The sequence below is a fragment of the Lolium rigidum genome, chromosome 1 (genome assembly GCF_022539505.1).
Source record: "Lolium rigidum isolate FL_2022 chromosome 1, APGP_CSIRO_Lrig_0.1, whole genome shotgun sequence".
In the NCBI taxonomy this organism is placed as follows: Eukaryota; Viridiplantae; Streptophyta; class Magnoliopsida; order Poales; family Poaceae; genus Lolium; species Lolium rigidum.
In genome coordinates, this window is record NC_061508.1 from 263,947,118 (window position 1) to 264,019,206 (window position 72,089).

A 72,089-nucleotide genomic window follows, 5' to 3' on the forward strand; every position below is an offset into this window, starting at 1 on the left:
GGGCTTTGACGGGTCGGTAATGAAGAAGCATTGGTCAACTTGGGTAGCGAGCACCCACGGCTCATTTTTCGCGTGAGGGGGTCTTCGATTTGGCATCGGGTATAACCATGGTGGTGAAATATAGTCCATCTTTTTCGACGCTCTTGGCCCATCTCACACGGAACATCGGTATCGTCACTCCAACGTAGTCGAGTTCCCAAATCTCCTCGATCCTTCCGTAGAATCTTTCCTTGACATCAGTCTTGTCATCGCTGTAGGATAGCATAGTTACTCCTGAGTTTTGATATTCGCTATTCTTGTCCTTTTCCTCGGTGTAGAATCTATAGCCGTTGATGTCGTACGACTGGATAGGTCCTTACGTTGTGCTCCGGGTCCCCGCGACAGGGAGAATATGAGTTTCTGCTCTTCGGCAGAAGGCATCGGTGCGGACTTTCCGCAGGAGCCTTTTCTTGAACCACCCCGTGAAGTTGGAGTTGTGCTCTTTCGTAACGTCCCCTCGTTTTCCTCGGCCGTCCTAGGTCGATGAACTTCTGCTCGATTAAGCTTTTGTGCTTATCCACCCAAGGGCTGACCAATTCTATGTGTTGTAGCGCGACTCGGTGTGCCCTGTCAAAGTCGGCGTGTCGACCAGGCGATGCCGCACATGCATTGCGCGTGCAGCCCTCGCGATGACCAAACCCCGCGTAGCCCGCCGACGTGCTTCCTGGTGGGCGTGACCGACATCCTCGGTTTCCGCGCTTAGGTAGTCTCCGCGTAAGGAGATGCACTCAGATAGGTGAGAAAGCCCTTGGCTATGCTTCCATCCGGACGGGCCATGTTGCGAACGATCCTTTGATGACACCGTCTCAACCTTCGAATGGCATCATGTTGTGCGTGAATCACGGCCCGAGGTGGATGATGTCATCCACTACATGGACAAGCAGATGCACCATGATGTCGAAGAACGCCGGCGGAAGTAAATCTCGAGCTCGCGATAGTATCTCGACGATCTCTTCTTGTAGCCCGTTGAGCCGCTTAACGCCGATGGACTTCCTAGAGATGAACGCCGCAAGAAGCCTGCGCAGGCCAAACAGCACCTTCCCCGCGGACGTGGATCGCCCATTATCCCTCGCGATCGCACCGGGAAGTATCTCAGTGTCATCAAGACGCGTGATGGGGCCGTGGAGACTTCATCCCGCTAAACCTCTTCTTAGGCACCATGCCCTAACAATCTTGTGACTATTACATGATCAATCTCATCCAATCCCTACCATCCCCTTCAGCCTACAGCGGGGGAATTACTCACACATGGATGGGGGAAACATGGCTGGTCGATGGAGAGGTGTCGGTGGTGATGGCGGTGAAGATCCCCTCCAATTCCCCGTCCCGGCGGAGTGCCAGAACGGAGTTTCTGGTCCCGAGGCGGAGTTTCGCGATGGCGGCGGTGTACTGGATGGTCTCTGGAAATATCGACGTACCCCCTGGCGTTTTTAGGTCGAAAGACGTATATAGTCCGAAGGAGAGCGTCGGGGGGGCCGCCGAGGCGCCCACACAACAAGGCGGCGCGCCCCCCCTGGGCCACGCCGGCCTAGTGTGTGGGGCCTCGGGCCCCCACCTGGCTTGCCCTTCTGGCTCCATCAGTATCCTGGGAAAATAGGGCCTTTCGCATAAATTTCGAGGATTTTCCTGAAAGTTGGATTTCTGCACAAAAACGAGACACCAGAGCAATTCTGCTGAAAACAACGTTAGTCCGCGTTAGTTGCATCCAAAATACACAAATTAGAGGCAAAACAATAGCAAAAGTGTTCGGGAAAGTAGATACGTTTTGGACGTATCAGACTTCATCCCGCTAAACCTCTTCTTCGCTACGTCCAGATATCTGCTTATCTTCCCCGAGTAACCGTGAGGAACTTTTACTCCTAGGAGGCACTCGAAAAACCTCCCGAGCTCCTCCTCGCTCGCAGTGAAGCGAGCAGGTTTAAGCACCACCACCTCATTCTTCTTAGCCCTTTTGTGGCGACCCCGAGTCGTTTCCGTCTGTTCATCATCATCATCATCACTATCGGTGGGGTACTCGAAGTTCTTTCTTGAGGCCAAGCAATTTCAGGTCGGTTCTTGCTTTCGGGCCATCCTTGGTCCTCTCCGGCATGTTCATCAGAGTGCCAAGTAGGCTCTCGGTAATGTTTTTCGTGATGTGCATGACATCGAGGCTATGGGGCGTGTGGAGGACCTTCCAGTACGGCAGGTCCCGGAAAACGGACCTCGCTTTCCATACTCCCGAGCAGCGGCGATTCCCGCGGTCGCTTCTTTCCCGGCGCGGGGCACTCTTCCCAATTTTCCAAAAGCTCGGATATTTCTTCGCCGCTCCTCGGTCGTGGGGCTCTTCCGAGCTCCTCTTCGCCGTTGAACAGATCCTTGCATTTTCTCCACGGGTGGTCGAAGCGAAGCCACATTCGATTCCCTTGGAACACAGTTTTACAAGAGCCGGGAGCCTTCGGCAGCTGCAGATGCGGGGTCTTAGCCATGCACTTGACACATGCCTTGAATCCGTGGTTCACCTGGCACGATACATATGCGTAACCAGGATAGTCCTGCACTGTCGTTAGCAATGCGGCTCGAGAGGGAAATAATCTCTTTTGTACGCGTCCCAAGTACGGGCCGGCGTCACGCCACAGCGTGGCTAACTCCTCTTTCAACAGACCGAGATATAGATGCATGTCCACGCCCGGTTGTTTCGGCCCCTGAATAAGAATACTCATGTGTACGTACCGCTGCTTTGTGCACAGCCAGGGGGGAGGTTGTATGGCCATACAAACACGGGCCAGGTGCTATGCGTGCTACTCTTGTTTCCAAAGGGATTGAGTCCGTCGGTGCTCATGCCCAGACGAATGTTCCTCGGTTCGCTCCCAAACTCATCTGCGAACTCAATGTCCAACGCATTCCACTGGCTAGCGTCTGCAGGGTGTGTCAGGATCTTGCCCTTCTCCGGATCATCTGCGGGCTTCTCCCTTTCCGCGTGCCATTGCATGAGCTTTGCTTCCTTAGGATCTACGAAATACCGCTGCAGACGGGGAGTGATAGGAAAGTACCAGACAACTTTCAGAGGAACTTTCTTGTTCCCTCTCTTGTACCGTCCTTGGCCGCACAACGGACATGTGGTTCTGTCCTTGTACTCATTCCGAAAAAGTGCACAATCATTGATGCATGCGTGGTACTTTACATGCGGTAGGTCGAGTGGGCAAACTACTTTCTTGGCCTCGTCGATACTTGTCGGCAATGTGTTGTCCTTGGGAAGACGAGCATGCCAGGATTTCATGTTATCGCTGAAGCTGCTGTCGGTCCATTTGTGTTCCGCCTTCATCTCCACACACTCGAGCGTTACACTCAAGCGTGTATCCTCGGGCCGGCACCCTGGATACAATGGAGTCATCCCGTCTACCTCCATTTGCGCCAGCTTGGCTTCAGGTTTGGCGTTGCCCGTGTCCTTCAGGAGAAGCTCTTGAACATGAGGGCCCCGCAAGGCCGACGTTAGCGGCGTCTGCTTGCTCTCAGCATCTCCACCACCATCTCCTCCGGCATCATCATCTCCTTCATCGGCCTCTCCTTCCTCATGATGAACACCATGTTCGGGAGACTCTTCGTCTTCTCGCCCGATGTCGGCCTCTTCTTCATGACCAACATTTGCCGCCGGCTCCTCGTTGAAGCCGAGCATGAAACCGCGCCTGAGCGGGTGTTCCTCCAGCTTGTCCGGAATCGGGGTCGATCCACTGCCGGAGTCAGCATTTTCGACACAGACATCTTATCAGGGTCATGTTGTTCCTAACCATGTCGGCCTTCGCGTTCACCTTGTATCTAACCACTTGTTCTTCCCTCATATGGACGACCATGGTTGACTGCATCATACATATATAGAGCAAAAGAGAGTTAATTAGAACCACACACACACCATGCACAAACACACATGCATGCATGATCGCCGGAAAATTTCGGCATGACCTATCCTAAAAGTAGGACATATGGCTAGTGCAAGAATTTGCCGAAATGAAAATGAATCAACATTTCGGCAAACATCCATGCACCACACGCCGGCACAAACCAACAACACAAATAAGCTTCTTCGCAAGCAAACATTCAACCACAACACAAAGCTCAACACATATAAACATCACCGTCTCGCCACCGCAAACCGTCCGGGAGCGCGATAATCTTCACCTACAAAACATCCATACACATAAAACATGCATCCAATAGTACTCAACCTCTCACAAATCTACCAAGATCATGGTGGAGCAAGAGGATGGGGTGGTGGAGAGAAAACAATGGACCATGCAAGAGGGAAAGTGGAGGAGGAGGGAAAGAGAATTGTGGTTTTTAGTACCCTCTACAAGTTGGAGTGGCTTCCCCTCACAAATATGCCCACAAAATAGGCTTAGAGCTATCAACAATGGAGAAAAGTATGACCAAAATGGAGTGGGAGAGAGGAGCAACACGAGCTGGTTGGAGGAGACAAGAATGGAAAGGGTGGTGGGTGGAAGAAAAGAGGGGGAAAGCTGTCTCCAAAGTGAGATCTACTATTCACTTTCTGTGGCGCATAGAAACATGAACTTCCGTGGCACATATCAGCACATGCGCCACAGAATCATGGTGGCGTGAGCCGGGGGGTGGTCCCCGCAGGAAATTCTGTGGCGCATGGATCCACGTGCGCCACAGAACCTTAACTTTCTGTGGCGCACGTTGGACCATGCACCACAGAATATCCTTCGGCCATGTGCAGTGGTGGACCCAGCGTGGGTCCCACAAACTTTCTGTGACGCACCGCCCATGCGCCACAGAAATATACAATTTTTTGTGACGCATTAGAGTGGTGCGCCACAGAAATATTTTTGTGGCGCATGGGCCGTTTGGTGCGCCACAGAGGTGGTTTCCACCTATAATGGTTTTCCTACTAGTGGCTACGCGACGAGATAGCCGTGTTGTTCAAAACTTTGATGTAATGATTGACTAGCGGCACGAGAAACAAATGTATGAGCACTTGCCTCACTGAGACGGCGAGCTTGACCCGTACGATGACCGTAGTCGAGTAACGATAGCTGTCCAATTAACTAGGATCTTCTTCGTACCTTGCTCGCCGTAGTCAATCGAATGGAACGGCTACCGTGGGTATGAGGGAACCTTGGTCTCCACTTGCAGGAGTACGTTGGATATTTGTGTACACTCTCCGTGGGCCTAACTTTCTGTCTCTCGGTATTATATATCCCTCAAAAACTCGCGTACCTCAGAAGCTTTTGAGATGGATCTTGCCATATCCGCCGTGGCAGGCGATCTCGCCGGCCGATTCATCTCTTTCCTGGTGAACAAATGCTCGGATCATCTATGCTCGGAGGAGAAGGTGGAGAGGTTGCAGCAGCTCCTGCTGAGAGTCCACACCGTCCTCGAGGAGGCGGAGGGACGATACATCACCAACTCATGTATGCTCATACAGCTGAAGACGCTGTCGGCAGCCATGTACCAAGGGTACCATGTGTTGGACAACATCAGGTACCGGCAGCACAAGGAATCTTCCAAGGAATTGGTGAGCGATTCATTTTCCTTATCTGTTTATGCACCTCTCAAACGTTCTCGCACTACAACCGCCGGCACAAGTTCTTCTTCCATGAGCAAGGCCTTTAGCTCAGCGCTACAGAACGCGCTGCAAAACCTGGAAACTGCGGTCGCTAACATGGTGGAGTTCGTGGTGCTTTTGGGCGGATGCGAGCGCATCTCCCGTAGACCCTACGACGCATATCTCCATGTCGACAACTTCATGTTCGGCCGGCATGTCGAGAAGCAGAAGATCCTGGGCTTCTTGCTGCGACATGACGAGCCAGCTCGACGGCCGGCGGTGCTGCCGGTCACAGGATGTCGTGGAGTCGGGAAGAAAACTCTTGTTGCGCACATATGCAACGATGAGAGGGTGCGTTCTTACTTCTCTAGTATTTTGCACCTAAAAGGAGACGGTCTTTCCAGAATCACTGACCATGAAAGGCTGCCAGGGAGGACGTTGGTAGTTGTCGAGTTTGTTTCTGGTGTAGATGGTGACGACTGGACAGAATTTTATTCATCTGTCGGGAGCATGGGCAGAGGAAGCAAGGTGATAATATTCGGTCTTTTTTTTTTTGAAGTAGGTGATAATATTCGGTCGAGACGAAAAGCTCAAGAAACTTGGAACTGTCAAGCCAATTTCTGTGAACTGCCTGCCGTTCGAGGAGTACAGGTACCTGTTCAAGACACTCGCACTCGGGAGCTCAGACCCTGCAGACCATCCGCGATTAGCTGCGATAGTGGAAGAGTTCGCCATTCTGGTGGGAGGATCACTAATCTCGGCAAACTTAATTGCATATGCAATGAGAATGAAACAAGATGCCCATTTCTGGCTTTGCAAATTGAACAACGTCAGGATCATATTCAAGCTGAACATGTCCAGGTTCGGTCTCCATCCAAATGAGCTATTCGATCAAGATCGTCCAGTGCAGCTTTTCAACGGTCACTACCGTTTGTCTCCTGGTGCTCCATCGTGTGTTGTACCCTCTGCTAGCAGTCCGAGCACTGTTTCGGTTAAGAATTTGCCTAAAGCAAGATGGGACTTCCTAGCAGAAGCAGAGCATGTTGTTCCACAAAAGGGAGATTTTGATTTTTGAGCTTTTATGGGAGTCAAGGTTACCGCCTTACACTCGGATTGTTCACCTGGTTCGGTATGTTCCAAGTTGTGAGGACGATAAAAGCCTGACACATCATTGTCAGGGAAGAAGCGTCTAGGTTTATCTGTGTAGATCGACTCATGTCACAGATGCCTACTTAGTTTTTATTAGCATTTTTTTAGATGCATGGTGTGCTAATATTGCTATATATCATATACTCCCTCCGTTCCTTTCTATAGCGCCTATTGTTTTTTGGCACGGAAATTAGCGCAAGCCGTTTTTTGACACAAAACACCATAGCGATATCACGGACAAAATAGTAAACTGAAAACAGATCTCAGAAATACATGACCAGACTCGGTTTCCAGATTTTCTGGACTTGACCTGATTGGTGGAAGGGGTTCTTTGCAAAAAAAACATAGCTTTACTCTTATATTCTGAAACAAATGCGAAAAAACAATAGACATTATAGAAAGGAACGGAGGGAGTATATTATGATTGTTAGAGCTTGTTAGAATTGCAATTGTGTATCAACTGGCAAATCGTCGAGCAGACGTTGGACTAATCAAAAAGATGTGTAGGCCCATGGCATGGAAGACTGGAACAGGCCCGCTCCCCGCGACCCGATGGCGACGGGCGCCCTCCGCCGCCGCCGCCCCTGCTCCGGCCGTGGCCGCGGCTACCGTCGAGGGGGCACCACGTGTGGCCCTGCCCCCGCCTCCCCCGCAGCTGCCCCGTGGGTTCATCCCGCAGGTGGCTGCCCAGGTATTCCCCACGCGTTTTTCTTCCCTGGATCTGGATCCACGACCCCGCTCCTCTCAATTGTGCAATGGGAACCAGCTCAGCGGTGTGGAGGAGGTCCCGGAAACACCACCGGAGCTGCTACGCCAGGTCAACTCACCCCCTGCCGACCAGGCTCTGCTCCGATTCAATGTGGCCGGGGGTTGGGCGGGGTTGCACAGCGCCTTCAATGCATCGACGTCCGTACCAGGCTCTGACCGGACTTTACTGTTGGCTCGAGGGGGGCTCGAGGCCGCCGCTGACCTTGGGAGACGCGATGGATGGGAGCCAGGGCCGTCGCATCGGCCGCGCCGGCCGGCTTTGCCATCAAGGGGTGGCCAATTTACTGTTGCCTAACGGTCTCCTCCTCCAGCTTGGCTACGGGGGAGGTGCTTCAATTGCCTATACAAGGGGAGAAGAGGGCACCGCGCCTGCGAATGTAGAGATCCTGTCAAGTGTAGACGGTGCTTCAGGTCAGGCCACCGTGCCCGTTTCTGCCATCATCCACCTGAGCCGGAGCCGAGCCAGGACACAGCTTCGCCGGCACCTGCTGTTCAGCGGCGCCCGGCAAGGTCCGACGCTACCCCAACACCCACCCTCACACCGCCGAGGCCCGCTGCTGATGCGGGCGCTGCTCCGACCGCTGCCACTACGCCAAGGCCTGCTGCTGCGGGCGCTGCTCCACCCACCGTCTCACCGCCAAGGCCTGCTGCTGCGGGCGCTGCTCCCCGTCAACCTCCTGTCTGCGCACCGTCGACGACCATGCCGAAGCTGGGTGACATCCCCAGGCCTGCGGAGGATTTCGTGGTGATCCATGCCTCGCCGGAGATGATCGACGAGGCGGCGTCGCTCCTCACCTGCGCGGCATACGCGCGGTTCGAGCAGGAGCCTGCGCGCGACGCCAAGGCCATCATGACGCGCGCCATCTGCGACACCATTGGCGTGCTGAAGGAGGCAGTCACCGTCACCGAGCACTTCCCCGAGCCATTCCTCCTCCGATTCATCTTCCCGCACAACTGCGCCAACGCCGTCGCACGCCACGAGTTCTTCTACAAAGAGCACAAGATCCACATCAAGCCATGACGGCTGGAGGACAACGCCGAGCAGGTGACAATGAGGCAGCATGTCCGCCTATGCATTGAAAATGTTCCGCTCTATGGATGGAACGACGCGGTGGCACAGCAGGCCATCGGCAGGGCCTGCTCCCTGGACTATATCGAGGACGCCTGCAAGACGAAGGTGTACACAAAGGCGTTGTGTCTGTGGGCTTGGGTCGAGCACCCGGGGCTCATCCCACGTGTTCGCTGGATCACCCTCCCAGGGCCTAGTGGACCGGCGGAACGCGGCCGGAAGGGGCTGCAACGTCGCTGCATCATCCACCTCGACATCGTCGAGGACATGAACAACGACGACACACCCATGCCAGGAAAGTTTAGCTGGAGGTGGGGCGTGGTGGATGGCGAGAGGCTCATGCGGGATCGCACCGACCGCCTCCTGGAAGGAGGTGATGGAGGAGGGCGAGGTCCTCGTGACCATGATGATGATGGGCATGGCAGGGGCCATGACGGCTCTCGCGGCTGGAGCGACTCGCAGCGGCGTGGCCTATCGCACTCGGTGCAGGCCAGAGGGCGTGACGACAGGGACAGGCGGGAGCAATATCGACAAAGGGAGCGCGACCGCTCCAGTCATGGTGGAAGGAGGAGGGATGGCGCGCCCGCTGGCGCGCCGGCTACGCCTGGGTTCGCCCAGGGTGTGGGGGTGCTGGCCACCTTCGGCGATGGCATGCCGCTCGTCGAGCTGGTGGACGACGAGCCACTGGGCGTTGCAGCGGCTGATGATGCTCCAGTGCTCCAGCTCTCGCTCCAGGGCGCACTGCAGGAGGACTCGGGCATGCACGAGTTAGATGCGGGCCAGATGGTGGAACATGGCAAGCTGGGCGAGCTGGGCATGCCTCGGAGCATGGGCTTCGGCATCGACTTGGAAGGTGACCACCAAACCAGGCCTGAGCAGGCCAGGGGCAGGGGTAGGACACGCTCGCTGTCACCTCGCTCTACCAGGCGCCGCTCCGTCGCGAACAGGACGCCGCCCACGGCTCCGAACCCTCCCTCATCGCCGACCTCAGTCATTCCTTCTTCGCCTACTTCCAAGGGCGTGGCGCAGGGGAGCCTGATCGTCTCTGCTGAGGATGGCCCATCCTCGCAGCTGCTGCTGTCGCCGGGCCCTGCGGCAACTGAGGAGGCCCGGCTCACCCTCTCTGTGGTTGCACCGGCATCGCTGGTCTCGCCGGCGCGCCCACCTGGCTTAGAAGCCTCCCCGGTGCCTCTCACTCCGCCGCTCGTCGTCGATGGATCGCCGGCGCGCACCCCTGAGCGGAGGACAACCTCGCGTCCTCAGGCTGCTGCTCTGCTCGCTCCATTATTCACTAACGTGCAGCAGCCGATCCTTTCGCCGCCCACGTCCACACCGCCGAGGCGCCCGATGAACAGGAGGAAGACCCTCGCCGGAGTCGGCATTGCGAGAACTGTGGGCTTCTCGCTTAGGCGGGTCAGTGAGCGTGTCAAGGCAAGGCGCAAGGCGGCGCCGGTGGCGAAACAGGCGGAGCGCATGGTCCGTAACGGCCTCGGGCATAGTGCAAGACGGCGAGGAGATCACGGAGCGGGCGATGGAGGAGTTCGCGAGACGCTTCAAAGGCAAGGTACATGAGGACGTCCTGGGAGCGATGCGCGCTCTGTTCAAGCTAGACTCCGTCGAGGATGAAGAAATGGTTGATGGCCTGATTGGGATTGGTGGCGCTGCGGCTCTGGACCATGAACAAGACTCAGGCAGCAACGCTGCCAACGTCTGATGGCTTCGTCCCGGTTTTAGCTGCTGTTCAGTTCTGATGTTAAGTACAACCTTGCTTGCTGTTGCTGCTTGGGGCCTGGCTTGCACGCCAGTGACGCTCCTCATGTTTACTGTTGCTCCTCATGTTTGCCTGGTGCATGTAGCTGGGGACACTGGACTACCTGTTTCACCTGTGTACGCTGCTACCTCAGTTCATTCCAGTTTCAGTTTGTCTGTCTCAATTCACTTCAGTTTCAGTTGGTCTATCTCTGTTGGGGCCTTGCGAAGGGATTTTTTGTGTTTCCAATGATCGAACAAACAGTGAATATTCTCGGTTGGAACACCAGGGGACTAAACGATCAGGATCGAAAAGATACGGTTCATGAGACTTTTGCTTCTTCCTCGTGCCATATTGTTTGTCTCCAGGAGACAAAGTTGCAGGCTGTTTCTCAATTCGACGCTTGTTACATTGGGGGCAATCGCCTCAAGAGCTACGCGGAGAGACCGGCCAACGGAACTAGAGGGGGTATCCTTTTGTTGTGGGATGATTCCGTTGTGTCTATTTCAAACGTTGTCACCACGGAGTTTTGCTTGTCCGCGGATGTGCACATCATCAATTCTACCGTCAACGGTGATTTCAAGATCACTGGGGTCTATGGTCCAACGTCGTCTAACCGCAAGGACGACTTCTTCGCCGAGCTCGTTGCTCAAAAGCCGCCGCAAGGCGTCCGTTGGCTGGCCCTGGGTGACTTCAACCAAATACGTCGGGCGCGTGACAAAAACAAGCCAAATGTCAACCGATCCCGCATCAACCGCTTCGTGGCGCCTTACGTGACTTGCGGCCTTCATGAGATCCACCTACAAAACAGGCGCTTCACTTGGTCAAATGGACAGGCAAACCCCACTCTTTGCAAGCTCGACGCTTTTTTCTGCAATTCGGAATGGGACCTACATTTCGACACCCATGTCCTTCACGCCCTCTCTTCGTCCCTCTCGGATCATTGCCCCTTGTTGCTAGCGGACGATAGCGGCCCTAGGAGACCAAGAAGTTTCAAGTTCGAAAATTATTGGGTGCGATTGCCTGGCTTCAATGACATGGTACAACAAGCTTGGAATGCTCCGTCCCCACATGTCGAGCCCTGCCAAAGGCTTTTCCATAAGCTAAAGCATACCGGAAAAATTCTCGCCAAATGGGGACGCCGGTTGTTCTCCAACACCAAGGTCACGATGCACGCGGCACTTCTCGTGATTCTACACTTTGATATGGCCCAAGAAGTGCACCAACTTTCGGTGGGCGAGTTGGACATCCGTGCCAAGCTAAAAAAGAAGGTAGTCGCGTTGGCGGTGGTTGAGAGAGCCCGCAAGAGACAATGTGCCCGCATTGCCAACATCAAGGAGGGAGATGCCAACACGAGATTTTTCCACATGAAAGTCAATGCAAGAAGAAGGAAGAATCATATTCATAGGTTGAAACACAACAATGGGTGGGTGACCGAGCATGAGGCCAAAGAGGAGATTGCTTATAACCATTTTCATGCGGCTATTGGGAGAGGGGGGCGTAGAAATTGTGATCTTAATTGGGACGAGCTCCTCTTTGAGGATCCGGGTTTGCAAAGCCTTGGTGACCCCTTCTCCGAGGAGGAGGTGCGCAACGCCATTAACCTTATGCCTAGTGACAAGGCCCCGGGTCCGGACGGCTTCACCGGAGCCTTCTTCAAGAAATGTTGGGATATTATCAAGGTTGACGTCATGGAGGTGGTGCACCTTTTCGGGGACCTTCATGCGGAAAACTTCCATTGGCTCAACTCCGCCAACATTGTGTTGTTACCTAAGAAGGAGGGCGCCGAGGAGATTGTTGACTACCGGCCTATTAGCTTGATTCATGCCATTGCGAAGATCATTGCCAAGATGCTTTCCATTAGACTTGGGCCATACATGGATAGCCTTGTCTCTAATGCTCAAAGCGCTTTCATTAAGAAGAGGAGTATTCATGACAACTTCCTCTATGTCAAGAACCTTGCCACTAGACTACACAAGAGCAAGACTTCGGCGCTTCTTTTTAAACTCGACATTCGCAAAGCCTTTGACAACGTGCGGTGGGATTACATTGTGGACCTCCTTCAAAAGAGGGGCTTTCCGAGTAGGTTCCGTAATGGGGTGGCCGGGCTCCCTATCCGGCACGGACGGGGCTTGAGACAAGGAGACCCACTATCTCCGCTCTTGTTCGTGCTCGCCATAGACCCGCTTGCCCAAATCCTAGAGAGGGCAACTACGATCAGGCTACACCACAAACTACGGGGGCGGAGGGATATCTTAAGGACGTCCCTCTATGCGGATGATGCTGCCGTTTTCGTGGCTCCTTTCAAAGAGGATATCCAAAACTTAGCAAATATTCTTGGAAACTTCGGGGATGCAACCGGCCTATGCACTAACTTCCAAAAGAGCGCCGTCGCTCCGATTCGTTGTGAGGCTTTGGACCTTGACACCATCCTTGAGGACATGCCGGCCACTCGCACCACCTTTCCGATGAGATATCTTGGGCTTCCGCTTTCGGTTCGGTGCTTGAAAAGAAGGGATATGCAACACCTTGAGGACAAATGTGCCGGAAAGCTCCCAACTTGGAACGGGAATCTAATCACCACGGCGGGTAGGACCGCGCTAGTGAAATCGGTCATTGCTTCCCAAGCTATCTACTACCTCACTCCCCTTGCCATGCCTCCGGGCACCATGAAATTCATCGACAAGATCGAGAGGGCGTTCCTTTGGTCCGCCAAGGATACTACAACCGGGGCCAAGTGCAAGGTTAATTGGGAATTGGTTTGCCGCCCAAAAAAGTATGGAGGTTTGGGGGTGCTACACATGGAAAAATTTGCGGCGGCGCTTCGACTACGGTGGCCTTGGCTTGAATGGAAAGATCCCACAAAAATTTGGATTGGTTCCGGCAACCCATGCACCAACGAGGATATGGATTTGTTTTATGCCGCAACTTGCATCACTCTTGGGGACGGGAAGAAAACTCCTTTTTGGCATGCACCTTGGCTTGACGGAACAAAACCCATAGATGTGGCACCATTGATTTACGAGAGCTCCAAGAGAAAGAATTGGAAGGTGGCGCAAGCTCTTCACCAAGATGCTTGGATTGCCAAGATTGACCTACAACGCACCTTCTCCTTAGACCATTTCATGCAATTTGTGGACCTATGGACGCGGCTTACTACCATACATCTCAACCCCGGGGTGAGCGATGAGATTTCTTGGAAACTCACGGCAAATGGCCTCTACTCCACCAAATCGGCCTATGAGATGCAATTCTTCGGCTCCACCACATCCCCCCTGAACAAGATGGTTTGGAAGGCTTGGGCACCGCCTAAGATCAATTTTTTTGCTTGGCTTGCAAATCAAAATAGGCTTTGGACGGCCGACCGGTTGGCGAAGAGAGGGTGGCCAAATTGCGGCCCTTGCCCTCTATGCAAACAATGTGTGGAAACCGTTGACCACCTCTTCGTCCATTGCCGCTTCACTACTCGCTTATGGACCGCCATCAAGCAATGGTTGGGTATATCCGAAGACGTCCAACATGATTCGACAAACTTCACCATCTCCGAATGGTGGCAATTCATGGCGGTGGGTGGGAGCGCCAAAAACCGCAAGGCCATGGCTTCCATCACCCTCCTTGTTTCTTGGGAGGTGTGGAATGAGCGTAATGATAGGGTCTTCCGCAACAAAAGTGCTCCATTTGATGTAGTTTTTGATAGAGTTAAGAGAGAGGCTAGGCTTTGGGTTATTGCAGGCGCCAAAAGGTTGGGCGGAATGATGCCGGGAGAGTAATCCCTTGTAATTCATTTGCATGTACTTTCATGTTAAACTTCTTCACTTAATCAATAGATTGGGGCAAAGCTTTTGCCCCCGTTTCAAAAAAAAAAAAAGATGTGTAGGCAGCTCATGGACCTGATTTTCTGAAAATTAACACAGTTGGTTCCTTGGACGATAATTTTAAGACTACTCATAGTGTTACTATTCTATGTTACTTTCCACTATGACTAGTAGCCTGATTCGACTGCAACGCTAATCAAGGCACTTCACGAAGATCAATACCATTAGTTACCGCAAGTGCACAACTTGCAACATAACTAGTCAGTCCGATAGTTCTTGGTATACTCCCAGCCGGATAATCTTTAGATGCCGTATACAGAAAAAGATGCCTTGCCTCGACAACGATGTTTTGGAAATATAGTACGGTACTACTAATCAGACACAGCTAACGAAGGCCAGCCAGTTAATCCGGCCGATGCAAGTAACCTAGTATAGATAATTCACTAGTACTAGTAATCAAAAAAGGGTTGACATTACTTCCCGTTGCCCAGCCACGCAAGTGTTTAAATATCAATAATAATAAAATGCCGATTTAGTATAAAGTTGTACTAAATGAACGATACATATTATGGATCGAAGACAGCAGTGGAGTACGCATCAAGTGTGGACAAATGAAGGTAAGCTTCAACGATCTGGCTAGACTGTCGTGTTCCGGAAGGCTCCGCTGGTGAACTCCAAATAGACGACATGCTTGGAGATTACTGGATCGGGTGGAATTCGGTCGTGCACACCCGTGTTTTTCTCTGGCCGTTTGGTTTTAGAGGGAGCGCTTCGAAACTCTGATGGCCGTTAATATCATGGAGCATGTTTTTGTTCCATGTCGCTGACGGAGAATGACATGAAAGTCGAGATCTGGGGGCTAGCTATGGTGGTTCGAGTCTGGGCGGTGATGAGGTGTTGGCTTGGTGATTCATGACTTGAAGCAGTGGTATGCAAGTGGGGGAGGCTACACAAGAGAAGTTCAAAGTCTTACCTCTCAGGGTGAATGTCCAAGGTCTGGCCTTAATTAGTTGTGCCTGGCAATATTCTTGTTAAATGCATTGTTTTGAGAGTGAGGATTTTCTTCAGGGTGAAAACCTAAGATCTATCATCGAGCGACGATGGCGGTTGTGTACTGTTTCCTTCTTGGAGGCGTCGCTTTTGTAGAAGTTGAACTTTTTGTGTTATATTGGTGGTGTTAGTGTCATTGTTTCAAGGAATAGATTGCTGTAGCGGGACTTTTCTTTTTGTAATTTTTTTTTGTTGTGTGCATCCGTAGTGTCGCTAGGGCAATGCGTTGTTGCAGAGGCTGGGTGTAATTGGTATCTCCGCGATATTAATATATACTCTTTATCGGAAAATGAAGGCAAGCTATATGTAGCCCTTTGTTCTAAAACAATCTTAAATCATATTAGAAGTTTCAAAAAATTATGGAAAACAAATCATGGATGTAGCCATTGATCTACACTCCAAACATGCAAAATCTCTATATGTGTCGGGAGTTTAGTTCAAATTAGCTCTAATTTCAACTAAACTCCCGACACTTTTTATGGATTGGAGTGAATACTTTATATTCTAGATTACACCAAAATGATAAATCTGACAAATTATATACCACTGTGCACTATTCGCCATACTTTGATCCTCAATTTTGTCATTTCTTGTGTATCCTAAAATATAAAGTGGCTCCTATTGAGATTTTACTCGTTTGCATTAGGCATCATTAGCAACAACTAATAATATTTTTAAAACTTATCAATATGACTTTATTTTTTATCTAAAACATAAGGCTACACGTTGCTCGGCCTTCATTTTAAGTTTCTCAGCCAACTGTCGGCTATATAAAACTATCAATGCCATCAAAAGTTATTTTTGTTACTCCCTCCGATCCATATACTTGATGCTAATATAGATGTATCATCAAGTAATATGAATCGGAGATATTCATACTCCAATACAGTTGGTTATAGGATCGCCTATTAAGTTAATTTTTTCACTATCTCTCTCTTTCCGGTCATTTATGATTTTAATCTAAGAGCACATGTAGACCTACAGAGGTTGTCTCATCGATCGTCTTACATGAAAACTCACTCTTCTTTTCTTTGTCCCTCTACTATGCATAGGCAAAAGTGCCATGTCATAGACTAATTCGTACTACTTCTCTAACTCGAACGCACGTTTCCCAAGGTCGTCGCTGCACACGATTTACGTAGGAGGATCAGCATGTCCTATATAACTTGCTGATATGATGAGATGCGCATACGCACCGTATCCATGCTCCAGTTGGCGAATAGTATGGCGTTGTCCACACGCGCAGCTCTCCTGCTCATCGTTTGCTTAGCTTGCTACGTGACCATCCCGTCCTTAGCTGCCTCCGGCGACTTCCTCCAGTGCCTCTCGGCGAACATCCCCACCCAGCTCGTTGTCACGCCGAGTTCGCCGTCCTTCGATTCGGTTCTGGTGTCGTCAATCAGGAACCCCATGTTCTTCACTCCGACGACGGTGAGGCCGCTCTGCATCGTGATGCCCACCAACGCGTCCCACGTTCAGGCCGTCGTGCTGTGTGGCCGACGCCACGACGTGCGCGTCCGCGTGCGCAGCGGTGGGCACGACTACGAGGGCCTCTCGTACCGGTCTGAGCGCCCCGAGACGTTCGCCGTGGTCGACCTCTCGAACCTCCGCGCCGTGCGCATCAACCGTCGCGCGGCCACAGCGTGGGTGGACTCCGGTGCGACTCTGGGGGAGCTGTACTACACCATCGCCAAGTCGGCACCGGGACTCGCGTTCCCGGCCGGCGTGTGCCCGACCGTCGGCGTTGGCGGCCACTTCAGCGGCGGCGGCATGGGCATGATGATGCGCAAGTACGGCCTGCCCGTCGACAACGTCATCGACGCCACGCTAGTCGACGCCAACGGCCGGCTCCTGGACAAGAAGGCCATGAAGAGGGACCTCTTCTGGGCCATCCGCGGCGGCGGCGGGAACTTTGGCATCGTGCTGTCGTGGAAGGTCAAGCTCGTGCGGGTCCCGCCGACAGTGACGTTCTTCAACATTCGGAAGAGCATCGACCAGGGCGCGGTCAACGCTGTGGCCAAATGGCAAACGCTCGCGCCGGCGCTTCCAGATGAGCTCAGCATACGGGTGATCGTGGGCAGGGATGCTCTTTTCCAGTCTCTGTATCTCGGCAGCTGCGGCGGGCTCGTGACGACGATGACCAGGCTGTTCCCCGAGCTCGGCATGACGCGCGCCGATTGCCGGGAGATGAGCTGGCTGCAGTCCACCGTGTACATCAACTCCGGCGACACCAAGACGCCCCTGGAGACGCTCCTCAACAGGACGACCAGCCTGAGCACTTTCTCGCGGAACAAGTCCGACTACGTCAAGAAGGCCATCACGAAGAACTTGTGGGAGAAGATCTTCCCCTGGTTCAACAAGGCGGGCGCGGGGATCATCCTCCTGGAGCCTCACGGCGGAAGAGTCGGCAGCATCGCCGACACCGCCACGCCATACCCTCACCGGAGCGGCGTCCTTTACAACATCCAGTACGTCGCGTTCTGGACGGGCAACGGCACGGACGCGCCGAACTGGATCAAGGACATGTACGACTTTATGGAGCCGTTCGTGAGCAAGAACCCGAGGGGCGCCTACGTGAACTACCGGGACCTGGACATCGGGGAGAACACGGTTGTCGGCGGCGTCACGAGCTACGAAAGCGGTAAGGCGTGGGGTGAGAAGTACTTCGGGGGGAACTTCAAGCGGCTCGCCATCACCAAGGGGAAGGTGGATGCTGGCGACTACTTCAGGAACGAGCAGAGCGTGCCGCCGCTTGTCTCCAGGAAGTGAACTGGAGCAAGCTGGCCGGTTGATTTGAGAAGATACAACCTAGCAGTCGGTTTAAAAATTAAAATGTGGTTTGTAATACGTCTGCTAAAACTGGACCTAGTGGGCCTTTTGATATTGAGGTTAGCGGGGCTTTTGGGCCGGTGCTGTTTGTGCTAATTGACTAGCATGTACTTCAAAAATAATAATACTGATAGGCTTCCCCTATCCGTTTTGTCTGTGCAGATTGAATTATCACGTTGTGATGTTTTTCTTTTAATTTTTTTATTTTCTTGCTACAGTGTAGATTTGTATCTATATAACCTTTTTATTTTGTGTTTGTATTTGCAAAGAAATTTGATTATTGCTTTATCTACAAATTTGTTAAGTCTTGGATAATTGAGCACAAACTTGTGACACCTCTAGACTTAAGAATGTGCAATTGGGTACATGCACGTAATGAAGCCTGAAATTATAGGTATTGTTTTCGCGTAATTCGGGTTTCGAAATATGCAATCGATAGCTTCATATTCTAAATCCTGAAATTGTACGTATTATTTTCCAGTACTTTAAGGTTTAGAAATGTGCGATTGGTAGTTGAATTGGTTGCATCTCAAAATTGCGCACATATGTTTTTTTGTTACTACATGTTTAGAAAAATCTATAATTGAATAGTTCCACATTTTGAAGTCTGAAACACATATATTCTTATTGTGCATATTTTGGGTTTAAAGTGTGCAACTAGCTTGTTTGCACATTTCAAGTATGAAATTTCGCAACATAATTTTTTGTCCAACTTTGGGTTTTAGAATATGATGTCATGTTGAACATAACTTGTTTGCATCATTTTATGTTTGGAAATTTGCAACATGGTATGTTTTGCCAATTGCAAACAATAAAATCATATATACTCCCTCCATGTCAAAGATTTCTCTAAATTCAGACATATCTATACACTAAAGAGCGTCTAGATACATCTAAATATAGTTAAACTTGGGACATGTTTTTATGGATAGATGTATTATTATTATTATTATTATTATTATTATTATTATTATTATTATGGATTTAGATGTATCTACGCACTATTATTTGCATATTCTGGATCTTTAAATTGCACACTATTGCGCCATCCTGTAAATTATAAATTGTGCCTTTTCTATTTTTATTTTAAGAAAAATCTGATGCCTAGGTACTATTCCCCTATGGAATAGAATATTTTTTTGGGTTATGTCATAGTCTCAGGTAAAGCAGGCTAATATGAGTTTGCATATGCATTGATTTTGACTATTATATGAATAAAATCTCAACATAGTGCAAGTGTTCGAAAACATCCTCTCCTTTATTTCCTATAGCCTATTTAAATAGAGAAAACATACCCATATGCAATCATTTTGGAAATACAGAGAGCTTGATAAAATCTATGTACATTCTGAATTAATTTTACCAACACAAAGCACTAGGATTATGAATAGGCAGGCCTTTGGAGGTAAAATTGTTTTTTAATCAAATTCTCTTGGGGATTACTCTTTTTAGCAGCTTACACTTAAATCGGACTACCCGACATGACGAAGGACATGTTAATGCAGGTGGTTTCCATGAAAGAGAGGCCGAAGTCTCTTCCTTGTTGCTCTAGATGTTTTGGGCTTAATCCTTTAAGGACATCTTGGCGTAGGTGGTGAGTGTGAAAAACTGCGGCTGAAGTCTTGTCCTTGTTGTGTCGCTTAATTCCATATTTAATTCTTAGGTGATATGCTATTATCCGAACAACCAAAAATTATGTGATGCGATGCGCATGATGCTTTGATGCAACAAGGTATATGCACATTTATAAAATAGGGTTAGATATGGTTAGGGTCTCACGGTATCGGATCGGCCCGAACAACCACATGTTATGCGATGTGATGCACATGATGATTTGATGCAACAAGGTAGATGCACATTTATAAAATAGGGTAAGATATGGTCAGGGTCTCACGGTATCGGATCGGAGTGGACAGGAGTGGCGGACCTCGCCGATGGTCTTCGGGTTCGAGGAGGAAGAAGATGAAGCCGAGATCTTAGTCTTCGGATCCGGGAAGGAGAACTTGGGTTTCCGGCTTCAAACATTGGTGCCGAACATGCATAATCAGTGGCCTCGGGTGGCACCGGTCGAGATCGATCTCAACATCTTGGTCATCCACGAGCCAATGCATGACGAGTCTTGTCGATGTAGCATAGTCGCAGAACAGCACACCAATTCATCGTAGAAGATGATCTTGAGTCATTAGATACCGGCACAGCACTTCCGTCTGATTTGCGTCGGTATTGCTCATTAGCAAAACACAGCGGTCATCGCTGTAATTAGCAACGCCGGAGAGTACCAGGAGCACAGGTCACAGTTTCAGGCAGAAGACGCGATAGTACGGCAGCGGAGCTGCGCTCGCGCGAACGGACATAGGCGTCGCTGGGGAGCAGGAGCTCGCGCCAGCAACGGAAGAGGCCACGCCTTGGCGCTGTGAGACGGGAGAGGCAGAACTGGGTGAGGCGTCGTGACGACTGACGAGGCCAGTCGACGGAAGACAGCGGGGACGCGGATCCTGGCGGTGGTGGGGACGCGCGGCTCGGCGGCACCGACGCGCACGCGCACGCGCGGGCTCGGGCCGGCTGGACTACGCGAGGGCGAGCCCGGCAGAGAGGAGTCACGGCAGCGTTGGCGCGCTGACCGGTGCAGGCGGCACCAGCAGGGCTCGACGGAGAGACGCCGGGGTTGGGCAGAGCGAGTGAGGGCGTCGGGGACGGGTGGCGGCGCGAGAACGGCGGCCTCGGGCGCGCGCTGGACGACCTTGACACGGTGGAGAGATGCTCCTGGAGACGCGCTGCTGCAGGGGCCGAGGCGGCGGCCGGAGCTCAAGGGGGCGAGGCGGGGCAGAGAGGCGCTCGAGCGGAATCACTCCTGGGCGCGCTCGGCTGGGGCGCTGCGGTCGTGAGAGGAAGGCGCTCGGGGGAGAGAGAGTTGGAGGCGAGGAGGAGCGAGGCGCTCGCTCGGCGATGGGAGCGAGCAGGCGTCGGGGCCGAGCGGGGCTGAGAGAGAGAGGTGGAAGAGTCTAGATAGAAAAAGAAAAAGGCGAGGGGGTTCAAGGGAAAAGCGCCGGCGGCGGGGTTGGATTGTAAAAAGCCAAGGGGAGGAGCTAGTGGGGGGTGCTAGGGTTTCCACCGGGGGGACCTGGTGGGCTGCCGGCTGGGCTTGTTCTGGGCCTGGCGATTGGAGGCTTCCTGTTATATATTTTTTTACTTTAAAAACTGTTTTTCTGTTTTATTTTTCTGATTGTTTTTAACGATTCAAAAATAGTTTTGATACCAGAAAAATAGTAAAAAAAATATGAATTTAATTTTGGGATGAAAAGGCGAGAATATTTTTGGCAACCAAAATAAAGTTCAATAAAATAATTTAGGGTTCAAAAATATGCATGATGTCATGACGATGCATAAAACAAAAACGACGATGAATCTAATATGGAATATTTTCCGGGACGTTACAATTCACCCCAACCCGCAGTCCGTGAGGACTAATCACACATAATATCAAGATCAATAACAAAGATAGAAATCATTGTGGCAAATACTTAGATTGAAATCACAATATTCTTACAATGGTCGCCAATTCTCAAGGAGATCTCTATTACAATGGTAATGGCTATGGCTATGGAGGAGATTGGAGATGAAATGGATGAACTATGGTGGTGGATCTCCTTCGGTGTGGTGCAGATGAATCTGATGGATGGCGGCTCTGTTTGGCGACGAATGGTTCTCTTTTTGGCGCCGGGTCCTTCCCGAAACTTATAAGGTTTGACCTTAGGAAGGCTGCGGCACATGGTTCGAGCGGACTGTACAGGCACATGGACTTGATAGTTTCATCATTGACATCAAAGCCATTATTGAGATAATCTTGGACTTGATAGTTTCATCATTGACATCAAAGCCATCTTGTACTTCTCACAACCAAGTCCTTTAATCCTCAAGCGGAGAGCAGCAAGCCTTGCATAGGCACCAGCAAGGCTTTCGCCATCCTTGATAATGAACAAATTCATCTTCGACTTAGCTGCCTCATACTTGGACCTTTCAATCAGGGACGTCCCCTCTTGAAGAACAACAACTCGATCCCAAAGCTCCTTGGTGGACTCAAGGTCACTAAATTGATTGTGAAGAGCTCGGTGAAGTCCACTTCGGACCTTGTCACATGCGGTGGCATTGAGTTTACGATCATAAAACTCACGTGGAGTCATGATGTACGGGTCAATGGGCTTGAGTCCACGTACCACCACATCCAAAAACTCGTCACTACAACTGCAAATATGAGACTCCATAGAAGTTTTCCAAAAGGAAAAGCGAGTTCCATCAAATGGGGATCAGGTCCCGCGGATGATTAATATGAGGTATGTTGGGCTTAGTTTTAGGATATGTAAAAGGAAATTGAGTATAAGGCTCTGAAGGCCTTTTGCTACCACTCGTTTGAGCATGTTACACAAAGCCTTCTTCACCCAGTTCCAACGGCTTCACTTGAGGGCTAACCGAGGGATCAACAAGTGGAGTCTTATTCCCAATTTCCAATTTCCTTCAACAACAACTCAATTTTACTAAGTCGACCATTGAGAACAGAATCGGCATTACCCTCTGCTTGTGACGGTAAAGCACACGTCCGTTGGGAACCCCAAGAGGAAGGTATGATGAGTACAACAGCGAGTTTTCCCTCAGTAAGAAACCAAGGTTATCGAACCAGTAGGATATGAAGATCACGTGAAGGTTGTTGGTGAAGGAGTGTAGTGCGGCGCAACACCGGGGATTCCGGTGCCAACGTGGAACCCGCACAACACAATCAAACTACTTTGCCCCAACTTAACGAGTGAGGTTGTCAATCTCACCGGCTTGCTGAAAACAAAGGATTAAACGTATGGTGTGGAAAATGATGTTTGCTTGCGTAAAACAAAAGAGAACAATGATTGCAGTAGGTTGTATTTCAGATGTAAAAGAATGGACCAGGGTCCACAGTTCACTAGTGGTGTCTCTCCAATAAGATAAATAACATGTTGGGTAAACAAATTACAGTTGGGCAATTGACAAATAGAGAGGGCATAACAATGCACATACATATCATGATGAATACTATGAGATTTACTTAGGGCATTACGACAAAGAACATAGACCGCCATCCAGCATGCATCTATGCCTAAAAAGTCCACCTTCGGGTTAGCATCCGCACCCCTTCCAGTATTAAGGTGCAAGCAACAGACAATTGCATTAAGTACTGTGCATAATGTAAACAATACAAATATCCTTAGACAAAACATTGATGTTTTATCCCTAGTGGCAACAGGACATCCACAACCTTAGGGTTTGCTGTCACTCCCCCAGATTCAATGGAGACATGAACCACTATCTAGCATAAATACCCCCTCTTGGAGTTACAAGTATCAACTTGGCCAGAGCCTCTACTAGCAATGGAGAGCATGCAAGATCATAAACAACACATATATGATAGATCAATAATCAACTTGACATAGTATTCCATATTCATCGGATCCCAACAAACACAACATGTAGCATTACAAATAGATGATCTTGATCATGATATGCAGCTCACAAGATCTAAACATGATGGCACAATAGGAGAAGACAACCATCTAGCTACTCGCTATGGACCCCTAGTCCAAGGATGAACTACTCACGCATCAGTCCGGAGGCGGGCATGGTGATGTAGAGCCCTCCGGGGATGATTCCCCTCTCCGGCAGGGTGCTGGAGGAGATCTTCTGAACCCCCCGAGTTAGGGTTGACGGCGGCGGCGTCTCTGGAACTGTTCTGGTATTTTGGCTCTCGATACTAGGGTTTTCGGGGACGAATGAATAAATAGGCGAAGGGGCAGCGTCGGGGGAGCCAGGGGCTCCCTCCCCACGTCTCGGCGCGGCAGTGGGGCCGCCCGGGACGCCATATGGGGAGGGCCCCCTGCTGGCCTTCCTCGACTCCTCTTCGATCTTCTGAATACTCCGTGGAAAATAGGGCCGTGGGCTTTTGTTTCATCCAATTCCGAGAATATTTGTAAAACAACTTTTCTGAAATCAAAAACAACAGAAAACAGGGACTGGCACTGTGGCATCTTGTTAATAGGTTAGTCCCAAAAAATGCATAAAAACATTATAAAGTTTGAATAAAACATGTAGGTATTGTCATAAAACTAGCATGGAACATAAGAAATTATAGATAAGTTGGAGACGTATCAAGCATCCCCAAGCTTAGTTCCTACTCGCCCTCGAGTAGGTAAACGATAAAAAGAATAATTTCTGAAGTGACATGCTACCAACATAATCTTGATCAATACTATTGTAAAGCATATGAGATGAATGAAGTGACTCAAAGCAATGGTCTATAGTTTGCTAACAAAAAGATAGTGACTAAACAACTGAATCATATAGCAAAAACTTTTCATGAATAGTACTTTCAAGACAAGCATCAAAAAGTCTTGCATAAGACTTAACTCATAAAGCAATAGATTCTTAATAAAAGGTTTTGAAGCAACACAAAGGAAGATTTAAGTTTTAGCAATTGCTTTCAACTTCAACATGCATATCTCATGGATAATTGTCAACACAAAGTAATATAATAAGTGCAATAAGCAAGCATGTAAGAATCAATGCACATAGTTGACACAAGTGTTTGCTTGTAAGATAGAAAGAAGTAGGTAAACTGACTTAACATAAAGTAAAAGAAAGGCCCTTCGCAGAGGGAAGCAGGGATTAAATCATGTGCTAGAGCTTTTCAAGTTTTGAAATCATAAAGAGAGCATAAAAATAAAGTTTTGAGAGGTGTTTGTTGTTGTCAACGAATGGTAGTGGGCACTCTAACCCCTTGTCAAACAGACTTTCAAAGAGCGGCTCCCATGAAGGACGTTATCTCTACCAGCAAGGTAGATCATCCCTCTTCTCTTTTGTTTACACATGTATTTTAGTTTTATTTATAGATGACACTCCTCCCAACCTTTTGCTTTCACAAGCCATGGCTAACCAAATCCTCGGGTGCCTTCCAACATTTCACATACCATGGAGGAGTGTCTATTGCAAAATTAAGTTGCTTACTGATAAATCAGGGCAAAACATGTGAAGAGAATTATTAATGAAAGTTAATTAATTGGGGCTGGGCACCCCGTTGGCAGCTCTTTTTGCAAAATTATTGGATAAGCGGATGTATATGCCACTAGTCCATTGGTGGAAGTCTTCCCAACAAGATTGAAAGATAAAACACCACATACTTCCTCATGAGCTATAAAACATTGACACAAATAAGGAGTAATAAAGTTTTGAATTGTTTAAAGGTAGCACATGAAGTATTTACTTGAAATGGCAGAAAAATACCACATAGTAGATAGTTATGGTGGACATAAATGGCATAGGTTTTGGCTCAAGATTTTGGATGCACGAGAAGCATTCCTTCTCAGTACAAGGCTTTGGCTAGCAAGGTTGTTTGAAGCAAACACAAGTATAAACCGGTACAGCAAAACTTACATAAGAACATATTGCAAGCATTATAAGAATCTACACTGTCTTCCTTGTTGCTCAAACACTTTTACCAGAAAATATCTAGACCTTAGAGAGACCAATCATGCAAACCAACTTTCAACAAGCTCTACGGTAGTTCTCCACTAATAGGTTTAAACTACATGATGCAAGAGCTTAAACATGATCTACTTGAGAGATCAAAACAATTGCCAAGTATCAAATTATTCAAGACAATATACCAACTACCACATGAAGCATTTTATGTTTCCAACCAAATAACAATAAGTGCTACGGCTTTCAGCTTTCGCCATGAACATGAAAAATAAAACGAAGAACACAAGTGCTCAAATGAAAAAGCGGAGCGTGTCTCTCTCCCACACAAGCATGTTAGGATCCGATTTATTCAGAAAACTAAAATAACAAACGAGAATAAAAGCACACAGACGCTCCAAGTAAAGCGCATAAGATGTGACGGAATTAAAATATAGTTTCACTAGAGGTGACCTGATAAGTTGTTGATGAAGAAGGGGATGCCTTGGGCATCCCCAAGCTTAGACGCTTGAGTCTTCTTGAAATATGCAGGGATGAACCAGGGGGGCATCCCTAAGCTTAGACTTTTCACTCTTCTTGATCATATTATATCATCCTCCTCTCTTGATCCTTGAAAACTTCCTTCACACCAAACTCAAAGCAATCTCATTAGAGGGTTAGTGCATAATCAAAAATTCACATGTAGCAAGGACATGATCATTCCCAAAACTTCTGGACATTACCCAAGGTTACTGAAATTTAATGGAGCAAAGAAATCCACTCAAACACAGTAAAAGAGGCAATGCGAAATAAAAGATAGAATCTGTCAAAAACAGAACATTTCGTAAAGACGAATTTTTCGAGGCACTTAACATGCTCAGATGGAAAAGCTCCAGTTTAATGAAAGTTGCGTACATATCTAAGGATTACTCATGAATTTTTTCAGAATTTTTAGATTTTTCTACAGAGAGAAAAGCTCAAATTTTCGTGACAGCTAAAAAATCTGTTTCTGCGCAGAAATCCAAATCTAGTATCAACTTTCTATCAAAGACTTTACTTGGCACAACAATGCAAGAAAATAAAGATACAAAGGTATGGCTACAGTAGTAACAAGCACCTTGACTCAAATATAAAACAAAAATTGCAGAAATAAAATAATGGGTTGTCTCCCATAAGCGCTTTTCTTTAACGCCTTTCAGCTAGGCGCAAAAAGTGAAAATCAAGTAACATCAAGAGAAGAAGCATCAACATCATAATTTGTTCTAATAATAGAATCAAAAGGCATCTTCATTCTCTTTCTAGGGAAGTGTTCCATACCTTTCTTAAGAGGGAATTGATATTTAATATTTCCTTCTTTCATATCAATAATAGCACCAACGGTTCGAAGAAAGGGTCTTCCCAAAACAATATGACAAGATGCATTGCATTTAATATCCAAAACAACAAAATCAACGGGGACAAGGTTATTGTTAACCGTAATGTGAACATTGTCAATTCTCCCCAAAGGTTTCTTTATAGAATTATCAGCAAGATTAACATCCAAATAACAACATTCCAAAGGTGACAAGTCAAGCATATCATAAAGTTTCTTAGGCATAACAGAAATACTTGCACCAAGATCACATAAAGCATTACAATCAAAATCATTGACCTTCATTTTAATGATGGACTCCCAACCATCTTCCAACTTCCTAGGGATAGAAGCTTCAAGTTTTAATTCCTCTTCCCTAACTTTAATGAGAGCATTTGTAATATGTTTTGTAAATGCCAAGTTTATAGCACTAGCATTAGGACTTCTATCAAGTTTTTGCAAGAACTTAATAACTTCAGAAATATGACAATTATCAAAATAAAAACCATTATGATCTAAAGCAATGGGACCATTGTCCCCAACACTTTGAAAAATTTCAGCACTTTTATCACAAACAGTTTCAGCAGTTTTAGGCAATTTTGCACGCTTTGTAGTAGAAGTAGAAACATTTCCAACACCAATTATTTTACCATTGATAGTAGGAGGTTTAGCAACATGTGAAGCATCAACATTACTAGTGGTGGTAATAGTCCAAACTCTAGCTATATTATTCTCTTTAGCAAGTTTTTCTTCTCTTTCCCACCTAGCATGCAATTCAGCCATCATCCTAATATTATCATTAATTCGAACTTGGATAGCATTTGCTGTAGCAAATGGCTTAGTATCTTTAACTTCATTAGGCATAACTTTCAGTTTCAAAAGATCAACATCAAGAGCAAGACTATCAACCTTAGAAGCAAGAACATCAATTTTACCAAACTTTTCCTCAATGGATTTGTTCAAAGCAGTTTGTGTACTAATAAATTCTTTAAGCATGACTTCAAGATCAGAGGGTACACTCCTACTATTGTTGTAAGAATTACCATAACCACTACCACTATTAGAAGGATATGGCCTATAGTTGTTGTTACCAAAATTATTCCTATAATCATTGTTGTTGAAATTATTATTTTTAATGAAGTTCACATCAACATGCTCTTCTTGAGAAACCAATGAAGCTAAAGGAATATTATTAGGATCAACATGAGATTTACCATTAACAAGCATAGACATAATAACATCAATCTTATCACTCAAGGAAGAGGTTTTTTCAACAGAATTTACCTTCTTACCTTGAGGAGTCCTTTCAGTGTGCCATTCAGAGTAGTAGCATATCATCAAGAAGCTTTGTTGCAGCACCCAAAGTAATGGACATAAAAGTACCTCCAGCAACTGAATCCAATAGGTTCCTTGAAGAAAATTTTAATCCTGTATAAAAGGTTTGGATGATCATCCAAGTAGTTAGTCCATGGGTAGGGCAATTCTTCACCAAAGATTTCATTCTCTCCCATGCTTGGGCAACATGTTCATTATCCAATTGATTAAAGTTCATAATGCTACTTCTCAAAGATATAATTTTAGCAGGAGGATAATATTTTCCAATGAAAGCATCTTTACATTTAGTCCATGAACTAATACTATTTTTAGGCAAAGATAGCAACCAATCTTTAGCTCTTCCTCTCAAGGAGAAAGGAAACAATTTCAGTTTTATAATATCCCCATCTATGTCCTTATACTTTTGCATTTCACAAAGTTCAACAAAATTATTAATATGGGCAGCAACATCATCAGTACTAACACCAGAAAATTGCTCTCTCATAACAAGATTTAGTAAAGCAGGTTTAATTTCATAAAATTCTGCTGTAGAAGCAGGTGGAGCAATAGGAGTGCATATGAAATCATTATTATTTGTGCTAGTGAAGTCACACAACTTAGTGTTCTCAGGAGTACTCATTTTAGCAATAATAAAAATAAATAAAGAAAAACCGAATTAAGTAAAGTAAAACAAGTAACTAAATTTTTGTGTTTTTGATATAAAGAAAGTAAACAAGACAGAAAATAAAATAAAGCAAGACAATAAACAAAGTAAAGAGATTGGGTGTGAGAGACTCCCCTTGCAGCGTGTCTTGATCTCCCCGGCAACGGCGCCAGAAAAGTAGCTGCTTGTGACGGTAAAGCACACGTCCGTTGGGAACCCCAAGAGGAAGGTATGATGAGTACATCGCGAGTTTTCCCTCGGTAAGAAATCAAGGTTATCGAACCAGTAGGAGATGAAGATCACGTGAAGGTTGTTGGTGAAGGAGTGTAGTGCGGCGCAACACCAGGGATTCCGGTGCCAACGTGGAACCTACACAACACAATCAAACTACTTTGCCCCAACTTAACAGTGAGGTTGTCAATCTCACCGGCTTGCTGAAAACAAAGGATTAAACGTATGGTGTGGAAAATTATGTTTGCTTGCAGAAAACAAAAGAGAACAATGATTGCAGTAGGTTGTATTTCAGATGTAAAAGAATGGACCGGGGTCCACAGTTCACTAGTGGTGTCTCTCCAATAAGATAAATAACATGTTGGGTAAACAAATTACAGTTGGGCAATTGACAAATAAAGAGGGGATAACAATGCACATACATATCATGATGAATACTATGAGATTTACTTAGGGCATTACGACAAAGAACATAGACCGCCATCCAGCATGCATCTATGCCTAAAAAGTCCACCTTCGGGTTAGCATCCGCACCCCTTCCGATATTAAGTTGCAAGCAACGAGACAATTGCATTAAGTATTGTGCGTAATGTAAACAATACAAATATCCTTAGACAAAGCATTGATGTTTTATCCCTAGTGGCAACAAGCACATCCACAACCTTAGGGGTTGCCGTCACTCCCCGCATTCAATGGAGACATGAACCCACTATCTAGCATAAATACCCCCTCTTGGAGTTACAAGTATCAACTTGGCCGAGCCTCTACTAGCAACGGAGAGCATGCAAGATCATAAACAACACATATATGATAGATCAATAATCAACTTGACATAGTATTCCATATTCATCGGATCCCAACAAACACAACATGTAGCATTACAAATAGATGATCTTGATCATGATAGGCAGCTCACAAGATCTAAACATGATGGCACAATAGGAGAACTCGTAGTCCAAGGATGAACTACTCACGCATCAGTCCGGAGGCGGGCATGGTGATGTAGAGCCCTCCGGTTATGATTCCCCTCTCCGGCAGGGTGCCGGAGGAGATCTTCTGAACCCCCCGAGTTAGGGTTGACGACGGCGGTGTCTCTGGAACTGTTCTGGTATTTTGGCTCTCGGTACTAGGGTTTTCGGGGACAAAGGAATAAATAGGTGAAGGGGCAGCGTCGGGGGAGCCAGGGGGCTCCCTCCCCACGTCTCGGCGCGGCAGTGGGGCCCCCCGCGCCGCCATATGTGGAGGGCCCCCTGCTGGCCTTCCTCGACTCCTCTTCGGTCTTCTGGAATACTCCGTGGAAAATAGGGCCGTGGGCTTTTGTTTCGTCCAATTCCGAGAATATTTGTAAAACAACTTTTCTGAAATCGAAAACAGCAGAAAACAGGGACTGGCACTGTGGCATCTTGTTAATAGGTTAGTCCCAGAAAATGCATAAAAACATTATAAAGTGTGAATAAAACATGTAGGTATTGTCATAAAACTAGCATGGAACATAAGAAATTATAGATACGTTGGAGACGTATCACCCTTTTCAAGGGCTTCCTTGGCCATAATCTCCCGAATTGATCGTATATTTCCTAGTCCCATCCTCATCCTCATCCTTGGAGAAAACCTTCTCGCTCTTAAGGCGGTAAAGCCCTTTGGAAAACCCCTTGCCCTGATACCAATTGAAAGGATATAGATGGTAACCTGGAGGGGGTGAATAGGTTCTACAAATTTTCTTTAGTTTCTTTTCACTTTTAGGTTTATCGGGATAGAAAGTGAGCCTAATGCAAACTAGGTGAGGCAACCTATATGATAATACAATGTACGTCAAGCACTAAGGCTATCACAAGAGTAAATAACACAAGTAAAGAGATCGGTCAGGAATAACTGAAGCACGCAGAGACGAAGATGTATTCTCTTGTTCCCTTCCTTGGGAGGAAGGTATGTCACGTTAGTGAGATGTGGAATCCCATGAAAGATTTCCTAATGCCACAAAGGATCACCTTCTTCTCTTGAGCCTATCCCACAAAAGAATAGCTTGCTCGCTCGTGGTAGACTTTAAGGTAGTCTCCAAACCCTCAAAAACATATACTTGGAGAAAATCCACAACCCGGATGGATCCGAGTGACCCTAGTCACCGATGGTTTTCTACACACCCTAGAGTAACAAGCTTGCTCGGTGAACTCAAGGAGGAACGGGATTTGGATTGGTGAAAACGTAGATCGGGACCTCCTCTTGTTTTCTACAAAAGGGATTTGGCTTTAGGTTGGATAGAATGAGAGATCCAACCTTTTTGGTGTTTCAACAATGGTGTGTGAGAGAGAGCACAAGGATGTGATATGAAAGGTTGACCTAACCCTCTCAAGCTGGAAGAAGGGGTATTTATAGTCCAAAGAGAAATATCGTCGTTTGGAAACAATTCCTTCGAACCAAACCGGCACAAAAATTGGCACATCCGGTTTAGTCCGATGCACCGACCAGCCGGCCCACTGGAACCGTGTTCTGTTAGGCCTTTCCGAACAAACTAAAACACGTTCGAATTGCCGAAAAATTCCGGCTGTATAGCCATCACCGCCATTTCCCACGCCAAATCGCCGGACTCTTCTCAACCGACAATTTTCCAAAAACTGTACTCACCCAGAAAATGTGATGGATCAAAATGGTGGTATGATGTGTGTGTATATCATAGGCATCATCCCCAACAAGATCATCGAGACCATTCCTTTTAATAGTGTGGTGTTTCTTATAACTCAAATATAAAACAAGAGAGAAAAGAGCCAAAACACAGTCGCTTCTCTCGAATGCCAAATGGGGGTCTCTCACATGCGGACAAAAACCTACGTATACACTTGTAAAAACCATTAGTCTACACAATAGCTCCAGTGTCATCTTTAGCCAAAATAATGGTTAAGGGTAAAATACCCTTACAGTTATCAATAACATCAATGTTCATGATCAAAAAACCTTGATCATCAATTGATCAACGAGCTAGTTAAACGAGAGACTTTCTAGGGACTTCGGTTAGTTTGAAAAAAAACACATATATTAGTGTTTCATGTTAATACAATTATAGCATGAGAAATAAATATTTAGCATAAACATAAAGATATCATAATACCAACTTTATTATTATTATCTCTTGGGCATTCTCCAACGGTCTTCCACTCCTCGTTGTGGCGCAGTATACTTTCTTTCTTCGTTGTGGCGCAGTATGCTTTCTTTCTTGAGTGTCGGCGGGAGTGATGTGATGTGTCTCAAAGTGCTTCACGTAGGAAAAATGGCAACCGAGTAGGAGTATCACTCAACGGAAGTACTCACATGCCGTCATACTTTACAAACGTTGGTGCTTCTACTCCACGCCGGATCCTCATGGAGTCATAGTCGGAGGTGCAACACTCATCTGGATGGAATATATAGGGCCAGAACAAGAGCGTGATTGGCCAATTAGGCAGCATGCGTCCTTATCCTTTACGCGTGCGTTAGTTTATAAGTAAATTATAAAACAAATCGTTTGTTAGGTAGATCTTTGAACGGATCACGTAACCTTGCGGCTGTGTCCAAAGCTACTAGTTGTTGCGTCGGCCATATAAAGGTCTAGGCCATCGGCCATTATAAATCAGCTTAACAGACATGAATTTGTCTGTTGCTTGGCGTGAGAGCATCATCCGATCAATTCCTTGCGCTAGATTTCTGCTCTCCGGTTTCTTTCTTTCTATGATTGATCCGAAAGGATTATCCTGGCTTCTACGTCTACCATTCCAGGACTTCTAGTACGTCCAACTTCAACTTTTCAAAAATACCAGTACGTACAACTTGCTACTTTTCAATGTTGATTGTTTCGTGAAGTACAATGAAACATCAGATCACCAACACATGCTAATAAACGTCTTCGTTAGTCGTTAGTTAATGTGCCTCATCCTTTGAGTGAGAACAACGCTTGTAATACACGATAAAAAAAGGTAGAACAATTAAAGTCAATGACAGGTGGCCCCTCAAGGTCAGATAGAGAGTGAAAACTGTTAATCGACACAATTACAACTTGTCTATATGTGTCTTTGTGCACTTTTGAAATAAATAAAGGAGTGCTTCGCACCCCAACAAAACCCACTCCAAAAAATTAGAATCAGCACAATTTGAACAATTTCTTTCCTCAGATCTAAGTTTTCTACACAAAAGAGCTAGCTTTGGACATAAATCTCCGATTGTAGAAACATCCACAGATAGTGTAAGGAAAATGACTAGTTGGGAGTGGAATGATTGACCGTGACATTGCATCTAGATAGGGTCGGCTAATGACTGCAACGGAGAGTTCACATCATGAGCAGATCAAAGATCAACCAGCAAGGACTAGTACTCCTATATATGTGAGGTTTCGCCAGGTTGTTCAAGTACAACTCTTTCGCCGCGACAAGCAAAAAATGTCTTTGCTAAACCGCTTAGCACTTGCGCTCCTTGTGAGCTGCTTCTCCTTCCACCTGATCTCGGTTCCTTCCCTAGCTTACTCTGATGAGTTCCACCAATGCCTAACAGAGATGATACCAAGTGAGCTCGTCTACGGGCAGAGCTCGTCCAACTTCACCGACGTGCTGGCCTCCTCAATCAAGAACCCCAAGTTCTTCACCAACACCACGGTGAGGCCGGTCTGCATCGTGACGCCGACAAACTCATGGCACGTCCAGGCCGCCGTGTTCTGCGGCCGCTGGCATGGCGTGCGCCTCCGCGTGCGCAGCGGCGGCCACGACTACGAGGGCCTGTCGTACCGGTCGTGCCAGCCCGAGGTGTTTGGGGTTGTCGACCTCAGCAACCTCCGCTCCATAAGCGTCAACCAGGGGGACTCCACGGCTTGGGTTGACTCCGGCGCGACAATCGGGGAGCTGTACTACCACATCGCGAAGAACAACTCCCAGGTCGCATTCCCGGCCGGGGAGTGCCCGAGCATCGGAGTGGGCGGCCACTTCAGCGGTGGGGGCATCGGCATGCTGATGCGCAAGTATGGCCTCTCCGTCGACAAGATCGTCGACGCCAAGGTGGTAACCGCCAACGGGGAACTCCTCGACAGGGCCAGCATGGGGGAGGACCTCTTCTGGGCCATCCGAGGCGGCGGTGGCGGGAACTTCGGTATCGTGCTCTCATGGAAGATCCAGCTCGTGCGCGTCCCACCACAGGTGGCCGTGTTCAGCATCCCAAAGACGCTCGAGGAAGGCGCCATAGAACTCCTCACCAAATGGCAATATATCGGGCCATCACTCCCCAACGACCTAACCATAAGGGCGAAAGTGCAAGGGCAGCAAGCCGTTTTCCTGGCCGTGTACCTTGGCACGTGCAGCTCGCTGGTGCCGATGATGGACCGCCTGTTCCCGGAGCTCAACATGACGAGCGCCGACTGCCGGTCGATGACCTGGCTCGAGTCCGTGGCCTTGTCCTACGGCAGCCTGGCAAAGACCGGCACACTCGAGGAGGTGCTCCTGGCCAGGGGCAGCAGCCTGAGCTACTACACCAAAATCAAATCCGACTACGTCCAGCGCCCCATCGCCAGCTGCTCCTGGAAGAACATCTTCGCCTGGTTCAAGAAGGACGGCGCCGGGTACATCATGCTGGAGCCCCACGGCGGGTTCATGCGCACCGTATCCGCCGCCGCCACGCCCTACCCTCACCGGAAGGGCGTGCTCTACGTAATCCAGTACATCACCTTCTGGCAGGGTGACGGCGGCAAGGCTCCGACGAGCTGGCTGGCCAGCTTCTACGACTTCATGGGGAGCTACGTCAGCCAGAACCCGAGGCAGGCATACGTCAACTTCCGGGACCTGGACATCGGCCAGAACACGGTGGGGAGCGAGAACGACGTCAGCTCGTTCGAAAGCGGCCAGGTTTGGGGCGAGCGCTACTTCATGGGCAACTACCGTAGGCTCGCGGCGGTGAAGGCGGCCGTGGATCCGAACGACTACTTCAGAAACGAGCAGAGCATCCCTCCACTGCGCCAAACCCTCGAGTGAGCAGAGTTGCATGAGAGTGAGTCCATCAACTAATTTGATCGTTTGTGTCGAACTGATGACAGCTTCTACTGGTGGAGATCAATTTACTTTTGTGAACAAACCATTATATATCAACCTGTAACTTGTATGATAAGTTTACTTTCCTCAAATGTTTGGATGGAGTGCGACATGCATGTTGGTGACGATGCGCATGCGCCTGCCTATTGAGATGTTAAAGATATACAAGGCAAGTCCTCGCATGTAGTGTGTTTTATTATTCATCAAGTAGCATTACCAAATGCGTGGTTTCACATCTCCCTAATTTTTTTATGCTCGACATACGATAAATTTGAGCATATTGTGGTGGCATAGCCTATAGATCGTATGCTGTCCTTACTTATGAAGCACGGAAAAGATCGCAGTCCTGCAAAAGGCGCGTGGAACTTAGCCCAATTGCACAACAGCATTCAACCAGAAACTCACAACAAACCTGCGGTCAATGATATTTTTCAAAGCATCAATTTCAGAATGGAGTTTGATGTTAATCCATATCAATCTCAACAATACAAGATTCAACACATAAGGATTTAACTTGGACGGAAAATAAGCTCACTTTAATCTTTAGCATTTTGAACTGAGAAAAATGAGCTAGTATCTGGTCTGTGATTTCAAAAGATACTGCGGATTCATTTCATCATGAGAAAATTATAATCAGAACAAAATTGGGTATAGAACCCTTCTAGAACTCGAAACAAAATCTGAACTTGAACAGGTACAATGAATCGACAGAAAAATTCCATGTACTGCAATTATATTATGGAGACGGAAATTTTCTGAAGGGCACTTGACAATTCAGTATGAACAAGATGCACTTTGTACCAATGAGAGCCTGATGAAACGGAAGCAATAACCCTTTGCCTGAATGTCTATACGTGATTTGAATCTGTATTGATATTTATTTGATCAATTTTGTGCCAGACAAGTTTACAAGTATTCTGAATGGTAATTCAGTAAAGCAAGTTTAACAATCAAACAGATAAAACAGATCATGTACTAAATCATGTGTAACTACCTAAACATAGCTCAGCTTTGATTTCGCCTAGTCGCTAAACTTTGGCAGATCCACTGATTAACGAGTGCAACACCTTGCTTATGAAGCTGCAAAATCATGAGGAATTAATCTCATGACATCTGCTCGAAGCTTGTGCACCAGCCAAGAAGCTAGACACACCGCGCGCTGCACAAATTAGCCGGCTCTGGACAAAGTACAGCTGGATTGATGGAGTTTCTTGGTTACAGCCGTCGGAATTGTTGGATAATTAGCATAATTTCCATAGTTAATTCCAGAATATTAAGCATGACGACAGTAACTACTAACATGTGAAACTCTAATATACTAGATGCATTAATCAACATGAATAGTAGCAGGGCAAACAGTACAACATCCATCGCTAAACAGATCGAGATTTGTCGTGCGTACCGATCTGGTGGTGGTGGCGGTGGCGGTGTAGCAGATGACGTCGCAGCAGTAACGTTGTTGATGACAACGTTGTTGACGACGGGAACGACGGGTCGAAGTAGACGGCGTTGAAGACGACGGTAGGCAGCACCGCCCGACTTGGACGGAAGGCGACCCGTGATGAAGAACTTGAGCAGTCGCGCAGAGCGCTTCCCAAAAACCTAATTCGCCCTCTCCCGTACAGGATCGCAAAGGCGAGTGGTTCCAGAGACCTGCTCTCCCGTTCGCCGATGCACGTCGGCGCGCGGGATGGAGTAGGCTACGATGGTGTCGCAAGCAGAGAGAGGTGGAAACCCTAACTCGTGTATCAGATAGCTTTCTGCGGTAGCCGGGCAAGAGATTATATAGGCTCAGGAAACCCTAGGCAACGTGGGGCACGCCCATGTCGCGCGCACGTTTCGAGTCCGTTATAGATAGCCCACGGTCCGGGAGCAACCCGAACCGACTAACTGTGACGCGTCCGTCTAGGACTCTGTTCGTTTTCCTGAGCTGCAAAAAGTAAGGAAAGTCTCGGCTCGAGGCTCAATCCACTCACCACGAGCGCGGCGCGCGTTGTGACGTGTCGAGTCGAGTCGAGTCGAGACGAGCGAGGAGGAGGAGGAGCGTGCGTGTAGCACTCCTATTCTCACTCACTTACTAGTGGTGGAATGATACGTCTCAAACGTATCTATAATTTCTTATGTTCCATGCTAGTTTTATGACAATACTCACATGTTTTATACATACTTTATGTCATTTATATGCATTTTCCGACACTAACCTATTAACGAGATGCCGAAGCGCCAGTTCCTATTTTGTGCTGTTTTTGATTTCAGAAATCCTACACAGGAAATATTCTCGGAATTGGATGAAACAAACGCCCAGGGTCTTATTTTTCCACGGAGCTTCCAGAAGACCGAAGAGGATACGAAGTGGGGCCACGGGGCGCCGACACCACAAGGCCGCGCGGCCAAGGGGGGCCCGCGCCGCCCTATGGTGTGGGGCCCCCGTGCCTCCTCCGACTCTGCCCTTCCGCCTACTTAAACTCTCCGTCGCGAAAACCCTATTACAGAGAGCCACGATACGGAAAAAGTTCCAGAGACGCCGCCGCCGCCAATCCCATCTCGGGGGATTAAGGAGATCGTCTCCGGCACCCTGCCGGAGAGGGGAATCATCTCCCGGAGGAATCTACATCACCATGATCGCCTCCGGATTGATGTGTGAGTAGTTCATTCTTGGACTATGGGTCCATAGCAGTAGCTAGATGGTTGTCTTCTCCTCTTGTGCTATCATGTTTAGATCTTGTGAGATGCCTATCATGATCAAGATCATCTATTTGTAATGCTACATGTTGTGTTTGTTGGGATCCGATGAATATGGAATACTATGTCAAGTTGATTATTGATCTATCATATATGTGTTGTTTATGATCTTGCATGCTCTCCGTTGCTAGTAGAGGCTCTGGCCAAGTTGATACTTGTAACTCCAAGAGGGAGTATTTATGCTCGATAGTGGGTTCATGCCTCCATTGAATCCGGGACAGTGACATAAAGTTCTAAGGTTGTGGATGTGCTGTTGCCACTAGGGATAAAACATCAATGCTTTGTCTAAGGATATTTGTGTTGATTACATTACGCACCATACTTAATGCAATTGTCTGTTGTTTGCAACTTAATACGGGAAGGAGTGCGGATGCTAACCCGAAGGTGGACTTTTTAGGCATAGATGCATGCTGGATAGCGGTCTATGTACTTTGTCGTAATGCCCTAAGTAAATCTCATAGTAGTCATCATGATATGTATGTGCATTGTTATGCCCTCTCTATTTGTCAATTGCTCAACTGTAATTTATTCACCCAACATGCTATTTCTTATTGGAGAGACACCACTAGTGAACTGTGGACCCCGGTCCATTCTTTTACATCTGAAATACAATCAACTGCAAACTCTGTTCTCTGTTGTTCTTCGCAAACAAACATCATTTTCCACACCATAGGTTTAATCATTTGTTTACAGCAAGCCGGTGAGATTGACAACCTCGCTGTTACGTTGGGGCAAAGTATTTTGATTGTGTTGCGTAGGTTCCACGTTGGCGCCGGAATCCCTGGTGTTGCGCCGCACTACAATCCTCCGCCAACAACATTCACGTGGCCTTCATCTCCTATTGGTTCGATAAACCTTGGTTTCTTACTGAGGGAAACTTGCTGCTGTACGCATCACACCTTCCACTTGGGGGTTCCCAACGGGTGTGTGCTTTACGCGTCATCATGGAACAACCCACCTTATAATGTGGTCTAACTTCCTCCCAACTTTCCATGTGGGACTAAACTTCCCACCTCTTGCCACTCCCTAGTGAGCTGCCACCCACTTGGGCTCAAACTCACAAGGCTGCTACTATGTGGGTTTTGAGATTTATAGTGAAAACTGAAATCTCATTTGGGCCACAAAAAATGGGCCCAATATTTCAACAATCCCCCCCAGATCTCAAATCCTCATTTAGAGATTTACCAATACTCGCTGCTTGTTTATATACCAGTGTTTCAGCGGAGACTGTTAAGTTGAACTTCCGCCTAGAACCTTAAGCTACATCCATTCACTCAAAGTCATGACCAGTACATGGCTGCCAGTAGCCTACCCCGCGGGTGAAGCATATGCGTCATACTTCGTGGTCTCTTTATGAGTTTACTAGAGATCACCCAAAATCTCATAGATTACGACGTTTAACAATCAGACTCATATACGTGTGTTATTTCAAGAATGCTCTGTAGGGCAGCATCTTTGCTAAAATAGCCAACATAAACACATTAAGGCTTATTGCCAACCTGCCTTACAACAATTGAGAGTTGTGCATCTTCACATAGAGAGGGTTACATAATACTCTCCTCAATTAAACCACTAGTTTGTTCTTCCGAGGTCCTAATTCACGGGATCTCCGATCACAAAGGTTGGGTTACCACTATGGCGTAACATCAACGGGTCTCAAACCCATCTCCCTCGATGCACTTTCTATCACATTACGTGATAGTCCCTTTGTAAAGGGATCTGCCAGGTTTTTGTCTGTTTGAATATATGTAACAGTTATTACTCTGGAGTTTCGCAATTTCCTGACAAACTTCAAACGACTCTTGACGTGTCTTGATGACTTCGCGTTATCCTTAGAATTGTTCACTTTGACAATTACAGTTTGATTGTCACAATTCAAAAGGATTGTCGGAACAGGTTTTTCAACCACAGGCAAGTCCATCAAGAGCCGACGCAACCATTCCGATTCAACGATGGTTGTGTCTAAAGCGATAAGTTCCGCTTCCATAGTTGACCTCGTCAATATGGTTTGCTTGCAAGATCTCCATGACACCGCGCCACCTCCAAAGGTAAATACATACCCACTTGTGGCGTACGGATCGGCGACATCTGAGATCCAGTTCGAATCACTATATCCTTCAAGCACAGCTGGGTGCCCTGAATAGTGAATCCCATAACTCATTGTACCACATAGGTAGCGCATGACCCTATCAAGTGCATGCCAATGATCAGTACCCGGGTTTGACATGAACCTACTGAACTTGCTAACAACAAAAGAGATGTCCGGTCTAGTCGCGCTCGCTAAGTACATGAGTGGGCCAACGATCTGAGAGTATCTTAGTTGATCTACGACAATCCTCTGGTTCTTGCGTAATGTCACACTAGAATCATAATCATAAGGTGTTGGAGAAGACTTGCTATCAATATAGCCGAACCGGCTCAAGATCTTCTCAACATAATGGGATTGTGTTAGAGTAATCTCACTCTCGTTCTTAATAAGCTTGATGTTCAGAATCACATCAGCTTCTCCCAGGTCTTTCATATCAAAGCACTTTGACAAGAAAAACTTGACCTCGTGTATTACTTTCATGTTTGTACCAAATATCAGAATATCATCTACATACAAACACAGTATAACACCTTCGTCTCCACCATGGCGGTAGTAAACGCACTTGTCAGCCTCATTGACAACAAAGCCTACAGAAGTCAAAGTTCTGTCAAACTTCTCATGCCATTGCTTAGGTGCCTGTTTCAGGCCATACAAAGATTTCAGCAACTTGCACACCTTTCTTTCTTCACCTTTTACTACAAACCCATCAGGCTGATCCATATAGATTTCCTCTTCCAACTCTACATTAAGGAAAGCTGTCTTTACGTCCATTTGATGAACGATAAGACCATAGGAGGCACGCAGCCATGGATAGTAGTACTCGAATGGTGGTAAGTCTAGCGACAGGTGAATAGGTGTCGAAGTAATCTTCGCCTTCTCTCTGTGTGTAGCCTTTCGCTACAAGCCGCGCCTTGTACTTTTCAATAGTACCATCAGCTCTTAGCTTCTTGTTGAACACCCATTTGCAGCCTACAAGCTTGCATCCATGGGGTCGTTCTGACAACTCCCAAGTTCCATTAGAAAGAATCGAGTCCATCTCATTATAGACAGCTTCTTTCTAGTCATCTGCATCTGGAGATGCATATGCCTCTGCAATGGACGTGGGAGTATCATCCACAAGTACACAATGAAATCATCACCAAAGGATTTTTCAATCCTTCGTCTCTTGCTCCGTTTAGGAGATTCATTGTCATCCTTCTCAATAAGATTCTCATGTGATTGTTCAAAATACTCATTAGATGTACTAGATTCAGGAATTATCTCAGTAGAAATTCTAGCAATGATATGCATATCTTTCATAGGAAACATATTCTCAAAAAATGTTGCATCACGAGATTCCATAATAGTATCAACATGCATATCTGGTACCTCAGATTGAACTAATAAAAATCTATAGCCTACACTCCTTGGAGCATAACCTAGAAAGATACAATCCACTGTCTTTGGTCCGAGTTTGCGTTTCTTAGTAATTGGAATATTGACTTTCGCCAAACATCCCCATGTGCACAAATACGAAAGTGATGGTTTTCTCCCAGACCACTCCTCGTAAAGGGTTTTATCTTTATTCTTGTTAGGAACTCTATTCAGGACATGCCATGAAGTCAACAAAGCCTCCCCCCACCATGCCTTTGATAAACCAGCAGTGGCTAACATGGAATTCACCAAGTCGACCGCCGTGCGATTTTTCCTATCGGCAACCCCGTTTGATTGGGGTGAATAGGGAGGCGTCCTCTCATGAATAATGCCATGATTCTCACAGAATTCATCAAAGATTTTAGGAAAATATTCGCCACCACGATCTGACCTAAGACGCTTGATCTTTCTCTCTAGTTGATTTTCAACTTCGGCCTTATAAATTTTAAAGTAGTCTAAAGTTTCATCTTTAGTTCGCAACAAATAAACATAGCAAAATCTAGTCGCATCATCAATCAATGTCATGAAATATCTCTTTCCACCTTTTGTCAACACACCATTCATCTCGCATAGATCAGAATGTATAAGTTCTAGAGGTGCCAAGTTCCTCTCCTCGGCCGCCTTGTGAGGCTTCCGAGGTTGCTTTGATTGCACACAACTATCGCACTTAGAACCTTTGGCAATGGTGAAATTCAGAATTAAACTCAAATTGGATAGCCGAGACATTAAACCAAAATTAATGTGACATAAACGAGAATGCCATACACTGGTATCGTCACTAACATTGCCACAAATATGGTTCACAGACTTATTACTGAAATCAGAAAGCGAAAAGCGGAACAAGCCTCCGCACTCATAGCCTTTACCAATAAATTGTCCAAACTTGGAAACAACTATTTTATTCGACTCTAAAACAACCTTAAACCCATCTCTGCATAGAAGGGAGCCGCTAACGAGATTTTTGTTCATAGTAGGGACATGTTGCACGTTCCTCAGCTGCACGATCTTCCCCAAAGTGAACTTCAGATCTACCGTGCCAACACCACGAACAGAAGCATGTGACCCATTCCCCATCAAGACAGAAGAAACCCGGGCGACCTGGTAAGAAGTGAACATGGATATGTCAGCACACATATGAACATTAGCACCTGTATCAATCCACCAACATGGAGATTGAAATACCGAAAGAACAGTAAAGAGATTACCGTACCCATCAGCATCGCTAGCGGTCACCGTGTTGACTTGCCTCGCCTTCTTCTTGCGGTCTGCCCTCTCCGGACAGTCCTTAGAAAAGTGGCCAGTCTCTCCACGTGTAAAGCAGCTCAGATCTGCTTTGTTAATCATCTTCTTCTTCTTGAAGGTTGTAGTCTTCATAGGCTTATTGAAGGAGGGCTTGTTATTCCCTTTGTTCTTGCTGTAGGGTTTCTTCTGCACCATGTTGGCACTAGACTGACCATCTCCTTTCTCGCAGTATCCTTAGCCCGAGCTTTCTCCTCAACATCAAGAGACGCTATCAGATTTTCAACCGATATCTCCCTGTCTCTTGTGTTTGAGAGTTGTGGCAAAGTTCCTCCATGAAGGGGGCAACTTAGCGATGATGCATCCAGCCACAAACTTGTCGGGTAAGGCACACTTAAGGAGTTCAAGCTCTTTCGCAATACACCGTATCTCATGAGCTTGTTCGACTACGTAACGGTTGTTTACCATCCCGATGTCATGGAAGCTCTCCATGATGTACAGTTCACTGCCTGCATCGGTTGCACCGAATTTAGCATTCAGTGCATCCCATAGCTCTTTACCATCTGTTATGTGCATGTACACATCACACATACGATCAGCAAGAATACTCGTAACGCATCCGACGAAGAGAGTATTGTTTTCCTTGAACTTGTTCTGATCTTGGTCAGATATAGTTCCTTCAGGTAAACCATCACTAACTTTGAACACTTTCAGATGAGTAAGCCAGAGCGTGGCCTTAACCTGCCACCTTTTAAAGTGCACACCGGTAAACTTATCCGGCCTCAGTGTATTAGCAAAACCGGCCATTGTTAACTCAGGAAATTGCCTACAATTAGGTTTTTGGATTGTTGGATAATTAGGCACAATTTCCATGATCAATTCCAGAATATTAAGCATGACGACAGTAACTACTAACATGTGAAACTCGAACATACTAGATGCATTAATCAACATGAATAGTAGCAGGCCAAACAGTACAACATCTATCGCTAAACAGATCGAGATTTGTCGTGCGTACCAATCTGGTGGTGGTGGTGGTGGCGGTGTAGCAGATGACGTCGCAACAGTAACATTGTTGATGACAACGTTGTTGATGACGGGAACAACGGGTCGAAGTAGACGGCGTTGAAGACGACGGTAGGCAGCACCGCCTGACTTGGACGGAAGGCGACCCGTGATGAAGAACTTGAGCAGTCGCGCAGAGCGCTTCCCAGAAACCTAATTCACCCTCTCCCGTACAGGATCGCAAAAGCGAGTGGTTCCGGAGACCTGCTCTCCCGTTCGCCAATGCACGTTGGCGCGCGGGATGGAGTAGGCTACGATGGCGGCGCAAGCCGAGAGAGGTGGAAACCCTAACTCGTGTATCAGATAGCTTTCTGCGGTAGCCGGGCAAGAGATTATATAGGTTCAGGAAACCCTAGGCAACGTGGGGCACGCCCACGTCGCACGCACGTTTCGAGTCGGTTACAGATAACCCACGGCCCGGGAGCGACCCGAACCGACTAACTGTGACGCGTCCGTCTAGGACTCTGTTCGTTTTCCGGAGCTGCAAAAAGTAAGGAAAGTCTCGGCTCGAGGCTCAATCCACTCACCACGAGCGCAACGCGCGTCGTGTCGTGTCGTGTCAAGTCGAGTCGAGTCGAGTCGAGACGAGACGAGCGAGCGAGGAAGAGGAGGAGCGCACGTGTAGAACTCCTATTCTCACTCACTTACTAGTGGTGGAACAACCCACCTTATAAGGTGGTCTAACTTCCTCCCAACTTTCCATGTGGGACTAAACTTCCCACCTGTTGCCACTCCCTAGTGAGCTGCCACCCACTTGGGCTCAAACTCACAAGGTTGCCACTATGTGGGCTTTGAGATTTATAGGGAAAACTAAAATCTAATTTGGGCCACTAAAAATGGGCCCAATATTTCAACAGGAACACCATGATCCCTGGAGCGATTGGAGAAATACTGGAGGCACCACATCTGGGGTCGCTTCGCGCCATGGACCGAACTAAGGACTGAAGGACGTGATGAGGATGTGTAAGAGAAGCCGAGATGCAGCAGCGTCGCTCTCTTGGAGCCGCCGCACGACCTCCAGCTGCTCGGCCGGGGGATCGAGGCCGCCTTCCCGGCAGCACGCATCAAGGAAAGGGTGGCGGTGGAGCACAGATCCTCGACGGCGCAGCTCCGGCGGAGCTGCCGTACGGTCTCCGGCTGATCCAACCTGAGGTGGTGGCCGCCTGCCTGGAACCGGTCCATGAAGAGGACATGAGGAGGAGCACGGATCAACGATTTTTTTATAATAATACGAATTATTTATTTAATTTAATTCCAGGAATAGCGCGCGATTTGAAAAAAATCTAAAAGTGTGACCCGGTCGGACAGCTGTCGACCGGCCTAGACACCTGAAGGCCGATCGGCCAGCTGCAGTCCGACTGCAGGCCACGCGCAGAGCCGACCGGCTGACCAGCCCCTGTCGACCAGTAGCTGACCGATCGATCGGGGGCCACCTGACCGTGCATGGCACGCCTTTCCACACCGCAGACGCTCCCGTCCACGCCTGCGCGAATCTCTCCTTTTCTTCGGCACACACAAACACTCCTGGCCAAGCTCCTCTCCTTTCTTCCTCCTTCTTTCTTCTTCCCTCTTGCTCTCTTCCGTGTTCGACGGGCAGCAAGAACACCCAGCAAAAAACTCTCCGTTTTTCGCAGGATTTAGCCACTAAAATTTAACCATTTTGCTGCCATTTAGAGTTTGGAGGCGTTTGGTGGTGCTGGTTAGCAGCAATGGTGATGAAGTGGTGGAGGTTGGTGGTGGTGTAAGGGGCTGAGCTGCTGCTTTGGATTGGTGGTGGTGCTGAGCTGCTGCGTGCTGTTCGTGCTGCTGCAGTTGGAGAGGCTACTCACGCTACAAGGGTAAATCCTAATCTTTGCATATATTAGTGTTAACTGTGTAGGTTTATGTGGGCTAGTTTTAGTGTTACTGTATTTATGTGGGCTGGTTTTAGTAGTTACGTTTGTTGACGCGGACGGAATTTTTTTAGGTGAGCAAAGATGACAAAAGATAGTATTTTACTATGGTATGGGTAGTGTCCGATCAAATGAAATGGGAGTTGATCTGAGTGGGTTCAAATCTGTAGAGATGAATTTGACTGCTCCTAGAACATGGATAATTAAGAAGGTGAAGGATTGGTTGATAGAATGTTTCAGGCTTAATCCTGCAGTGCATACAGTGGGTGTGCATGCATTGTGGACTAAGTCGTTATCAAACGTTTTGTGGTATCTGAGGCCTATAGATGATACTTCTAAGTGGGTGAGCTGGTTAAAAGGGTCTGAAAAGAGAGGAACTAACCCTGTGGCGAAGGAGGTAGCGCCTCCTGAAGGCGGTTACAGTGGAGGAGGTGGTTACGAATTAGGCTAGAGCAGTCAAGCACCCGGCGGTGGTGGTGGTTACGAGCCTGGACAGAGCAGCCATGCGGAAGATGTTTATAGTGGTCAGGGTGATGGTTACACAAGAGAAGACGGTGAGGTTGATGGTGACGAAGAAAATGGATACATGCAGAACCAGATGGAAGAGGAAGATACAGAAGGTGAAGGTGATGCTGATGATTCCGATGAGTTTGATGATGGGGAGGAGGTGCCTATTCCTGGCAGATGGAATCAGAAATTTTCGTCTGCAATGACAATCAACGATGGCCTTGATTCTAACTGGGAGTATCACCAGAACAATGTCGCCGTAGGGGTCATGTTTCCGTCGAAGCGACATATGCAGGATGCAATAATTAAGTGGGCAATGGCGAGCTAGAGGCAGCTCAGAACAACAGTGTCATCTGGAAAATACCTGATGATGGAATGCATGGACATCAATTGTCCCGGAAGGGTGCATGGGTATGTTCCTAAGTATGAGACAACATGGTGTGTGAGCGACTTTGTGGCGCGCAGTTGTGAGCTTGCAAGTATCCGCAACGATCATTGCAACATGTCGTCTAATCTCATAGCTCGGCTGCTGTACACTGAAATAGTGGAAGGGCAAGCCATAGCATGTGTCCTGGTTGAGGCGTCTCGATGAGAAGCTACGTGGGTTCTACTCGGCTATCACGTGCAGCCGTACTTCCGACGTCGTTCAACGCCACCTCCTTCCACCGCGGCCCTCCACACGACACGATCCATCGCCTCGTCTCACGCCGACGCCGACACCCATACCACCACCTCCTGACCGGGCAGGAGGTTCGACGTGGCAGCAGCACCACACTCCTTCGTTCGACGACTTTCAGTACCAGTATCATGGATCGCGGCCACGTCTCACACCGACGGTGACACCCAGACCACCTCCTCCTGACCAGGTAGGAGGTTCGTCATGGCAGCAGCAGCATCACACTCCTTGCATGGGAGGAGCAGGATACACCCAGGTATGTACTGTTCTAGCTATTGTGTTCCATATAAACTATACACCACTTAGTTTGACATCACTTACGTTTCGTGCCACAGGATACACACAACACACTGCATCTAATCCTTCATCAGGAGCTAGTGATCAGGATGCTGAGCACATGGAGTATTACAGCACGCAGTAGAACTATGTCGGTATGCAGACTCCTCCACCAGATCCCACACAGGAGACGCAGTACGACCCCGAGTCCGGGTCTCGGATCCCTTCTCGCAACGTCAGGGTCCCAGACAGGTTCGGTTGGACACCCCGTGCTACGCCACCCCCACGATAGCCCAGACTACGACGTCCCCCCGGCTGATGTATCACCTATGGATGAGACATTTATGTATGCATGACTTATGTATGAGACATTTATGTATGCATAACTTACGTATGAGACATTTATGTATGCTTGACTTATGTATGAGACATTTATGTATGCTTGACTTATGTATGAGACATTTATGTATGCCGGGAGAGCGGTGGCGGGAGAGGGGGAAAATATGGCGGGAAAGCGGTGGCGGGAAATGAATGGGGGAGAAGTGCCCGGAGATATCACTCGTCCTAACCCTAAACTAAATCCATGCAAATCATCGGGTGTTAGATGGCCGGTCGGACAGCAGAAGGCCGGTCGGTTGGTAGCTGACCAATTGGTCAGCTATCGACAAATTCGCGTGCTATTCCTGGAATTAAATAAATAATTCATATTATTTAAAAAAAATCAGCACAGATCACGGGGTGGAGCCGTGGTGATGGAGGACTGGATCCAGGTCAGGGAATTGTTGTCCAAGGGATGCAGTTTGATTTCTAAATAACCGAGGTGCTAGAGTACAAACTGTAATGGCCCTTTATGCAGGTGGGCTGTGGGGTCGCACATCCATTTCTTGTCTGACGGAAGCAGCCAACGCCCACCTGAACACAGAGGGCGCGTTTGGTAGGTTGCATGTCCCTTGGCTCACATGGGGTCAGCAATTTTTGGTCCGTTTGGATGCCTGGTCCAAGCCGCTTTGTTGCATCGCACGGTTCTCAAAGCACCCTGGGACAGGCCCTGGAGGAATGCGCAGAATGGTAGTTTCTTCGGGGCCAGGCCCGTTGCGGCCAGAAGGCTGCACGCGTGGGGAAGGGATGCGGAAACGCCGCGTCCCTTCAGAAACACACGCCATAATTAGTCTCACCGCTCCCCTCTCCTTCCTCTCACTCGCAACCACACTCTCACCTCCCCCAAACTGTCACATCACCCGGTGGTTCCCCTCCCGCCGACCAATCCGCCGGACCGCCGCACAGAGGAGCACCGGTACTGGAGGAGGAGACCTCGGCGAGCAACACCGCAACATCGGCCGCAATCTGCTCCGCAGTCTTCATCGGCATCTGGACTTCGCCCGCGACCTCAAGCTCGTCCTCGGTTGGAACAATGGCGGTAAGGACCTCTTCTTCTCACCTTCGTACTCGTTCTGGCAGAACATGCCATACTCGGGCATTTGCAATGACATGCACATTAGATCTGCTAGGGTTTCCGTTAGGATAGCGTTCAGATTGATGTTTGTCCAGTGTTCGTCCCCATTTCTTGCTGTTCTTGTCCAGTTCTTGCTTTTCACTATCTCGATTTGCTTAGATCTCTAGTATCGGATTGCGGTAGATCCTTCCTAGACCGGGCTTTGGATTGGTGAAACTGGCAGATTGTACTGTGCATGCATAGAGGGGAAGGTTTTTTTGTGTTCGGGTTTAGCATGTTGTGATTGTTGTGCGAAAGATTAAGCTGAGTCACGCTAGTTTGTTCAGACGCAAGAGGAGTAGGAGGACATGAAGAACGAAGTTTCTATGCTCAAGAATATGCACAGCACACAAGCACAAGTGATGAGGGCTAAGAAACATGAATGGGAGGCAGAAAAAAGGCTTTGGAGGCTAAGAAGAGAAAGTTAGAGTATGACCTATACGATTGGCTTTAAGTGAACTTTGCAATCAAAGACAAGCTCAAGAGGATCCGGGCTACTTGTGATGAGTGATGAATATGATGTAGATGTACTGTACGAGAATTTGTAATGTGGTCTAAGTACAATTTGTAATGTATCTTAAGTACCACTCGTAATGTACTTAATTTGAAGTGCTACTTGTGTTGTTTCTTGATTGAACTAGGCCAATGATTATAACCTGGGATTATAGTATGATGACATGATTGATCAGAACCTATGGCATGACTTAACATGACCATGTCATTGGTTATGTTCAAACATCTCCTACATATGTCCTTACTGTATGAGGCCTCTGATACCCTGCTTTGCATGTTTTCGCTTCTTCAGTTCTTCATTGGACAATGATTCAACTATGTCACAACGGCAGGCAGGGTGCTGCCCTCAAACTTAGTCATGTGTGCCATATTACTGGCACACTAGAGTTAGTTTGGGGACAGTCCCTTTGCCTGCCGTATGATCCTACATATGAGGCTTCGTTTTGATACGGCTAGTGCATTGGCCGATGATTCAACAAAGACACAATGAAAGGCTAGGTGGTGGCCTCAAACTTAGTCATGTGTGCCACTATCGTAGCACACTACACTTAGTTTGTGGCCACTCCCTATGCCTGCCGTGTGAGAAAATGTATGAGGCCTTACTAATGTTATCAATGTCTGTTTTCATCTTAACTACTTGTGAGCAGGCACACATCTAATTGCTTGTGTTCTTCTGGTAGACTGAGAAGATCATGCTTGAGCCACCTGCTGAGCTTCCCGGCGAGGGACCGGCGAAGAAGCGTCGTGGAAGGCCGGCTAAGGTCGGCGACTTCCACGAGGAGGCAGGGCCAGACCACTTCCTCAAAATCATCTTCAAGCCCACCTTCGGCCGGCTCATGATCCCTAAAGCTTTCGTCAAGTGGTTCAGAGAAATTCCTTCCAACGTCATCGTCACCACCAACACCGGATGCAACTGGAGGATGACTACATGGAGAGAAGGCAATGATGAATTCATCGACCAGGGATGGACGGCCTTCGCTGTCGATCAGCTCAAGGTAGGCCAGTTCGTCACCTTCAGGAAGGTATCCTCCTTCGAGTACAGTGTGGTCATCTTCGACCACACCTGCGCTGAGGTAGTGAGCAGGTGCCCGTACCATGGCGATGACACCAGGTGTGTCGTCTCCGAGCATCATGTCTGAAGCTAACCTAGTACCATGTCGTGTCTAGTTCATGTTCGTGTCTAGTGTGTTGAACTATGATCATGTCTGCCGTGTCCAAAATTATGATCGTCTCTGCAAAATGTTGTATCGTGAACTTATGTCGTCTATGATCACTGCTAAGTTCTCTGTCGTCTATGATTATGTTCTTACTTGTGCTGTTGATCGTTGGTAACCTCGCCACTGAAGGGAAGAGGTTACCTGAACCGGATTATGGGTTGCAACCAAACAACAGGGGCGCCATTCTGGGCTGTTACAAGGCGTGAAAAGCGACATACCAAACGTCCAGAGCCCGAATCTCCACGGTGCCAAAAAATCTCTGTGCAGACCACCAACAAAGTCGCTTTTATGACCCATGGCCCGTCTTGGACGCGTAGTGGGCTCCTTCCCACCGCGCCAATGGTGCAGGAATTAGGTGCAGGCGACCAAACGCACCCAATACCTACCGGTGTCACATCTACCGTCCATTCTTTGCTTGAGATTGATGAGGCTTTTGACATTTGTCTAATATAAAACTAATAATTAAAACATAAGTGAAAATTTTATGAAACTAAAGTGATACATGAAAAATATTGTGAAACAATGTGACAAAAAGTGAAACCGATGACATCATTGCTGACATCACTATGGTTTGTTTCACAAAATTATTCGTGTTTCAGTTATCTTTTAATTATGTTTCAAATTTATTTCTCAGTTTTGTGAAAGAATTGGTCAGCCGGACGTCATTGCTGACGTCACTCCGGTGGGTGTCGTTGCCTGTAATCAACAGAGGTTTTCGACGCCCACCCACGCTCCACTCAAGCGAGACAATGCACAGTGGAATCAAGCCAACTCCCAAAAAAAAAGTTGAACGAAACAACCGTCCACAGGTGAACACTCGCTCACCGATCTCCACCGCAGCACTATCCGCTCGCCGCCACAACACTACCGCTTGTCGATCGCCACAGCGACACTCCAAGGGAGACCAGCACATCCCCTGAACTCCGGACATTTTTTTTACATGAACGGGGAGAGCTTGCCAGCTCCATTTTCATTGAAAATGAAACATAACAACGTTTAACTCCGGACATGTCCCGACGGAACCCGCATCTGTGCTTACGCCGCAACACTTGGCGCCACCCGCAGCCGTCCCACAAGAGCGTCCCACAAGAGCGTCGGTCATAGCCTCCACAAGAGACCAGATTGCACGTCCCTAAACGCGTGGACATGCTCGCCAGCAGCTGCACTTCTTCAGGTTTGGCAGCTCCTTGTGACCTGTTGCAATGAAACAATTGGACTAAAGTCATTTTCATTTTGAAACGTGTATGAAGTCAATGTCCTTTATTTGTGAAGCCAAATCATTATTCACTAAGATTTTTTATAAGCAGAAAGTAAACTAGTACCTCTAATTTTATATGTCTTCATTAACTTAAGTATGCCCCCAATTTTCTTTAATGAGTTGATATTATATTAATTGAATATCCTTTTTGTTTTACGAGATTTTTGCTAAAGTTGGATTTACGCCTAATTCACATCGAGTAGACCCTGTTATTGTGAGAATTCTTAATTCAAGAGTTGTAGGGAGGGACTTATGTCACCACAAACAGAAACTAAAGCAAGTGTTGGATTTCAAGCTGGTGTTAAAGATTATAAATTGACTTACTACACCCCGGAGTATGAAACCAAGGATACTGATATCTTGGCAGCATTCCGAGTAACTCCTCTGAAAGTTTAAGAAATAATATAGTGTTGCAACGCAGTGATTTCCAATTAAGACTGGACGTTTGGGCATAGGAATAGCCAACTCAGCATGCATAAGCTGGTAGAAATTATCCCAGAGGACGATCAAGCTGAGGAAGATGCAGATTCAGTTGAGCCCTTCCCGCTCGTCCAACTCAATCTCATGCGCGAGTGGAGAAATTCCATGTTGTTGTTACAGATAATAGTAGTGACAGCATTGATTTAGGTTTGTCATAAATTATCCCTCATGAAGCTGGTCCTGATGCCATCACTTCAGTCCCTTACCCAGCAAACAAGGCCAGAGATGGAAAAAGAATGTTCCTACTGATGTTGGCACTGCCATAGGTACTTCTGTTATCAAATATGCTGCAGACAGTTAGTCATAACTCCTGAAGACTCGAGAGAGATCAATAATACTGAAATTGATCAAAACTTGCTTCGAAGTAAGGAATGCACATTAAAATGAAGGTGATATCTTTGCTACTCCTATGCCTTAAAATGAAGGTGATACTGGACGCAGTGATATCTTTACATTACTAGTAAGTAGACCATATGATTTCTTTAGGATGCAATTAAGGTGCAAGTCAAGTAGTCAACAGTGACACTAAAGAATTGGGCGATGATAGACATGTAAATCAGTAAATGGTTCAACTGCCATCATGGCTCCTTCCATGAAAGTAACTTTCAACATAGGAAACGATAATCATTTGGATGCCGCCACTCATTCATCGAACACATCCAATTATAGAAATGTCGATAGGATAAACGACATAGCAACTTACGCAACTGCCAGCACAAATGCAGCAACAATGCCAAAATTTCCACCTGACGGAAAAGTAGCACAAAAAATGAGAAAATTAAAAAAACCACCACATGTCAGGCAGAAGTTTCAAAAAACCACCACTTTACGAAAAAAGTTTCAAAAAATCACCACCCTAAGGTTAACACGTTACAAGAAGCACTGGTTTATCTGAGACACTCGTCTAACCCCAAAACTGACCGGTGGAGCCCGTTGTCAGGCTGACGTGGCAATCAATAAACGGTCTAGGAGATCATGAGTGAACGTATACTAAATTCTGGGTTTTTTTTTGCAAGCTATCACGGAGCCTATTGTCAGTTCCATCTCTTTCCTTATCTCCTTCTCTGTATACGGGGAGATGGCTCTCCACGCCGCCGGCTGGAGCTCGCCCGAGCCGCCCCAGGCCGAAGCTCGTCAACGCCGCCCCAGGCCGAAGCCCATCAGCGCCGCCCCCTCCCACTCCCATCCGCCGGTCCCTGCATGTGCCCGTGCTGCCCCGTCGTGGAGCTCGCCCGGCCCTGCCATGGCCGTACCCCCGCTCACCTGCGCCCTCTGGTGGTGGCCCCTGGCCGGAGCTCGCCCAACCGCGCCATGAACAATATAGCCCTCGTCGCCCCTCATGGAACTCGCCCGCCCCGCCCCGTCGTGGAGCTCGTCTACGCCGGCCCATGGCCATGGTCACCCGTGCCGCCATCTACGAGCACACCAGCGCTGCCCCATCCCATGCTCGCCCATGCCGGTGGGTGACATAGGCATCCCCAATGGGTCTGCCGAAGATGGTACCCGGGGTTTATTGAGCCCACAAGTCGAAGAATATGAAGTTCGGAAGCCCAATTAGTATTAAGGAAGGCTAGAGTTGTATTAGGGAATAGAGAGACTTGTAACTTTACGGGTTGAACTCAGAGAGTTTCCCCGAATCTGTAATCTTGTGTAACACGGTACCCTCGGCTCCGCCTCCTATATAAGGGGGAGTCGAGGGACAAAGAGGGGATCGAATCCATTGTCAACATAACCCTAGTTTCTTAATCGTCGAGTACTTTTCGGCTGAAACCTTCGAGATCTACTTGTCCTCTACTTCCAACTAAACCCTAGTCTACAATACGTAGGCATTGATAAGTTAATCCCTTGTCAATTGGCGCCGTCTGTGGGAATTAGAGGCGACAAGGAGCTGATCTCGATGGCACGTTCAAGATCGTCGACTTCGTCGGTAGCAAGCAACGCGATGGATGGAGGTAAACAGATCGAAACTGATCTAGTCGATTTTGTAGGCCGGAGCGATGGAGGCCAAAGTGGGGAGAGGGGGTGGAGGGCGACATGAGGCCGAAGCGACGGTGGCCCAATCTGGTGCGCGCCATGGCCGAACTGCAGCAGTTGCGCCGCGAGCTGCGGACGGCGCTGGCAGCTCATTGCCTTGGTTGTTTCCACCAATTTTTCCCCGAGCTGCTGTACTTTCCAACTCGATGAAGAGCGCCGCCGCATCCTATTGAGAAATTGATACGTCTCCGACGTATCGATAATTTCTTATGTTCTATGCCATATTATTGATGATACCTACATGTTTTATGCACACTTTATGTCATATTCGTGCATTTTCTGGAACTAACCTATTAACAAGATGCCGAAGTGCCGGTTCTCGTTTTCTGCTGTTTTTGGTTTCAGAAATCCTAGTAACGAAATATTCTCGGAATTGGACGAAACGAAGACCCAGGGCCCTATTTTTCCACGGAGCTTCCAGAAGACCGAAGAACACACGAAGTGGGGCCACGAGGTGGCCGGACTATAGGGCGGCGCGGCCCAAGCCCTGGCCGCGCCGAACTATAGTGTGGGCCCCTCGTGACGCCCCTTGACCTGCCCTTCCGCCTACTTAAAGCCTCCGTCGCGAAACCCCCGAGGCGAAAAACCACGATACGGAAAACCTTACCGAGACGCCGCCGCCGCCGATCCCATCTCGGGGGATTACGGAGATCTCCTCCGGCACCCTGCCGGAGAGGGGATTCATCTCCCGGAGGACTCTACACCGCCATGGTCGCCTCCGGAGTGATGAGTGAGTAGTTCACCCCTGGACTATGGGTCCATAGCAGTAGCTAGATGGTTGTCTTCTCCTCATTGTGCTTCATTGTTGGATCTTGTGAGCTGCCTAACATGATCAAGATCATCTATCCGTAATTCTATATGTTGTGTTTGTCGGGATCCGATGGATAGAGAATACTATGTCATGTTAATTATCAAGTTATTATACATGTGTTGTTTATGATCTTGCATGCTCTCCGTTTCTAGTAGAGGCTCGGCCAAGTTTTTACTTTTAACTCCAAGAGGGAGTACTTATGCTCGATAGTGGGTTCATGCTCGCATTGACACCGGGACGATGACGAGAAAGTTCTAAGGTTGTGTTGTGCTTGTTGCCACTAGGGATAAAACATTGACGCTATGTCCGAGGATGTAGTTGTTGATTACATTACGCACCATACTTAATGCAATTGTCTGTTGCTAGCAACTTAATACCTGGAGGGGGTTCGGATGATAACCTCGAAGGTGGACTTTTTAGGCATAGATGCGGTTGGATGGCGGTCTATGTACTTTGTCGTAATGCCCAATTAAATCTCACTATACTTATCATGTCATGTATGTGCATTGTTATGCCCTCTCTATTTGTCAATTGCCCGACCGTAATTTGTTCACCCAACATGCTTTTATCTTATGGGAGAGACACCTCTAGTGAGCTGTGGACCCCGGTCCATTCTTTTAATACTGAAATACAAATCTGCTGCAATACTTGTTTTACTCGTTTTCTCCGCAAACAATCATCTTCCACACAATACGGTTAATCCTTTGTTACGAGCAAGCCGGTGAGATTGACAACCTCACTTGTTTCGTTGGGGCAAAGTACTTTGGTTGTGTTGTGCGAGGTTCCACGTTGGCGCCGGAATCTCCGGTGTTGCGCCGCACTACATCCCGCCGCCATCAACCTTCAACGTGCTTCTTGGCTCCTCCTGGTTCGATAAACCTTGGTTTCTTTCTCGAGGGAAAACTTGCTGCTATGCGCATCATACCTTCCTCTTGGGGTTGCCCAACGAACGTGTGAAATACACGCCATCAAGCTCTTTTTACGGCGCCGTTGCCGGGGAGATCAAGACACGCCGCAAGGGGAGTCTCCACTTCTCAATCTCTTTACTTTGTTTTTGTCTTGCTTTATTTTATTTACTACTTTGTTTGCTGCATTATATCAAAACACAAAAAAAAATTAGTTGCTAGCTTTACTTTATTTGCTATCTTGTTTGTTATATCAAAAACACAAAAAAATTTAGTTTACTTGCATTTACTTTATCTAGTTTGCTTTATTTACTGTCTTGCACTCTATATTAAAAATACAAAAAAAATTTAGTTACTTTTGTTACCATGTCTAGCTCTGAACCTGTTACTTCTTCGCCTGAAGAATTAGTTTTCACTTTTAAACAAGGGGACGAGGAGAGTTTTAAGGATGCTTGGTCTAGAATTTTTACTTCTTATCGTGAAACTGAACCTCAAATGACTCTAAGTTTGCTCCTTAGTAATTTTTATTTTGGTCTTATGGTTCGCTATAGATATGCTTTGGATACTTTAGTGGGAGGAGATTTCCTCCATTGCAATGGGGATCAAGCTTTTAATGCCATAAAGAAGTTGGTTGCATCACATGATTCAGCTAATAATTTTGATTCAGCCCTTATCGAGCATTCATAATAGATTAAATACTCTTGAGACAAGTGCATCTCGCTTAAATGAAAATTATGGATATATTCGTAACCGTCTTGATCAAGTTCTAGTGAACTCGAACTTTCATTATGGGATCCTGCTTGTTAAAATTGTTATCGGTGATCGAACTCTTCATGCCTACTTGTGATATTATGTATGAATTTTGCCTTATGCCTGAAAGCATTTATAAATCTTTGAAACTTTGGGGAGTCGATGAAGGGGGAGAAGAGATAACTCTCATTGATAACTCTATTATAATTCCTAAGGGAGTAGCTGCAGGTGTGCATACAACCATTCTTGGAAGAACAATATCCATTGATTATCTTGTTATTGAAACAGGAAAAATCATACTTGGGAGATCCTCGTTGAAACTATTGGGAGCGAGTCATTGATGTGGGAAAAGGCACTCTGAAATTCACCTCTATGCCAGGGGGAAATCATATATTCCCTAAACCAAAGGGAAGGAAAAACAATAAGAAAGGTAAGGGTAAAGCCCAAGGTAAGGTTGACGCACCACCCTTCGATAATACTTGAGATACACTTTCTGCGCCTAGCTGAAAGGCGTTAAAGAAAGCGCTTATGGGAGACAACCCATGTTTTTACTCCAGTATTTTTGTTTTATATTTGTGTCTTGGAAGTTGTTTACTACTGTAGCAACCTCTCCTTATCTTAGTTTTATGTTTTGTTGTGCCAAGTAAAGTCTTTGATAGAAAAGTAAGTACTAGATTTGGATTACTGCGCAGTTCCAGATTTCTTTGCTGTCACGAATCTGGGTCTATCTCCCTGTAGGTAGCTCAGAAAATTACGCCAATTTACGAGCATGATCCTCAGATATGTACGCAACTTTCATTCAATTTGAGCATTTTCGTTTGAGCAAGTCTGGTGGCCTAATAAAATCCATCTTTACGGACTGTTCTGTTTTGACAGATTCTGTCTTTTATTTCGCATTGCCTCTTTTGCTATGTTGGATGAATTTCTTTGATCCACTAATGTCCAGTAGATTTATGCAATGTCCAGAAGTGTTAAGAATGATTGTGTCACCTCTGAACATGTGAATTTTTATTATGCACTAACCCTCTAATGAGTTGTTTCGAGTTTGGTGTGGAGGAAGTTTTCAAGGGTCAAGAGAGGAGTATGATGCAATATGATCAAGGAGAGTGAAAGCTCTAAGCTTGGGGATGCCCCGGTGGTTCACCCCTGCATATATTAAGAAGACTCAAGCGTCTAAGCTTGGGGATGCCCAAGGCATCCCCTTCTTCATCGACAACATTATCGAGTTCCTCCCCGAAACTATATTTTTATTCGGCCACATCTTATGTACTTTGCTTGGAGCGTCGGTTTGTTTTTGTTTTTTGTTTTGTTTGAATAAAATGGATCCTAGCATTCACTTTATGGGAGAGAGACACGCTCCGCTGTTGCATATGGACAAATATGTCCTTAGGCTCTACTCATAGTATTCATGGCGAAGTTTCATCTTCGTTAAATTGTTATATGGTTGGAATTGGAAAATGATACATGTAGTAACTCTAAAATGTCTTGGATAATTTGATACTTGGCAATTGTTGTGCTCATGTTTAAGCTCTTGCATCATATACTTTGCACCCATTAATGAAGAAATACTTAGAGCTTGCTAATTTGGTTTGCATATTTGGTTTCTCTAGAGTCTAGATAACATCTAGTATTGAGTTTTGAACAACAAGGAAGACGGTATGGAGTCTTATAATGTTTACCATATGTCTTTTATGTGAGTTTTGCTGTACCGTTCATCCTTGTGTTTGTTTCAAATAACCTTGCTAGCCTAAACCTTGTATCGAGAGGGAATACTTCTCATGCATCCAAAATACTTGAGCCAACCACTATGCCATTCGTGTCCACCATACCTACCTACTACATGGTATTTATCCGCCATTCCAAAGTAAATTGCTTGAGTGCTACCTTTAAAACTCCATCATTCACCTTTGCAATATATAGCTCATGGGACAAATAGCTTAAAAACTATTGTGGTATTGAATATGTACTTATGCACTTTATCTCTTATTAAGTTGCTTGTTGAGCGATAACCATGTTTACGGGGACGCCATCAACTATTCTTTGTTGGATATCATGTGAGTTGCTATGCATGTCCGTCTTGTCCGAAGCAAGAGAGATCTACCACCTTCATGGTTGGAGCATGCATGTTGTTAGAGAAGAACTTTGGGCCGCTAACTAAAGCCATGATTCATGGTGGAAGTTTTAGTTTGGACATATATCCTCAATCTCATATGAGAATAATAATTGTTGCCACATGCTTATGCATTAAAGAGGAGTCCATTATCTGTTGTCCATGTTGTCCCGGTATGGATGTCTAAGTTGAGAATAATCAAAAGCGAGAAATCCAAAATGCGAGCTTTCTCCTTAGACCTTTGTACATGCGGCATGGAGGTACCCCATTGTGACACTTGGTCAAAACATGTGCATTGCAAAGATCCGGTAGTCCAAGTTAATTAGGACAAGGTGCGGGCACTATTAGTATACTATGCATGAGACTTGCAACTTGTAAGATATAATGTACATAACTCATATGCTTTATTACTACCGTTGACAAAATTGTTTCATGTTTTCAAAATAAAAGCTCTAGCACAAATATAGCAATCGATGCTTTCCTCTTTGAAGGACCATTCTCTTTACTTTTATGTTGAGTCAGTTCACCTATTTCTCTCCACCTCAAGAAGCAAACACTTGTGTGAACCGTGCATTGATTCCTACATACTTGCATATTGTACTTGTTATATTACTCTATGTTGACAATTATCCATGAGATATACATGTTACAAGTTGAAAGCAACCGCTGAAACTTAATCTTCCTTTGTGTTGCTTCAATGCCTTTACTTTGATTTATTGCTTTATGAGTTAACTCTTATGCAAGACTTATTAATACTTGTCTTGAAGTACTATTCATGAAAAGTCTTTGCTATATGATTCACCTGTTTACTCATGTCATCACCATTGTTATGATCGCTGCATCCACTACATATGTTTACAAATAGTATGATCAAGGTTATGATGGCATATCACTTCAGAAATTATCTTTGTTATCGTTTTACCTGCTCGGGACGAGCAGAACTAAGCTTGGGGATGCTTGATACGTCTCCGACGTATCGATAATTTCTTATGTTCTATGCCATATTATTGATGATACCTACATGTTTCATGCACACTTTATGTCATATTCGTGCATTTTCTGGAACTAACCTATTAACAAGATGCCGAAGTGCCGGTTCTCGTTTTCTGCTGTTTTTGGTTTCGAAATCCTAGTAACGAAATATTCTCGGAATTGGACGAAACGAAAACCCGGGGCCCTATTTTTCCACGGAGCTTCCGGAAGACCGAAGAACACACGAAGTGGGGCCACGAGGTGGCCGGACTATAGGGCGGCGCGGCCCAAGCCCCGGCCGCGCCGACCTATAGTGTGGGCCCCTCGTGACGCCCCTTGACCTGCCCTTCCGCCTACTTAAAGCCTCCGTCGCGAAACCCCCGAGGCGAAAAACCACGATACGGAAAACCTTGCGAGACGCCGCCGCCGCCGATCCCATCTCGGGGATTCCGGAGATCTCCTCCGGCACCCTGCCGGAGAGGGGATTCATCTCCCGGAGGACTCTACACCGCCATGGTCGCCTCCGGAGTGATGAGTGAGTAGTTCACCCCTGGACTATGGGTCCATAGCAGTAGCTAGATGGTTGTCTTCTCCTCATTGTGCTTCATTGTTGGATCTTGTGAGCTGCCTAACATGATCAAGATCATCTATCTGTAATTCTATATGTTGTGTTTGTCGGGATCCGATGGATAGAGAAATACTATGTCATGTTAATTATCAAGTTATTATACATGTGTTGTTTATGATCTTGCATGCTCTCCGTTTCTAGTAGAGGCTCTGGCCAAGTTTTTACTTTTAACTCCAAGAGGGAGTACTTATGCTCGATAGTGGGTTCATGCCTGCATTGACACCTGGGACGAAGTGACGAAAGTTCTAAGGTTGTGTTGTGCTGTTTCCACTAGGGATAAAACATTGACGCTATGTCCGAGGATGTAGTTGTTGATTACATTACGCACCATACTTAATGCAATTGTCCGTTGCTAGCAACTTAATACTGGAGGGGTTCGGATGATAACCTGAAGGTGGACTTTTTAGGCATAGATGCGGTTGGATGGCGGTCTATGTACTTTGTCGTAATGCCCAATTAAATCTCACTATACTTATCATGTCATGTATGTGCATTGTTATGCCCTCTCTATTTGTCAATTGCCCGACTGTAATTTGTTCACCCAACATGCTTTTATCTTATGGGAGAGACACCTCTAGTGAACTGTGGACCCCGGTCCATTCTTTTAATACTGAAATACAAATCTGTTGCAATACTTGTTTTATCTGTTTTCTCTGCAAACAATCATCTTCCACACAATACGGTTAATCCTTTGTTACGAGCAAGCCGGTGAGATTGACAACCTCACTCGTTTCGTTGGGGCAAAGTACTTTGGTTGTGTTGTGCGGGTTCCACGTTGGCGCCGGAATCTCCGGTGTTGCGCCGCACTACATCCCGCCGCCATCAACCTTCAACGTGCTTCTTGGCTCCTCCTGGTTCGATAAACCTTGGTTTCTTTCTGAGGGAAAACTTGCTGCTGTGCGCATCATACCTTCCTCTTGGGGTTGCCCAACGAACGTGTGAAATACACGCCATCAGAAATCCATCATCATACATGCACCAAATTAAGATTAAATTGGGGTTGATGGAGGAGGTCTGGTCGATGCTACTCGCAGTGCGCTCGCCGGAGCAAAATTTGACCAGAACAGGTCGAAGAAACCTCGAGCCACTCGTCGGGAGGAGCTCCAGGCCATGGAGAAATGCGGCGGCGCGGGCAAGCTTGGCTAGGGACTGCGCGGGCGAGTTCAGCTGTGGCGGGATTGGGCAGTTAACTACTGCTCGGCGAGCTCTACGACGGGGAGGCGGGGGCGAGTTCTTCGAGGCGCGGCGAGGGAGAGGTGGCCATGGCGCGACTTGTGAGCTCCGTCGTGCGGTCGAAGGCGTACACTCACTCAATCGTTCGCTTATATTAGTCAACGTAACATATTGATATTTTTATTTTTTTAACTGATATCTTTCCTTCGGTTTACTTGTTAAGCACAAAGCCTACGAACTAGGGTTTGCCTATATGCACCAACAACCTATGCTAAGCATGATAAGCAACAATGTGATAGCAAACTAGATATAGAACATCAAGCACGAATGCTATCACAATGTAAAGCACATAGGTAAAGGAGTTCGGGTTGAGAAGTAACCGGTGCACGAGGAGATGCCGATGTATCCTGAAGTTCACACCCTTTCGGGTGCTACTCTCCGTTGGAGCGGTGTGGAGGCAAGAGGCACTCCAATAAAGCCGCTAGGGCCATCGTATTCTCCTCGAGCCTTTCCCACCAAAGGGAAAGCCTTGGTCCACTAAGGGACTCTTGAGGGTGGTCACTGAACCCGTACAAGCTTTGGGCAAACACCCAAATATCAAGCTTGAGGCGAACTCCACAACACCGGAGGCTCTCAAGTACAAGACCATAAAGGTTACAACGCGGCACACACAGCTACAAGGCCACAAAGGCTCCAAGGCCCCATAAGGGCAACAACGCCACAAAAGCGACAAGGCCATAAAGGCTACCACGCCACAAAGGCGACAAGACCACGAAGGTCAACAAGCCCTCTAGGGTTCCTACACGAACTCACATGAGATCGAAACCGCAGAGAGAATCCAAACCGATGCACCTAATGCAATGACTAAACACCACTAAGATGCCCAAGTCCTTCTTTCCCAAATTCCAACAAAGCTACAAAAGCTATTGGGGGGATAATGGAGGAAGAATAAATAGTAGGAGGAACACCAAATTACTCCAAGATCTAGATCTAACAAGATCCCCTCAGTAGGAGAGGGATTTACTTGGTGGAGCACTAGATCTAGATCTTCTCTCTCCTTTCCCCCAAAAAATATGCAAGGAGTAGTGGAGGGATCAAGAGGACGATCAAGTTCTTCTAGATCAACAATGGATGAGAGAAAATAGATAGAAAAAACTAACGTGGGCGAAGGACGGAGAAAGATATAAATAGAAGGGCACCACAATATAATTGTTGGGCTGGAAAACGGTCAGATTCGTGACCTAAACCGGTACTACCGTAAGTGAAACTGGTACCTCTCGCGCACGAAACAACACAGAAACAAGCAAAAATGCTGCCTGAACAGGTACTACCGGATTTAGAATTAGAACCGGTTGTACGAAATCAGCAAACAACAAATCAGAGGAAGAGAGGGGAAAGGAACTGGCCGGCATGCGGTGCAGCGAGCAGCAGCAATATCAGTGCAGCAGGCGTGCGCAGCATGCGCGTGCGGGGGTCGAGCGATCCCGCGGCTGCGGGTCAACGCGCGGGAGCAGCGCTAGCTAGCGCTAGGCGGGGCGGCGCGTGGGGGCGCGCGAGCGCGAGGCTGGGCCGACCGGGTGGCAGCCCAGTGCGGGGTACTGCAGCGGCCTGGCTGGGTGGTGCGGGCGCGGCCCATAGCTGGTCGGTTGGTGCAGGAGACGACGACAGACTGGGAAGGAGATGGGCCGGCCGGTAGTTCCGGTCCAACTACCGGGCTGATACCGGAATGGCACACAGGCTTGCAGTACAACTGCCGGTAGTGGGCCGGTACTGTAGGCGGTAGTACCGGCCGACCCAACAAGACTTTTTCTCTTTTTCCAAACATGATGCAACCATAAAATGCATATCTTGAGCTAGAAAATTCCAAATAAGGTGAAATCAATTTTTCTAGAAAGAGGACGACGAGAGCTACCTCCACGCATGGTGAAAACATGGCAAAAAGTGGAGGATGATTTTCTTATGAATTTAGAGGTGCAACCTCTCAATACGGTAAACCGGGAAAATCATCTAACTCGAACATGCAACATGAGATGCATCCGGAATCCGTTTACGATGAGGTAGAGCTTGTCATGAGAATGTACACAAGATCTGAAATATCTAATGGATAAGAACCAATAACAACCAAAAGACACAATGCAATGCATGCAAGGTTTGAGCTCTATCCGATGATGCGACCAACTATCCTACCGAGCACAAACATTGTCCTTGCGCATTCCACTCGAGCCGGCAAGCTCCGTCTTCATCCCTCTTAAACATTGTACATGCTACCGTCTTCATCTAACATACACGTCACCGTCTTCATCCCTCTTTGACACCGTCTTTATCCATTTTCTTCATTGCACTCGGTCTTCTTTATCTTGCAACCTTGAGACCAACATATGGCTCAAACATTGCCTATGAACACGACCTAAGAGAGAATGTCAATACAACCATTAGTTCATAGAGATTATCATCAATTATCAAAACCACGCATGAATGCTCCATGTCCTTTCAACCTCTAAACGTACAAGACTGGTATCGATGCTAGAAGTACGCAGCGGGACTCGGGTACTCCTAAGTCCGTTTGCACTATGCAAGCCTAAAACGGGTATTTGTAGAAAAGTTGTAGCCTGTAAAAAATGATAAGTTTAAAGTATTGTCGATTCAGACTGTTCTTAAAATAAAAAAACAGTGTGAAGCAATCTCTTAAAGTTTTGAAGAGGCTAAAACATAGTGCGTAGACATAACTTGATGAAAATTTAAGCATTGAGGATTTCAGACTGTTCTAATCAGTATGAACAATATGAATGTTACGAAATAACGTGTTAGGGCATCTTCACCGCGGGGCAATGTATTTTGGAGGTGTCCCCAGCGTCCGTTTGTGTAGTGTTGAATGGTCGAAATCGATCAAGCGTCCGTTTGCGTCTAGAGGTGTCCCCAGCGGGCCGATGCATAATTTTTTCTCCATTGATAAACCCATAATTTACATTAATAAAAATACATAAAAAGACTCAAAATGGCTAGCAAGGCCTGCTAAAACCTAGCTATGGGCTACTGCTCGTTGTCGCTGACGAGATAAATGAACTCCGACGTCCGCCATGGAAGCTGGTACGCCGGCGGTGGACGACGAAGGGTAGCTTGCGGCAACTGCGGCCAGGCTGTCAGCGGCGCAAGAGGTTGTAGTGAATGCGGCCACGGATCCCAAACCATTGAAGGAGCAGGAGTTGGGGCGCATGCATTGGAACCGTCAGCATGACCGAAGGAGTCCCCGGCCTCCCTTGCGCGAGCGCCGACTCGCGAAGCTGGATGGTGAGCCCGTCCCATATAGCGAGCTAGATGAGCTTGCTATTGGCCAGTTCCATGGCAATGACCTCCTCCTCGCTAATGTCTGGCGGGGGTCTCCGGATCCCACGCTGGCCCGCTGTCGTCGTGGTCATTGTCTCCGCCTTGGACATGGCCACCCGACGAGGTCTCGCACTCGGCCTCGGCAGCGTTGTCGTCCACGTCATCGTTGTTATCGTTCTTGTCTTGTTTCGCGATGATCTCGCGGTCGAAGTAGTCGAGGTCGCCGAGGTATCCCGCTAGGCGGCGCGCGTCGAACGAGATCCAGTTTTAGGAGTTGAGCGCGTACGCCGGATCTTCTCGGAGATCGGCCGCCAAGATGGCTCGACGGCGGCGCACCTCGTCACGGCGCTCTCAAACCTCGCGTGGCACGGGGGGACCGACACACGCCTGGAGTTCAGGTACCGGCCTCCTCCAGGCAGGTTAGCATCTGAACATGGCACCGGCCGGTTTTCCTCCAAGAGGTGGCGTGCGAACTCGATGCGGACGTACCGCCCGACCCGCGTCTTCTTGCCGGACCGCGAGCCGCTAGCCTTGTGGTCGTTCTTGGTTTTGCGGAACGGCCAAGATTTCTTCGGCCCATGGCATCGGTTGGCTCGGTCGGGTGGATACGACGGACTCTGGCAATGGTGTGGTCCAGAAAATGGACGCCGCATGCAGACATTTAAAAGACTCGGATGCCATCTCGCCTTTAATGTCAGGTCCGGCCCGCCCACCAGCGCACGTGCGCGGAAGCCGAGGCGCGCCATTAATGCGGTCCTGAAAAGCTGCAGTGCGTCGCCCGTAAGTCAGTGGCGGAGCCAACACTTCAAAATTATATAGTCAGTTTAAAGTTGTGTAGTCACATACATATATTGATATAAAATTTGCATTATTTTCTTTTCTATTTCTTCTTGTATACCTAAAAAACAGTGTAGTCAGCTGACTACACAACTTGTATGTGGCTCCATCACTGCCGTAAGTCATGCCATGCTGAAGACGAAGCATCTGTGTCGGTGCCATACGGGTCCATGCGAGAAGCGTGCGGACGACTGCTGCATCCGCGCAGACGCATATTTAGACCACGTTTGCGTTTTGGCGAACGGGCCAGACACTATACATCGGCTTCTAGAATAGGGTACAGATACATTTTCAATCCACGCGGTCACAAACAGTGAAGCGTCCGTTTGCATCACTTCATTGGAGATGCCCTTAGCTCTACTACGGACTTTCGGAGCAACTCCGGTCAACCTGCCATTGCTGCATTGTTTGTTTGTAACTTCGACTAGAATAATTTTGGTCAAATTGGGCAGCTAGCCCAAAAAGGCACCGTACCACAAGTAGCCATTTCTTTTTATGGGGGCTATTACTTGTACATTTTGATATCGTTCCACATTAATGCAAATGTCGCCACTAGTCCACTACTTATGTATACCCTGTCATGCATCTTCGAAACTTACATAAATTTTACAAGTGACCTTTCTGAACTTCTTAGGGAAACACCGTAGACTCCCTTTCTTCTGAAACAAGGAAAAATATTTATGATTTTTATTGATTTTAAGAGGAGATATCAGAATGGTAGCCTAGGACAAATCCTAGGAAATGCTCTTAAAATAGTATATTATTTTTCTTTAGTTCAATAAATATTATGTATTTTTGTTATTTTTTATAAATATTATACCGTCAGGCTCGGCAATCTCGAAAGAGACTCGTCGAGGTATAGAGGAACCCGAAAGATGACTTGTTAGGGTTGAGAAACCTTAAAGGTGATTTGTCAGGCTAGAGAAACCGTAAAAGTGACTTGTCAGGCTAGGGTAACCGTAAATGTGACTTGTTGGGGGTAGAAGAACTTCAAAGGTGGCGAATAGTGTGTTCTGCCATATGGAGGCTTGATAATCCCCAAGTGCAGGGAATCACCATACTATAATTCGATAAGTATTTAAGTATCGAACCCACGAGAGGCTGAAAGTAAACTATCTATTTTCTAAAACTCTATAACCCACTTATATGGTCTTTCATGCAAAGCAATGAACTAAATTGTGTAAGGTATGTTTTATTTTTATCTAGGAAACAATAAATTGCTAAAAGTAAATACTACAAGTAAAATATTGCATGCGAGTCAAGTAGGATCAGGTATCTAAAAGAAGCAAGTGTTAAGGAAAATTGTTATTTCATTTGTTTGGTTGCCACAATTAGTGAAGCACATGGATAGTCTTTTTGTTGTTTCTTCTAAAGAGAAGCCATTGATAGGTGAAGCCATAAACATGTGCAATTACACATGGAGTGATCGATTCTAAGGCCATTTCCAAGAAAACTAGGAAGTTATAAAGACATCAAGTCCAACCACCGTTGTAAGTTTTAAGTTTCCTATGGTTATATCTCCCGTTAATTAAGTATGAATTAATATAGCATGCATATTTACGACTTGGGACATGGTTTCTGTTAATCTTCTGCTATACCTCCTCCTATCATCATGTAATGCATAATGTGACAACCTTATGCATCTCCCACATATATGTGCAATCATATGTCAGTACATAAGATCATCGTAGAATGTAACATATACTTATATGCAACCAACAACAAACTATTTAACAATTTCAATAAACATGATACTACTCAAATATAGACATAGAGACATAATAGATTATGGGAAACAATAGATTGCATCACACATCATGTTTGCCAAGAGATTACAAGAGGTACATGGATGGTGTTGCTGGAGGTGTTGATGATGATCACGCCGGGTTGTGGGGGAGGGGGGGGGGGGAGTTGGAGTCCATCAGAGGCGATTACGGTAGAGGTACCCCTCCGAACTCCTTCCGTCGGTAGCCTTCTGGCCCTCTGTTTCTTGTTTTCGATCTCCGCCTCAGTATATTCTAAGATCACGTCGGTGTGTTATAGAAGGTTTTAGGTTAAGACGAAGAGGATGGCGGTGAAATCGATGACATCCGAGCAACGAGGTAGGTGCCGCGGCCTAGGTGGGGGCCCGTGCCACCCCCTATCTTTCTCAGCCCGTTGACCTCTCGGTAGCCCACTTTAGCTCATTTTGTTCGTCTCAAATAATCCGAAGCGTGTTCTCTGACCTTATCCTTTTTCGAGTCTCGTACCTCCTAAATAGTCCAAACACTAACAAAAGGTTTTTCTCACACACATAGTTAGAACTAGAAGAGAGGAGATGGTTTAGAAAATCTCTAAGATCACTCAAAACATTGGTAATAATTATTAATATGATCCAAATATGTGAGAACATGTGACAATAAACTACATCGTTCATGGATATATTTTACATACATCAAGGCTCCACGATATATAGGACGGTTGGGTTCGTCTAGCCCAAAAGGTATTAGTCGGGTTAAGCCAGCCCAACAACTTTTGAAAAAATAAAAAAAACTTGTAATATTTGTGGAAATAATTGAAAAATAAATAATATTTTAAAAAGATAAATCCTATGACATTATACATTAGCTAGCCTACTCTTCCAGGATTGCATAACTCAGAAGGCTTAGCGTGTCAACATCAACATCCATAAATAGACTTTCGTTCCGTTTTATAAGTAAAGCCGCAAACGGCCACATCATCACTTACTCTATTATTCTCACGATTATGATGAACATGGAAAGTATCGATGATGAAAGACCATCATATTATGCCCTTGTAAATTTTCCACGAGCACTATTGTAGACATCGCCATCCTCCTTTCCCTTTTCCTAGCGCAAACTTTGGTTACCGATGGAAGCTTCGGTTTCCCCATTTTTTTCACAGTGCGAGCCTGCGGCAGGATGGCCATAAGAACATCTCCAACAACTGTGCTAGTGAGGGAAAAACCACTATTTTAGCGCATGTGTGAGTGAAGGACGCGCTCCAACAAACGCGCGAAAATAGAGCGTGCGCCTAAATGTTTGCTCGTGCGCGACAAAAAACCGTAAAGCGCGCTAAATTTACCGCGCTGGATTCAGGGCGCTATATAAAAAAAAGGCTTGCATAGACCAACCGCCTCACCACCGAAGCGCCACTCTACCATTCTCCACCGCCGACATGCCTTCGCTCCGCAGCTCCTCCACCTACCGTGGCGTGCGTGCCCGGCCTGCGGACAACTTCTACGTGAAGATCCGCGCCGCCGGCTACCACCTGACGCTCGAGACGTTCAAGACCGTGCACGAGGCCGCGCGCGCCTACGACATTGCGGCGTGGCACCTCGGCCGTCCACTCTGCTATGTCAACTCCGTGGCCTAGCGGAGAATGTTGGTGCCTCCGCCACGCCTTGTCACCAACGAGGAGAGGCAGCGCCAGTGCCGGTTCGCCATTGTCACGGCGGACGAGCACGCCCTAGCAGCATGGCGCGAGAACTTCCCTCAGGACATCGTCGACGAGAATGAGTTCTTCAAGCAGCAGTGGCCGGAGCGCAAGGCGGCTAGGCAAGCCAAGCGGGCACGCAAGGCATTCATCTTGGCGCAGATGGAAGGCCCGACCACCATTGGTGACAAAGATCCTCTGTGGGCGTGGAGTTCATCCGACTCCGACATCGAATTCGACTACTAAATATTTTTCAGTGTATCGTATTTTCCTGTTTTCTAGTTTAGTTTGTCGCATGTGTATTCGATCATTTGATCTATGTTTCAATGAAATTTGCACCGACATCTGCCGCGCGCTGCATTTTTTCGCGTATGGTGAAATGCTGCTATTCGCGCGAAAATATAGTAAATCAGGGGCTGTAAAATTGTTTTAGTCGCGCGCATGTTTTAGACGCATATTGAAGATGCAGTAAGAAGTCGGACCCCTACGAAAGTACATGCGCTAGTAGCTAGTTTAGCGGTAAACCGGATCACCTGTTATACTAGTACATCCTCTTTACGCGCTGCGTTGTGGAGGCAGGAGCGTTCCGAGATCATATCCCACAAAGATCATGTCTAAATCCTGTCACACAAACTATCTAGGGATGCGATCCCACGTATAAACAATTTATTTTCTTATCCAATCAATAATCTCCACGCGTACGGCGTACCCGTTGGAATCGTTGACCGAGACTTTTGCATCAAGCTAGGGCCGGCTAATGAATTCGCGCGTATCCCCGCAAGGTCATAGCTCGGGTTTTGCTGCAGTGCAAGTAGCACAACTGAGCAGTTCGTTGTATATAGACAGCTTAGGCCAGGCCGTGTTTAAGCACAACACTCTCGCTAGCTGCGAGAAGCAAAAGATGGCTATGCGCAAAGGCTTCGCACTCGCGTTCCTTGTGAGCTTCTTGTCATGCCACCTGATCCCGGTACCTTCCCAGGCTTCCTCTGATGGCTTCCTCCAATGCCTAAGGGAGAAGCTACCTAGCGAGCTCGTCTTCGAGCAGGGCTCCAGCAGCTTCACCACCGTGCTGGTCTCATCCATCAGGAACCCCAAGTTCTTCACCAACACTACGGTGAGGCCGCTCTGCATCGTGACGCCCACCGACGCCACCCACGTCCAGGCCGCCGTGCGCTGCGGCCGCTGGCACGGCGTGCGCCTCCGCGTGCGCAGCGGCGGCCACGACTACGAGGGCCTCTCGTACCGTTCGGCGCGGTCCGAGGTGTTCGGGGTGGTCGACCTCGCCAAACTCCGCACCGTGAGCGTCGACAGGTTCGAGTCCACGGCCTGGGTCGACTCCGGCGCCACCGTCGGGGAGCTCTACTACACCATCGCCAAGAACAACCCGCGGCTCGGGTTCCCGTCCGGTGTGTGCTCGACCATTGGTGTGGGCGGCCACTTCAGCGGCGGCGCCATCGGCATGATGATGCGCAAGCACGGCCTCTCCATCGACAAGGTCATCGACGCCAAGCTGGTCAACGCCAACGGTGATCTCCTCGACAAGGCCAGCATGGGGGAGGACCTCTTCTGGGCCATCCGTGGTGGCGGCGGGGAGAGCTTCGGCATCGTGCTCTCCTGGAAGGTCCAGCTTGTTCATGTCCCATCGATAGTCACGGTGTTCAACATTGGAAAGCCGCTTGACCAGGGTACCGTAGAACTCCTCACCAAATGGCAAGAAGTCGGGCCATCACTCCCCGACGACCTTACCATAAGGGTGATCCTGCAGAGGGACCAAGCCCTGTTCCAGGCTCTATACCTCGGCACGTGCAGGTTGCTCGCGGTGACGATGCGCAGTAAGTTCCCCGAGCTCAACATGACGACCGCTGACTGCCACTCCATGACCTGGCTCCAGTCCGCGGCCTTCATCAACTCCGGCAACACCGACGTGGAGGCGCTCCTCAGCCGGAACACGAGCCTGAGCACCTTCACCAAGAACAAGTCCGACTACGTCCGGACCGCCATCTCCAAGCTCGACTGGAGCAACATCATTTCCTGGTTCCAGATGAACGCAGCCGGGATGATCATCCTCGAGCCCCACGGAGGGTTCATGGGGACCGTACCAGCCGCCGCCACGCCGTACCCGCACCGCAACGGCGTGCTCTTCAACATCCAGTACATCGTGTTCTGGCAGGGCGACGGCACGGCGACCACTACCTGGCTCGCCAACTTCTACGAGTTGATGGGGAAGCACGTGAGCAACAACACGAGGGAGGCGTACGTGAACTACCGGGACCTGGACATCGGGCAGAACGTGGTGGTGGGCGACGTCAGCACGTTCGACGGCGGCAAGGTTTGGGGCGAGAAGTACTTCATGAGCAACTTCGAGAGGCTCGCGTCGGTGAAGGCGGCCGTCGACCCCACCGACTACTTCAGAAACGAGCAGAGCATCCCGCCTCTGCTCCAAGGTCAAAAGTGAGCACAGTTTACTTTCCCGATAGCGATCTGCTGATTTATTAGGTCCATCCTTCGTGATGACTACCGGTTAGGATTTGCTTACTTTCTTGAATAAACAATACCAACTAGTTTTATTTGGCTAGATTCTGTCCACGTGTGCGTATGTTCATTTACTCCTACTGATTGTAAGGTCTCATTCTAATTTGTAAGAGCATCTCCAACGGAACGTAACAATCTGGCGCTGCAAAACCAATGTCGCGCGATGCAAACACTTAGCGCGCGTCAAAATTCCCTCCACCGGACGCGCTATTTCACAACGCAGATGGTCCGTTGAAAAAGCGCCGCAGCGGAAGCACTAATTTGCAGCGCCAGAAACACATTTTGATTTAAACTAGTTCAAATAGAAGATCTACGGCGCCAAAAAATATTGAAAATACATAGATAATTAAAACAGTCTACTTGTCGTCGGAGGAGGAGGTCGTCGCAGTCCAAATGTCGTCCCAACGAGGATCATTTTCGCCCCAGGTTGTGTTCGGGTTCTCGAGCTCGAACTCGGCGGCGGTGCCTGGCGGACCTACGCTGCGCCCTGAGGTCTGCGAAGAACGCCTCCGTGTTGTCGACATCGCTGGGGAACTGATCCCTCCACTGGCGCATCAGCTCCTCGTCGCGCTCGGCGATGGCGATGCGGGGCTGCACCTGGCGGTGGCGGCGACAGTCCTCCTCGCTGGCGAGGCGTGGC

General features: G+C 47.4%; 3 protein-coding genes and 1 pseudogene across 3 annotated transcripts; all 4 read left to right on the forward strand.

The window, feature by feature from the left end:
- The first annotated feature begins 5,269 nt into the window (after positions 1–5,269).
- On the forward strand, positions 5,270–6,788 carry LOC124658391 (annotated as a pseudogene).
- Positions 6,789–16,406: 9,618 nt separating this feature from the next.
- Positions 16,407–17,951, forward strand: LOC124683611 (berberine bridge enzyme-like Cyn d 4). Its single transcript, XM_047218097.1, has one exon. The coding sequence runs from the start codon at positions 16,407–16,409 to the stop codon at positions 17,949–17,951; it is 1,545 nt and encodes a 514-aa protein (XP_047074053.1).
- Positions 17,952–33,440: 15,489 nt separating this feature from the next.
- Positions 33,441–35,171, forward strand: LOC124683612 (berberine bridge enzyme-like Cyn d 4). Its single transcript, XM_047218099.1, has one exon. The coding sequence runs from the start codon at positions 33,448–33,450 to the stop codon at positions 35,020–35,022; it is 1,575 nt and encodes a 524-aa protein (XP_047074055.1). The 5' UTR covers positions 33,441–33,447; the 3' UTR covers positions 35,023–35,171.
- A 34,647-nt stretch (positions 35,172–69,818) lies between these two features.
- LOC124683613 (berberine bridge enzyme-like Cyn d 4) lies at positions 69,819–71,372 on the forward strand. Its single transcript, XM_047218100.1, has one exon. The coding sequence runs from the start codon at positions 69,819–69,821 to the stop codon at positions 71,370–71,372; it is 1,554 nt and encodes a 517-aa protein (XP_047074056.1).
- Positions 71,373–72,089: the final 717 nt, after the last annotated feature.

Excerpts from the sequence above, each read along its gene's own strand:
- LOC124683611 (XM_047218097.1), top strand. The coding sequence starts at position 16,407 with ATGGCGTTGTCCACACGCGCAGCTCTCCTGCTCATCGTTTGCTTAGCT.
- LOC124683612 (XM_047218099.1), top strand. The coding sequence starts at position 33,448 with ATGTCTTTGCTAAACCGCTTAGCACTTGCGCTCCTTGTGAGCTGCTTC.
- LOC124683613 (XM_047218100.1), top strand. The coding sequence starts at position 69,819 with ATGGCTATGCGCAAAGGCTTCGCACTCGCGTTCCTTGTGAGCTTCTTG.